Source organism: Juglans microcarpa x Juglans regia, chromosome 5S, assembly GCF_004785595.1.
Source record: "Juglans microcarpa x Juglans regia isolate MS1-56 chromosome 5S, Jm3101_v1.0, whole genome shotgun sequence".
NCBI lineage: Eukaryota > Viridiplantae > Streptophyta > Magnoliopsida > Fagales > Juglandaceae > Juglans > Juglans microcarpa x Juglans regia.
The window spans coordinates 16883107-16955195 of NC_054603.1; the positions used below are offsets into that span (position 1 = coordinate 16883107).

The window sequence follows — 72089 nt, forward strand, 5'->3', positions numbered from 1 at the left end:
TTTACATCAATGCAAATCATACAATTATTCTCCTGGCAGCTCCTAAGTCCTAGCTTCCTACATCTTTTGGCTTGGCATACTTTTCAGTTTTCACAATACGCTATAAAGTGTAAACAAAGGAATTATTAGCAAATAGCAAAAGTGAAAATTGAAAACTAACGAACTAAAATATAATTCACCTCATTATCTTGCATTGGTTGTAGACATTGTATTTGAAGCCTATATAGAATTGTCACCGTCCCGAACAAGTTCTAAACAATAAAGAAACAAAACAAATTATATAAATTTACATAACATATAGTATTATAGATCATAAAAGTTATAAAATGAAGTACTTATAAAAAAAAGTTATAAAATGAAGTACTTATAAAAAAAAAAGTTATAAAATGAAGTACTTATAAAAAAAAAAAGTTATAAAATGAAGTAAGAAACATACCCAACTACCTCTCAAAATCCTCCACCTCATTCATTAAAGTCCTAAGGTTGATTGGAGTAGAAGAAGAACGAAACCAATTCACTGTACAAATGAGAGCCTCAACCATCATCGGAGATAAACTACTTCGAAAAAAATCCAGGACACGACCCGCCGTGCTAAATGTAGATTCAGAAGCCACTATAGATACCGGTATTGCGAATACATCTCGTGCAACTTTTGAAAGTACACGATATCTAACTGAATTAACCCTCCACCAAATAAGAATGTCAAAACTTGGGAATGCCTCCTCACAACTTTCAGCTAGGTATCTATCAACCTCATTCTTGCTCCCTAAAGTGTTTTCCGACTGTAACCGTTGCTTGAATATAACCATTCTTTCTGCTATCCTATCAACTCTATCACTACCACTACCATCTGTAGAATTTACTTCTTCACCTGGGGGACTTGTGCGCTGTTGTTGTACATCAGAATTGTTGCCTCCCTCATTATCAGCGTATGCCTCATACATGCAAATTAAAGCATTTTTAACCTTCCAACTCAAATCAACAGCTTTTGTAGGATCATTGGCATACATGCAATCCAATGCAAAGTCAAAATATTGCATCTTATACTGAGGATCAAGAATAATCCCAACAAACAACAACATATTCATATTATCTAAGTCGTCCCAATATTTGTCAAAATTTTTTTTCATATATGTGGCCATTAATCCCACCACGGGGCTTCCTATTTCACACTCAACTTCAATTGCATCGGATATTTTAACTAACTCCAGAAAAAATGAGTTGCAAGTTACATATTCATTCCCTGAAAAAGATAAAGTTGCATCATGAAATAGTTTAAGAAACCTTATAAACAACTTTACCTTCTCTCAATCATTATTATTGGGAGGCCCTAACTTCTTTGATGTTCTCCTATTCACCACATCACCAATTTGATCATCATCGTCTCCAACACTACTAAGGAACCCCAAATCTTCTTCTTCCAACCATTCAAAAGTTTTTCAAAATTTTAAAACCCCTTCCAACATAAGATAGATGGAGTTCCACATAGTCGGTACATCTAAACAAATGCCACTTTTGCTTGCAATTTCTTCTAACCCAATACATTTCTTGAATGTACTCCACCTTTGAGGTGAGGACTTAACATATTTCACAACACATCTCACCTTCACAATAAACTCATCAAATTCCCTCAACCCCTCACGGACAATTAAGTTTAGGATGTGGGCACAACACCGAACATGCAAGAATTCATGTTCCAAAATAGTATCTTTCCTATACTTGGTTTTTTTCTTCCAATAAGAAACTACTCCATTATTAGAATTTGCATTATCAAGTGTGATTGCAAGTACTTTCGGTCTCCACCAATCATGCAAGCACATCTCTATGGCCCTACCAAATGTATCACTCTTGTGATTCTCAACCAAACAAAAAGAAAGAATTATTTTGTGTAGTTTCCAATTATCATCAATAAAGTGTGCCGTGAGACACATATAGTTGAGGTTTTGCACGGATGTCCATGTATCCGTGGTGAGGGAAACTCGTTGCCCTTGAAGAGCACTTCTTAACTTACTTTTTTCCCTTATATACACACTGAAGCAATCCTTTGCAACCGTAACACGGGATGAAATCTCTACCCACTTAAGGCAAATAATGAGCATAAACTTCTTAAAATCCTCCCCTTCAAGGAACCTAAAGGGCAACTCATCAAGAATAATCATTTCTGCTAAGGCTTGTCTACAAGCCTCAACATTAAATGATATGGGCACAAATCCCCCACTATCACTTCCTACACCTGCCTTCCAACCGAGAGTAGTTTGGGACGTATCCGTTTGTCTCAATGGACATTTCTTATACTGTTTTTCAATATGATACTTTATGGACTTTGTACCATTGGTCTTCGTATCACATGCATACAAAGCACCATAGTAATGACATGCAGCCCTAGGTTTACTTGGATCACCTTTTGATATTATTGTAAAGTGATACCAAACCATTGACCTATGTCTACCACTACCACTCGGTTTAGTATTAGCACTTACATTGGGTGGAAGTGGAGGAATGTCTTGCCCATATGTAGCCTGTGTTGACTCTACATCATCTGTAATAGAATCTTGTGGAATCAATTCTAGAATAGAGTCCATCTAGAAAAGAAAGAAAGGGAATTAAATATTAATTAAGGGTTTAGTTCTTACAAAAAATATTTGACCTAAAAATACATAATCTGCATTTTCCTAAAAATGCAAACATTAACAATATTTGAAAAAACATTGGGTTCAGTCATTGATCAACATTAACAATATTTGAAAAAACAGTACATTAACAATATTTACCTAGAATTGGACAATCATATATAGCAGTTAGCACTAGTGAATCAGTGATCTGTGTAACATTATAAATGTGCTCTATATATTAACATGAAGCTATGTAAATGATCATGTACGTATGCATGCAGGTACTTAGCAATGATCAGTACAAGAGTGTGCTGCATCGGGCACACTACACAGTCTACACTACTCCCACACGACTTAGCAATGATCATATACTCCCACTGTCCACAGCCCACTACAATACTCCCACATTACACTTCAACCATCATTTTCTTAAAGTTATAAACCTCATAAAACCATAATTATTAATAACACAAACTCAATCACAAAACCCTAATAACACAAACACAATCACAAAAATCCTAAATTTCAGATTCAAAAATTCCAATAAAACCATCTACCAGATTTGAGATTTGAAAGTAACAACATATTCACATAATTCCATTACCGTGATTGTGAATTTGTGAGGCCAATTTGCCGAGAGTCTGTGCGTCAGTGCGTGGGTCTATGCGTGGGTGACTGGGTCTGTGCGTGGCTGATTAAGAGACAAGGGACGAGGTCACGAGAGAGACAAAGACGAGGGATGAGAGAGAGGCAGAGAGGAGAGACGACTCAGACGAGAGACGAGAGAGACAGAGACGACTGGCGAGGGACGAGAGAGATAGAGACGAGGGACGAGAGAGAGGCAGAGACGAGAGACTGAGAGAGGCGATTGCAGAGACGAGAGACAAGGGTCTGTGAGCTCGTTGAGGTGAGAGTCGAGACAGAGACGAGAGAGAGGCAGAGACGAGGGATTGAGAGAGAGGTGGTTTGTGCGTGGAGTCCGGAGAAATGATTTTAGACTTTAGGGTTTGAAAAGAGAGGAAACGGCACCGTTTATTCGGGACTTGGGAGTGACTCAAATCATCAAATGTGGTTCTTTCTTTTTTTAAATGATAATTAAAAAATTTTTTGATGGTTTGAAAAATTGATAATTATAATTTATATATATTTGTAAAACATTTAAATTTTTAATAGACTATAGTGATTTAGTTATAGTGATTAGTATTAGTATTAGTTACAAACTTATAGTGATTTAGTATAGTTATATAATATATTAGACTATATAATAGTATTAATATTATACTATTAGTATAGTTATATATTAGTATTAGTTATAAACTTATAGTGATTTAGTATAGTTATATAATATATTAGACTATATAATAGTATTAATATTATACTATTAGTATAGTTATATATTAGTATTAATTATAAACTTATAGTCATTAGTCATTAGTCATAGTGATATTAATAATTTAATACTATATATAGTTATAGTCTTATAGACTTATAGTGATTTCTTTATAACTATAGACTATAGTTATAGTATTATAGACATAGTGATTTAGTTTAGTTATCAATTTATAATTATATAATTATATAATTATATTGATGATGTTAATTGTTATTTGTTACTAACTTAGAGTATATAAATGTATTATAATTTATGATAGTTCTAAGTTAATGCATAATGAGCTATTTACAATTTTTTACATTTTGTATATGAAGCAATAACTAATAAGCATAAATAATTTAATTATCCATGATTCCATACATCCATACATGCTTTATATTTACTTGCAAGTTGCAACTTAGATCATAGTCTCATAGATGTCACACATTAGTTAATTGTGAATTGATAGGTTAATTGATAATATACGATTAATATAATATTAATTTGTAATTACATATTTAAAATTTTATATTCTAAATGGGGATAGGTTAGATGAAAATTACATAATTTATTATACAATTATTATATAAAATAATATATGTAGGGATAGGTTAGATGAAAACTACATAATTTATTTTACAATTATTATATAAAATAATATATTTAAAACAAAAAAAAGAATTCGGTTGGTCCGGTCCGAGAAATCTCCACCCTGGGACCGGACCGAAGACTGAAATTCCCTTAATTACTAGACCGAAACCGACCATGCCTTTTTTCAGTCTGGTTCAGTCCGGACCGAACCGGCCGGTCCGGTCGGTTTCTCCGGTCCGGACCAACCGGTTTACACCCATAAACTTAACTACATATAAAGTATAATATATACATACAATAACTATAATTAATAATTACTTATTAAATATTCTTACCATTGTGAGGTTCCAAACCATTATATTATTAAATATATATATATATATAAAAAAAAAAAAAACTAAAGAAAGTAAAATACTCTTTAAGGAAAAAGTGTTGAACCTACCAAATAAGTAAAGAGTTGGAATAAATAAATGTACTTATTTATAATAACCTAGAGAGGAAATAAATAAGGATCAAATAAATACTTATATAGAAATTATATACTTATTGTCTATATAAATAACTCACTCAATTAAGTATAACAATTAAAATTATATAATAATCTTTGAAATTATATATAACAATTATAATAACAATTATATAATAAGAATTAAAATTATGGGGAGGTGCCAATTAACAATGTCCTAAGATATATAATAACAATTAAAATTATAATTTAAGAATAATAATCCAAGATCAATCATTATAGTATTTCACATAAGATAACACCAGCCAATCCAAAATCACGCCAAAAAACTTTGCTGCCTGTTGAAAAGTTTGAAGTTTCGATTCCATAAATATTAATTTTTAATTTTTTTATAAATTAACAATGTTACATTCGTATTGTGTTATATTGTTAAACTAGAGAGAGATGAAAGAATATGTGAACAAGTTTCATGTCTTGTACACCTCGGGAAATAATGATCTTGAAGAAACGTCTGTCAAATTGCATGACTCTCAAAGTCTCTCCGGCCTTGAGAGTTGTCAAGGTTGGACAGTTTGTGACGGTTAAGTAATTAGACTAAAGTTTAGACATTTCTTCAAGATCATTCTTTCTGGTTGTGTACTACTAGGAAACTTGTTCACATAATCTTCTCTATCTCTCTAGTTTAACAATATAACACTACTAGGATGTGACATTGTTAATTCAAACGACATAGAGATATTGTTTGTAGTGTTTTTTTATCGATATGTTATGACATTGCATAAATAATCTTAGACCCGTTTGGGAATTAGTGTACATTTACATGTCCACTAATTCCTGAATTGTCCAGTATGGACAGTTTGGGATTATATTATCTGTATTGTACATGTTCGTTACTCTTACTTTCCATGTTTAATGTCAAGTTTCGGTGTCTTCCTCTACTGTTTGGAGGGTATACTGTTCGGAGGGTCACAATCCCTCTATTTGAACATGTATACTTAGAGAACTATGGGGAGGTGCTGCTAAAATTTCTACTAATGTGGAAAGTAGTAGAGTGGCAAGATTTGTGCAATATGGATAATATAATCTCGAATGGGATAGGACCAACTACCTTATCAAAAAAGCAATGAGAATTGGAGCATACATGCATGCGAATTTTCTATGTACTTGTTATTAATAGATAGATGTTATTAGAAATTGACAAAAATTGGATGCGTTTGGGCGATAAACTTGGAAAGAATTACATACCATGTGCGCGTGGAGTAAGAACATTCATTGATTTTGCACAGGCCTCTGCTGATAGTTGTGGTTACATTAAGTGTCCATGTTGAGGGTGTAGAAATTTGTGTGCAATAGGGTTGGATGAAGTAGAAAGTCATATATTTGTGAATGGTATGGATCTGGGGTATACCCGATGGGTATTACATGGTGAGCCGTATGAATAGTCAGCAGATGTATTGGTCGATCATCACAATTATTTGTGGCACATGGATAATGATTATGAGCAGAATGAGATGGAGGAGATGTTGGGTAACATTTGAGTAGGGATGTTTATGGATGAGGTTGACGACAATGCCTCAAGTGGTGGAGGGACTAATTGTGAAGATTTCGCTTCAATGTGGGAAGATGCAAAGCACGAGCTTTATCCAAGCTGTACAAAACATTCCAAAATGTCGTTTATTGTGCAATTACTTCACATTAAGTCATTCTGTGGGATGTCGACGAAAGTAATAAACATGGGATTGGACTTATTTAAAGAGGTACTTCCCGAAGGGTCTGTATTGTCCAAGAACTTTTATGAAGCGAAACAGTTGAGAAATGGATTAGGATTTGAGTACAAGTCCATACATGCATGCAAGAATGATTGTGTTTTGTTCTGGAAGGAGAACGAGGAGAAACAAGCATGTCCTGTATGTGGAGAATCGAGGTGGAAGGGTAAGAAAAACATGCCAGTTAAGGTGTTGCGGTATTTTCCCTTAAGACCTAGGTTGCAAAGACTATATATGTGTAAAAAAACAGCTCACGATCTGAGGTGGCACGAGGAGAAAAGGGTTAAGGATGACGCATATATGAGGCACCCTGGTGACTCACTTGCGTGGCAGTCTTTCGATAATCAATATCCAGAGTTTGGGATAGAATCTCAGAACGTGCTCCTGGGACTCACAACGATGGATTCAACCCTTTTGGGAATATGAGTACAAGTTATAGACTTGGCCCGTAGTGTTGATTTTGTACAATCTTCCACCATAGAGGTGCATGAAGGCGCCTAACTTTTTGTTAACTTTACTTATCCCCGGCCCGAGATCACCTGGGAATGACATTGACGTATTCATGCAGCCGTTGATTGAAGAGCTGAAAGAGTTATGGGAAACAGGCATTAGAACTTATGATGCATCCACGTCGACATCTTTTCATATGCATGTTGTGGTAATGTGGACCATAAATGACTTTCTAGCATATGGAAATCTTTCCGACTAGAGTACAAGAGGGAAGTTAGCGTGTCTGACGTGTAATAAAGAAACTGCTAGTGAGTGGTTAAAATATTCTCAGAAGTTGTGTTTCATGGGTCATCGACGTTATCTACCAGCAAATCATGCATGGAGAAGAGAATGTGCTAAGTTTGATGGTAGAGATAGTGGAACAACTGGCACATGTTAGAGCGAACAATTTTGGAAAAAGGTCGGGGAAAGAACAAGAGAAAACGAGGTGCAACAAAATTGAATTGGACAAAGCATAGTATTTTTTTTGACTTGCCTTATTGGTCGTCCTGTATGTTGCGACAGAGTTTGGATGTAATGCACATAGAGAAGAATATTTGTGATAATATACTGGGTATATTGATGAGAATTAACAAAAGGACAAAGGACACAATCAAGATGATGAAAGATCTAGATAGAATGGAAATTAAACATAATCTACATTTACAGGTGGAGGGCAATAGGGTGGTCATGTTGCATGCATGTTTTACGATGACGAGGGAGGAGATGATGGACTTCAGCAAATGGTTGCAAGGTGTGAAATTGTCATATAGTTATGCTTCAAATATTGGTAGATGCGTGAGTCCTGATGATTGGAAAATCAATGGATTGAAAAGTCATGACTGTCACGTATTTTTGCAGAAGTTATTACTTGTGGGAATTCCTGAGAAGCTGACATCTAATGTACGTGTCGCCATATCCGAACTCTGTATATTTTTTAAGGATTTGTGCGCTCGGGTAGTAAATCGAGATGTGTTGTGAAAATTGGAAGAAGACATTGCTACTATACTATGTAATTCCAGCAAATCTTTCCACCATCATTTTTTAATGTCATATCCATTTAGCAATACATTTATCGCGAGAGGTAATGTTGGGTGGACCAGTGCAGTTCCGTTGAATGTATCCAGTTGAAAGATATTTAGGTCAACTGAAACGTATTGTTGGGAATAAAGCTAGAGCTGAGGGTTCAATAGCAGAGGCCTATATACGTGATGAATGGTTAACATTTTGCTCTCCAATCTTCGTGGTGTTGAGACACGATTTAATCGTCAAGAGAGAAATGCTGATCTTGCTGCTCCACCGCCTCGTGAGCTATTAGTGTTTTCGCAGAATGTACGACCCTTGGGTGCACAAACAGGTTACGATTTAATTGATGGAAAGTTGGGTAAAGTTTGGTGGTATGTGCTAAATAATTGCCGGGAGATTGATGATTATCTCAGGTATGTCGTTCCATGCTTCGGATAATTCTAATGTTCAAGTTTAACTATAACTGTTGTGTTCAAAATAAACTTCTTTTGCATTTATCTATAATAGTGAGCACATTGACAAACTTAGGATGGAAGGCATAGAAAACATAGAGGCAAGACACGAGGAAGAATTTTTCGGATGGTTTGAAGAACGTGTATGAACTAAAATTATATGTATATATATATATTATATTTTGATACTTTTAACTATGGATAATGAAATGATAAATATATACCATTTCAATTGTTAGATTTTGGAACAACGTGCTCCTGATTCTGAATCAATTTCTTCTGAATTGTATGCATTGGCCTGGGGTCCCTCAAATAGAGCACTTTGATACATTGCATGCACGGTTCGAGGTTATAGATTTCATACTTTGGACCGTGGATGTAATAGAAAGACTCAAAACTTTGGTGTGTTGGTTGAGGAGAGTCATGGAACAGATGATATTGACTATTATGGTGTCATACGTGATTTATCGGATTGAAATATCTAGGTGGATCTGTAACATATGTCTTTAAATGTGATTGGTGGGATCTAGGCAGTGGTTGGGTTTCGATACATAGGGATAATCACTTTACGAGTGTCAATATTGCATCTAAATGGTACGAAGATGTTCCATTCGTATTGGCTTGTCAAGCTATCCAAGTCTATTACTTGATTGATCCAATGAAAACTGTTGATGAATATAGTGAAGAGATAATTTGGCGAGTCGTACAAAAATTTGTCCCTCGAAATATATATGAAGCAGGAATTAGTGCAGATTACGAGAATAGTGGAGATGAAGATGGCACTCCGATTGTAGAGGCATACCAGGAAAATGGATAGGGTATTAACTTATTTGTTGACCTCAGTGCACTCAAGTTACTCCCCTTGTGTACAGATGATGTCCCACCCATCCATCTTGACCCGTCCGTATTAAATGATCATTCAATTCAAGTAAGTGAGGACGAAGAAGAATAAGAGTCAGAAGATGGAGACGAAGCAGAATCCGACCAAGAGGTGGATAAGGAGGATGAAGAAAAGGTGCATAATGATGATGAAGATATTATTAAGGGAGATTTAGAAACAAGCATAGAAAATACATCTAAAGATGAAGAATAAAAGTACTAAATATTTTATTCATATAAGTGACTATAAAATATCTTGAATTTTCAACATTTCTTCTAATTAATTTTCTTTGATATAATTAATTATTTTCAAGAATGTCACCAAAACGACAACGAAGAAATGTGCCTCTGCTAAGTTCAAGTCTCGAACCCATTGAGGACTCCCCATTCCAGGAATCCGCTTCTGAAAATCAAGTTAACACGCAAGAAAACAACAGCCAGTCTACACCTACTAGTAAGGAAATATTGTCGTTGATAATTAATTATATAGTTAATACTTTTATCTCAATAACTATATAACTATAATTATACTATCTATTATCATGTAGTTGATGCATCTGCACATCACGGTCGTAGCTATACACGTGGCATCTCTCTTCAGAAAAACAGAAGGCACGAAAAACTCAAGATCAGCATTCCTGATAATTCCACAAGAGGAGTGGATGATAGTGCAACAGCGCTTTCCTCCTATATTGGCACAGTAGTTCGAGCTTATGCTCTATTTTATGTGCGCTCATGGCGAGAAGTTCTGAATGAGATTAAGGAGCACATTCGAAGTCGTGTATTGGTGAGTTTACTTTGAGAGTATATTTTTTTCACCTAGATTAATATATCATATTTTTGACCTGATTCACTTGTTAGGATGAATTCGACCTCGACTTTGGCCGTAGCGAGGATTTGAGAACTGTGAATGAGTTGATGACTACACTATTCCGACGTCACAAGGGAAGATGTCATGACCACTTCAAGAAGTTTGAGATGTTGGAAGAGGTTGCGCAGTCTCCTTTCTAGCAGATGAAGTAGATGATTGGAGAAAGTGTTGTGATCTTTTCGCATCTCTAGATTATCAAGTATTTTACATTTATATCTTTTAATTATTTACATTCATATTCGTTCTATATATTATATGTTACATATTACAATTAACATTCTTAATATATTTTGTAGCACTTGAGTTCTACAAATGCATAGAATAGATCTACTTTGACCATCCACCATCGTGCCGGTTCAAGATTATTCCACCGTCTTCTTGAAAAAAGGGTAATTAAAAAATTATAGAATTCATTTATTTTTCTGATATTCTTTTATTTAAGTACTAACGTTATCTTTTTAAATTTGCTAATGTCGCTTTGTTAGAAGCGTAATGATCCTGGAAATTTTTCTGTCATTCATGTCTATGATTCTACTCACACTAATGAGTATAGTGAGTGGATGGATCCTGTTGCTGCAGATAATTATGTAAGCAATATTAATTTTGTTAAATAAATTATGTAACATGTGAGTACTTTTTTTTATTTCTATTTCTTTTAATACGTTACTTATTAAAGATCATTACCTTTCAAATTGCAGGAAAAAATGATGGAGATGCAGTTGGCTTCTGGGGAATCCTCTCCTAGTGACATAGACATATTCACACAAATGCTCAGGCCGCAATCTAGTATGGCAAGAGGTTTATGACGATCTATCAAGCATAGATGTTTATCCTCCTCAACTTCATTTACTTCACAAATTAATAATTTTACAAAAAATTTAGAAGATGCATGGCGTAAGAATGAGTATATGAGGTCGAGACAGCAGGAGTTAGAGTCTCTCTTAGAACGACAGTCTCATTAAGAGACACGTTTGCAAGACCAACAGAGAGACCAAGAGGAAAGAATACGCAGTGAAGTCCAAGAGCAAGTGCAATGTGAGATGATGGTGCAAATGGAGCTTGTTATGTCGTTACAACAAAATCGTGCTGGGTGAGGAAAAAAAAAGAAATAAATTTTATCAGTAGTGGTGGCTAGTTTTAATATCTAATTTTAAAATTTTATAAGACATTGTTATTTGTTAATTGATGTTATGTAATATAATAAAATTGGTATGCTTTTAAATTTTATGAAATTAGTATTTATGATCTGTATGTCGAATGTAAAGTAAAAACGTTTTTTACGTTGGTTCCCATTCAAACGTTGGTTCGAATGGGAATTGAATACATAAAATTGTATAGTAACATTCGAATGTAAGAATATACGTTCGAACGTACTGACCCTCAAACAAACAAAACGTTTGAATGATTAAACAATTAATGTTCGAACAAACCTCCGAAAGTACCACTTGCATTCGAACGCTACTTCGTTTACATTCGAAATAACGTCCAACCCGTTACGTTTGAACATTGGTCCGTTAACGTTCGAACGGATATTCGAACGCAAGTTATAATTAACGTTCGGACGCATAAACGTTCGAACGTAAATATGATACCCCAATTGAAAACTAGTACTTTATGATCATCATGATCATGTTAACCATGCATGCATCATCTCGCGCGACATCGAATAATTTACACTAGCTAGCAATTGTATATTTTGTATGTATCCGCCAATCACTCGATGGTGATTAATTCATATTTCACAGAATATTTAAGACCCATTGTTGACATTGATCTTCACGTCCTTTTCTCCTAAATTCTCAGTTAGGAAAAATTATAACATAACTAGATATTTAGAATCGAACAGTCTCAGTTGCTGGCAGCCTTTCAGAGGCCAGAACGCGCCGGTGGAGACGGAGCATAGGGACCGAGATCCTCCGCCAAATGCGCGTGCTTATTAAAAGAGAAAATAATATAAAAGAAAACAAGTTATTATTAGTCCGTGATCAGTCTTGATCTTCACCGACTGCATGCATGCAGCTGAACATGATAGTATTGAAAAGTAAAAAATGTGCAAATTATAATTTCGGACTTGCATGCTAACTTCGTATGGACGGTGGATTAATCATGAAGAATAGAGTTTTGGATGTTTCTCCCTTTATGGTAATTATCGTACAAAAAAAAAAAAAAAAAAGCAAGCCATTGTAATCACGTAATTAAGGAGGCCAGATAAGGACTTGCATTCATGATCAATGAAAGATTACTCAATATATCCTGCTTTCCAACTATACCGCTAGCGACAAGGAAAATGGCCTGCTTTGTGATCATAATAGATCTTGTTTTAAACGATTTGATAGATGAGAGACCGTGGACTTAATGTTTCAATTGATCAAGTGAATTCAATATCATAATTTAGAAAAATGAAATTTGCAGTCACAAACTTCGTAAGTGAAGCATAATTTTTTTAAAAAAAATGTGAATAAATTATATTAGATTTATATAAAAAAATTAATTTTTCAATAATAAATTCTACTTTTTTTTTTAAATAATTGTGCAACACTTATGTACTGATACACAGTATTACTCTATAATTAATACGTAAAATAATCAATATTGTAGAATTCAGACTTTTTCTTTTCCACGTATTATTTCTAGATGTTAGAAAATAAGACTCTTACCATTATTTCGACTCACTAACATTTTTGTGTTTATCGAGTGTTTTGCTTTCTTTAACTCATTCTCTTCCATGATTGATGAGTTGATGTGATATGTTGATTCGGATTTGGAATGCTTCTGCTTTTTAATTTTGTATGATACAGAGGATCCAATGCCAGGATAATCTTATTCTAGCTTGTAAGGCTAAGCTTGAATGTTAGCACAATTTTATATGTTTTTTCTAAAATTATTATAAGCGTGAATTTGGATCTCTAAGATTCAGATATATTTATTTTAGCCTATATTAGACTATTTGTTATAATTATTTTTGGCTCAGTCTCACTTTTTTATTTTACAATTTATTTATTTATTATTTTTTTTCTAAAGTCTCTTAGTATTTGCTGCAAATGCAACTCGTGGCAAATACATTTTTATTTGTGGGAAGTGATTATTTCCCGCGATAATAGTTCTTAGTAAATAAGTATTTTATGGAAAATATTATTTTCCAGAAAATATGTTATGGGCAAATACTTTTTGTCACAACCTCTTCCCATGGGGAATATGAAGAGTTTTTTCCCACCACATTATACTAGATGATTGTGGTGGGAATTGCTTATTTCCAATAGAATTAATCATCCGTAATAATTTTTCACCACAATCGAACTGGTGGGTAAAACTTAAAAGACATCTATTGCCACGAAGGGAATTTATGGATATACTTGATTTTCCACAAACTTCTTACATGGATAAAGACATTAGTACTGACCATGAGTCGATGTTAGTAAACTTAGTTGCCACGAAATTGAAATGTTTTATCCACTGTTCATGTCGTGGCAAAAATGATGGTTTTTCCCATGAAATAAAAATTTGGTGGAAAAAGAATTTTTCCTCACCAGTTTTATTCCACGAGTCTCCCACGATATAAATTGGTGGGAAACATACAATTTCTCACGAAGTCTACACTTTTTTCGACCACAATCCCTCCTGGGAGAAAACAAGATTTGTTGTAGTGAATGTGTCATCTCTAGTCGTCCCTCCGGCTGGCTCTTAACACTAACCATTCACTTACGTATGTATAACGAGTTTTAAATTGACATTAAAATAAACAAAACTTAATAGAAAAAATAAGCATCAAATAAAAATAATTATGCAAAGTAGCTCTACAAACTAACATAATGACATATTATAATGAGAAAATCTACAAATTAATTTGGATTGATATGGTACAATAGATTGTAATGCTACTTTTATTGTAAAGTATATCTACTAATGTATCATATGAAGACATATCAGTTTGTGAGTTTACTTTTATGGAATCTCTTTGTAACTGTAATACATCTCATAATATCTTGAGTTTGCTTAGTATGTAAGAATAACTAACTAGTGTCTACATATATGACACTCGAATTTTCGATACTCCTTTCCATTTCTTCTCAAACAGATGGCATCCCCTTTTGAAAATCCTAGCCATTCTTGATGGGTCTCATTGCATTTACTCAAACAAGCATGAAACTTATGATTATGTATGTAAAGGACGTGTCCCACCACCGGTCGTGATCATTAACCTGCAAATCGTCAAGTGGGCAGTGTGGCACACCAATGATACCTCCAATAATTAAGTCAGTAATGAGTGAGAGATAATAATTCAAGAATGCTTAATCCGATCCCTCGAAAGTTATATGTTGCACCTATATATAGGCATAGAGAATATGAGATAAATACTATGAACTGATTAACTTTGCACAATACTTAGCCTTTAGAAGACTTATCTCTGATGTATCTGAATCATCTAATCACCATGTGGTCCATATCCATAATGGGATGGTTCATCCTCCCCTAATAAATAGGGTATTTAGGGTCTTCATTAAGTTACACGACACCTTTGAGTCCTTTATGGGTGATGGGCCTTGGACCCCCAACTTGGGTCAGACCAATATTAACTCCTTTAGTTACCCGTTAATTCCTCTCGCATGTAAGCAGAGGGAATTCATAATGAAGGAATTACAAATATCTTGCTTTACTCAGTTGAGGACATTTTAGACCCTAGACTACCTTGCTGACCCATTTACTACTTTACTTGTCGTTTCCACTTATCAAGAGGTGGGATTTCAAACTTGGAAAACGTGTACGTTACCCAATAACCATTGTTCTCTTTCAGTCATGTCATTTTGTCAGGTAATTGGAGGAGTTAATATTGGTTTGGCCCAAACTGGGGGGGCCCAAGGCCCATCACCCATAAAAGACTCAAAGGAGTCGTGTAACTTAACGAAAACCCTAGACGCCCTATTTATTAGGGAGGATAACCTCACATTATGGATATGGATCATTAGATGATTCGGATACATTAGGGATAAGTCTTCTAATGGCTAAGTATTGTGCAAAGTTAATCAGTTCATAATATTCATCCCATATTCTCTATGCATATATATAGGGGCAACAGGTAACCTTCGAGGGATCAGATTAAGCATTCTTAAATTATTATCTCTCACTCATTACTGACTTAAGTATCAGAGGTGTCATAGGCGCACCATGCTGCAACGCAGCCCACTTAACAATTTGCAGGTTAACAATCACGACCGATGGTGAGACACATCCTTTACAGTGGCACTGTCTGTGGGGTTATGTACTCTGTGATATTAGTTTTTCATTGGACTTCAACGTGGTTCCCTCATGCCGACTGTGACACATTCTCAAGCAACTCGTGAACCATAAGTAGAACTCGCAGACATAAAAACGCGATTAGCTGCAATTGAAGAGAAGCTGAAGATGGCGTTAGACTCAAGGGAAAACCTAAGGAAAGAGAACGAGGAACTGAAGTGCCGCAACATTGAGCTCGGTGATGCTACCATACCCGACCATAGCAAACAGAGAGAAGGAGACACACATAGCAACAAATGAGTGAAAGCAGAGGATGTGGAAAAGAAGAAGTTGCATGACGAGCTATGTAGCCTCATCGAAAAGTATTATGAGATGGTGAAGTAGATGGGAGGATCTTCCTCATTGAAACAACTGATGAGTCCCACGGATTTGCCTTCTAGTGTAGAAGTGATGGTTGTGTCACTCCCACTGAAGTTTAAAGCACCCCAGATAGACATGTATGATAGGTTCAAGGACCCAGTAGATCACCTAGAGAACTTTAAGGCACATATCACACTCCACAATTTCCAACGGGAAGTCGTCTACTGATCCTTTCCCCTAACTTTGTGGGGAATGGCGAGAATATGGTTTCGAACGCTCCAGCCAGGATCGATCAATAGCTTTGAAGAGCTAGCCAGGCAATTCTTATCACAATGTATGCCTCACAGGAGGCGCAGGCACCCAACAGCCTACCTCCCAACAGTCAAATAGAGGGAAGAAGAGAGCCTAAAGGCATATCTTTCCCACTTTAATAAATAAAGATTGATAACAGATGACCAAGACAAGAAGATTACTCTGGCCGCCCTGTTAGACAGGATCTGGCCACGCGGCTGTTCATGGCTGAATTGATTGAAAATACCCTCTTGACCCAAAGAGAGTTTATGGATAAGGTAGATGACTTCGTCAACACCAAAGATACATTATAGGCTCTTGAAGAACCAAGAAAAGGGGAGCTAAAGACAGAACGCAAAGGCAATACGAAGGACAAGAAAGCTGCATCGAACCACCAAGATAGGAGGCACGAAAGGTGACAAGAGCATAATACCCGACTTATCCATAATAATTTGAACATGCAAGAAAAGGAGTAGTCAAAAAGAGAATACCGCCAGCCTAAAACCGGCAGACGCTACTGCAACTAAAATCAAAAGTTTTGATTTTGATAACAAATCGATCCGGTATTCGTTTTCAAATTTGTAGACAGTTAATACTAATTTGATTTTAAAAAAATTTACAAAATCGCACTCATGATATCGTTGTCGTATTAAGAGCATCTTCATTGGTTTAGCCAAAATTCAAGGATGGTTAAAATTTGGATAATATGTGTCAAAAAATCGTCACATTGGATTCGATATTGATAAAATAATTTAGATTTTAGTTATAGTCGTTCACCAAATATGGAAGACTACAGTAACTTCAGCAAACATTGAAATAATATTTTTTTTGTAATTAAGAAGGTGTAGGTGCAGAATTATATAGGTGTTGGAAGTGCGGACATGGTAACTTCTTGTAGGTGTTTATATAGGCGTAGATTTCTTATTGACATGAATACGAGTATGTCACTAGATATTTGGTTAGTAACTACGAAATTTATATAGAATTTTAAATGAGTTTAATAAAATATTTTTGATTATTAACATTAAATAACATTTGAAAATATGATTTTTTTTAATTTTAATTTAGGCACCCAACAGCCTACCTCCCAACAGTCAAATAGAGGGAAGAAGAGAGCCTAAAGGCATATCTTTCCCACTTTAATAAATAAAGATTGATAACAGATGACCAAGACAAGAAGATTACTCTGGCCGCCCTGTTAGGCAGGATCTGGCCACGCGGCTGTTCGTGGCTGAATTGATTGAAAAGACCCTCTTGACCCAGAGAGAGTTTATGGATAAGGTAGATGACTTCGTCAACACCAAAGATACATTATAGGCTCTTGAAGAACCAAGAAAATGGGAGCTAAAGACGAAACGCAAAGGCAATACGAAGGACAAGAAAGCTGCATCGAACCACCAAGATAGGAGGCACGAAAGGTGACAAGAGCATAATACCCGACTTATCCATAATACTTTGAACATGCAAGAAAAGGAGTAGTCAAAAAGAGAATACCGCCAGCCTAAAACTGGCAGACGCTACTGCAACTAAAATCAAAAGTTTTGATTTTGATAACAAATCGATCCGGTATTCGTTTTCAAATTTGTAGACAGTTAATACTAATTTGATTTTAAAAAAATTTACAAAATCGCACTCATGATATCGTTGTCTTATTAAGAGCATCTTCATTGGTTTAGCCAAAATTCAAGGATGGTTAAAATTTGGATAATATGTGTCAAAAAATCGTCACATTGGATTGGATATTGATAAAATAATTTAGATTTTAGTTATAGTCGTTCACCAAATATGGAAGACTACAGTAACTTCAACAAACATTAAAATATTATTTTTTTTGTAACTAAGAAGGTGTAGGTGCAGAATTATATAGGTGTTGGAAGTGCGGACATGGTAACTTCTTGTAGGTGTTTATACAGGCGTAGATTTCTTATTGACATGAATATGAGTATGTTACTAGATATTTGGTTAGTAACTACGAAATTTATATAGAATTTTAAATGAGTTTAATAAAATATTTTTGATTATTAACATTAAATAACATTTGAAAATATGATTTTTTTTAATTTTAATTTAGGCACCCAACAGCCTACCTCCCAACAGTCAAATAGAGGGAAGAAGAGAGCCTAAAGGCATATCTTTCCCACTTTAATAAATAAAGATTGATAACAGATGACCAAGACAAGAAGATTACTCTGACCGCCCTGTTAGGCAGGATCTGGCCACGCGGCTGTTCATGGCTGAATTGATTGAAAAGACCCTCTTGACCCAGAGAGAGTTTATGGATAAGGTAGATGACTTCGATAACACCATATATACATTATAGGCTCTTGAAGAACCAAGAAAAGGGGAACTAAAGACAGAATGCAAAGGCAATACGAAGGACAAGAAAGCTGCATCGAACCACCAAGATATGAGGCACGAAAGGTGACAAGAGCATAATACCCGACTTATCCATAATAATTTGAACATGCAAGAAAAGGAGTAGTCAAAAAGAAAATACCGCCAGCCTAAAACTGGCAGACGCTACTGCAACTAAAATCAAAAGTTTTGATTTTGATAACAAATCGATCCGGTATTCGTTTTCAAATTTGTAGACAGTTAATACTAATTTGATTTTAAAAAAATTCACAAAATCGCACTCATGATATCGTTGTCTTATTAAGAGCATCTTCATTGGTTTTGCCAAAATTCAAGGATGGTTAAAATTTGGATAATATGTGTCAAAAAATCGTCACATTGGATTGGATATTGATAAAATAATTTCGATTTTAGTTATAGTCGTTCACCAAATATGGAAGACTACAGTAACTTCAACAAACATTAAAATAATATTTTTTTTTGTAATTAAGAAGGTGTAGGTGCAGAATTATATAGGTGTTGGAAGTGCGGACATGGTAACTTCTTGTAGGTGTTTATATTGGCGTAGATTTCTTATTGACATGAATACGAGTATGTTACTAGATATTTGGTTAGTAACTACGAAATTTATATAGAATTTTAAATGAGTTTAATAAAATATTTTTTATTATTAACATTAAATAACATTTGAAAATATGATTTTTTTAATTTTAATTTAATTAGAATGAATTATTATTAACATTTGAATGAATAATTCAATGTGGGGATGTAATTTAATTAGTAGAACTACAAAATGTGATAAAAATAAACTAAATAAAAAAAATTATTAAATTAACAATATTTTATTATTATGTAGAAAGTAAATGAATAATTCAATGTGGGGATTGAATTTAAATGGAATAGACAAATACAAATTTATGTGATATTAACTAAATTCTGCAAATGCATTTGGTAAAGCCAATGAGGATACTCTAAATCTAATTGAAAGAATGAAATTCTAAATAAGAATTATTAGGACTCGTTTAGAAAGTGAGACGAGATGATAATTTTGTAAATAATAGTAGATAATTTATGAATAATAGTGAGATAGTTTGAGTTGAGTATTTTTTCATTTTTGAAAAATGAGAGAGTAAAAATTAAATAAAAATATTATAAAATTAAAATATTGTTAGAATATATATTAATAATATTATTTTTATTTATAGATTTGAGAAAGTTGAATTATTTTTTAATTTTTTTTAAGAATTTTATAAAGTTATAATGATTAGTTTAAAAAAATTACACTTATTTTTATTTTTTTAATTTATTTTTAATTTTATTTTTTTTAAATTAATTAAATTATTCAACTCATAATTCATATATTACATATTGTGTAAGGGGAAAAAAGGATTTTATATATTGTACAATGTGAGAAAAATAAGTAAAATTTTTCATTATTTGTCTTTTTAGGCTTTGTTTGGATTTTTAACTACTCTCAACTCATCTCAATTTATCATTACAATTTTTTCAAATTTCAATATAAAATATAATAAATAATTTAACTTTTTCAAATCTCAAAATAATAATAATATTAAAATATTATTTTTTAATATTATTATTATTTTATAATTTAAAAAAATTAAATTATTTATTATATTTTATATTAAAATTTAAAAAAATTATAATGATAAGTTGAGATAAATTAAAATCAATTAAAAATCCAAACAAAGTCTTAGGGTGTGTGTGAATGTTGAAGTGAGTTGAGTTGAGTTGAATTGAAAATATTATTTTTAAAATATTATTAAAATATTATTTTTTAATATTATTATTATTTTAAAATTTAAAAAATTTAAATTATTTATTATATTTTATATTAGAATGTAAAAAAAATTATAATAATAAATTGAGATAAGTTGAAGTGAATTTGATGACCAAACACATCCTTAATCGATCCATCAAAATCCAGTAGAGCCCAGCTTGCCTGAAAAGAAATTCAGAGCAATTATTATTAGTCCTTTGAAACGACCCGTCAACATCCCCATCTTGCCGTGAAACTTATTCAGAACAATTATTATAAGTCCTTTTGATAAGACCAATCAAATCACAGTAGTGACAGGCCAGTTTGTCGAAAAGACGTTGTTACGGCCCAGGGGGTTTTTATGAAAATTCTTTACACGCTGTAATTTTTTTTTTTTTTTACTTTTTTTCAAACTATTGAATTTAATAAAAAATCTATGTTCTATGTACATAATATTTTTTTTGTTAAAATTTATTCATGAATAATGATAGTTCACCAACTCTACAATTATTTTATAACTTAACTAATAATTAATAAAATAATATAAGAAAAGGTCAAAACAGTATTATAAAAAGTTATTTTATAATTTTGAAATGTAAATTTTATTTGTGAGTAGTAAGTTGTTGGAAAACAAGTTAGAAGGATAACGATAGATTTATTAATTTCTTTTTATTCATTATTTATATTTTTAATTTTTATTTAATAATTAAGAAATTAATTATTAATGAATTTACATATTTTTTTAATAATTAAAAATATTAAAAATATATTATATAAAAATAATAAATAATAAATAATTTTAATATATTGAAAAATAATAAAATAATAGTACAAAGGTAATAAACCTTTCATTATTAAATTCGAATGCTATCATCGTCCTTTAACCATCTCGGTGACCGTGTTGACAGCCATTGGCTCTTGCTCTTTTTAAATATATTTTTTCATTTTAGGAATATTTTACTGTTACGAATAGGAAAATTTGTATGGATAAAATTGACAATAAAAATAATGGATTAAATTTTTTATTTTATTTTTATTTTTTTAATTTTATTTAATGATTAAAAAAATGAATATTAGTAAGTTTTTATTTTTTATTATTTTTAAAAAGTATTTAAAATTGTGTAAGAAATATTAAAAAATAAGAAGATAAAAAAAAAAAATCATTTACAGCATCAATTCATTTCATCAGTTATCCTAGTAATAGCATTGTCCTTACGAATAATATATTTTTGATCTTAAACTATAGTGAAACAATAAATTTTAAGCAGCTTGTGTGCCTAAAGTTTAAAAGAAGAGTTGGGCTATTATGCGGTTTAGAGTAGCCCACTCAAAGTTACCATCGCTTCATTTTTTAGTTTTAGTTATTTTTTTTATCTTAATATTTTTTAATATATTTAAATATTTAAAAAATATCTCGATACACTTAAAATCACTTCTTTAATTACTAAATAAAAAAAAAATTTAACAAATAGTCAAATGGAGTGGTAAGTTTGGGAGAGTAAAATAGTTTTTTCCTTAAAAGAGAACCCTACTTTAGGTGCCTGAAAATAAAATTAAAAAAAAAATCAATATTTTAGTCAGGTAAATTTATAAACTTTAAAACTTTCACACTAAACTCTAGATTAGAGATATTAACGACAAGTATAAAAATTAATTTATAATATTTATTAAATATATATATATATATATTTTATTAGTTATCAATTTATATATACATATAAAAAAATTTATAATTAATCTAAAACGACACACCAAATGGACAAGTGTCAGAATATTTCATTTCAATAATTATGTAACAAAATTTAAAGTACTGCTTTTAATAAAATAGAATAATATTAGATATAATTATAAATTGTTCAACTATAGTATGTTTTTTTAAAAAAGGATAAAACTTATTATTACAAAATTAATTAATCTATATAGATAATATATATCATTTTTTTTAATGCACGAAAAAAACGGGGACTAAGAGGAGTCAAATCCCACGCTACATCGTATATGCTTGTTTGTTACCTCAACCGCCAGTCCTAGGTTTAAAACGTTTTCAAACAACGTCCTAAGACCATTGGCATTGCCAAGATTAAATCCAAATTTTAGCTTTTATTTTTTAGTTAAAATTTTTTTACTGGAATAGTCAAATAGATATTTGTGAAATTTTAGAGGGTCGTTGTAAAATGATCAAATCAATATTTTATGATTTTCTCATCCAACTATCTTTCTTTTTATAAAATATTAAATTTTAATATTAATAGGGGAGTTGCTACGGCCACAGAAAATAGCCACAGAAAATTTTTACCAATGACATGTCTAGTTGACTTGACAGGCCGCGTTTCATAAAAGAAAAGTAAAAAATAAAACAGAAATAAAAAGCTGTGTCTCACGTGATTTTAATAAAAAAAAAAAAGTCAAAATAAAAAAAAAATCAAACCTTCCATTCAGCCCACGTGATTTTAATAAATAAAAAAAAAGAGTCAAAAAGCAAAAAGAACCCTGGACCAGCCCGTCCCTACCATTCATCCCAGCCTCTCTGTATCGTTACAGCGTACACTGTCTCGATGCCTTCTCCCTTTAGTTTCAGCATAGATCTCTACTTACAGTCCAGCCGGCATCGTTTTTCCCTTCTTCCAAGCGGTAATCTTTCTTTCATTTTTTTCTTTATTTTTATTCAAATATTAAGATTTTTATCTACAAATATTAAAAAAAATAGTGCTCAAAATCATAAAATATGTTTGAAAATACAAACCCACTATGACTTAAATAATAAAAAGAAGCTGTTTTTAATGGCGTGTCCTGCTAAGCCTTTTGTCTTGGAGAGTTTTAGACCTTAGATTTTTGTGTGTTCAAACTTCATGTATACAGTTTTGGACGTATTAAGTTTTTTTTTTTTTTTTTAATCAGAGCGTATTGAATAATGGATCTTAGATTTTGGACGTATACAGTTTATTATTGTATTATTTTGGACCTTGTATGAAAATGTTTGTTTCCCCACTTTACAACAACAGAGCCTCTAAGTTCATGGTTAGAATTACAACAGAGCCTTCGATTGGCACAGTTTGCTGCTTGTCCCTTAGTGTCACTTCTCTATTTTATGTTTTCTAGCATGATTTATGTTCAGCCCCTCTAAGTTTTTGCCATTATTGATGGGTTATATATTGTAATTATTAATTGTTTGATTTACAATTGTTATAAATGTTTTACCAATAAAAAAAAAAACAATTGTTGTAAATGTTTTCTGTACTGATTTATGGTTATTGATTTAGCATTATTGTAACAATTAATATGCTTAATTGGAAAAAAAATTAAAGGAAGGAAAGTTGCAATTTGGATGTTAAAGGTTACCCTGAAATTCATCTACTTTATTTTTTATGTATATCTTATATTTTGTTCCCAATTACAACTAGAAGTTACCTAAGTCTTAGTGTTTTCATTTGTAATTCCAAGGCAACTTCTATGCCTTCAAGTTTGGTATTGTGCTTGAAAATATTAAATGATATTTACCATTGATAATGTCCTCTCTTAACCTAGCAAGTGGAAGGAAAAATGTGGAGATTTTTCTTCCTTAAATTTCAGGGAAATGCCCATGACACTTTAAGGATAGTACAAAGTTCTCTTTGGTTTGGTAGGATTGTTAACTTATTGAATGATGCTTACTTTTGATATAGAATTAATGTAATTGTAATGGACGTTTTGGATTTATGAATCAAAATTTGTTAATCTTGTTACAGGAGTTTGGACTGAGTGTGGCAATGCTGATTGTGTTCTTATTTTTCATTTATTTTTATTAAAAGTACCCATATAAGTACCCATATAATGTTGATGTAAAATGCCTCTGTTATGGATTAATTTAATTGTAATGGAAGTTATGAATTTGCAGTTGCAGTTGCTGGATTAATGTAATTGTAATGGAAGTTATGGATTAATGGATTAATGTGTAGATGATACCAAGAAGTTGCAGTTGCTGGATGGGCATGAATTTGGTGCTGGGGTAGGAGTTGCAGTTGTTGTTGCTGTGTTCTACCCAACTTTGGTTTGGTATTTTTGGGGTTTGGACAGTTTTGAGATGTCCTCTAATATTGACATGTAATGGATGAGCATTTTCAGATCTGTGTAATTGGGTTCTTGTTGTAAATTTGTAAATATTTGGCTTTTGAGAATGAATGGACAATTTCAGATCTGTGTATATCTCCACATGACAATTTCAACTTCAGTTTTTACAAGATATAACATTCCATGTAATCGCATTCCATCACAAAATCGTGCATTACATGATATTGCACTAATTCCATTAATACAAATTGTTTTACAGGAAATTGCACTAAGCCTATTATAGGAAGTATGTTTGAATATTACATTACAATTACTTAATGGACCAAAACACCACCACGTATTCCAATAATTTCCACCAAAATCGCACGCTAATAATTTCCACCAAAATATACTCCAATAATTTCTATCAAAATATACTCCAATAATTGTGTCCGTATATAGTCATTTCCACCAAAACATTCTTGGATATCACCACCATTTATACTTGTCCTGATAATCATCCTGATCTGATAGATGTAATTGAGATGGTTGGACCTAAAGAAACAAAACTTAGTAAGAACAATAATAAAAAATTAAAAAACAACATTACTATCTTACGTTGACATTACCTGCACTAGAGAAGCAGTCGCTCCAATACCCAAATAATCTGTTGTATATATCTGCCCGTGTGTATACTATAGTCATAAAAAAAAATGTTGTGTCAAATGTATCAAAATGTAATATCATAATGTGTCCAAGCAAACTTTATTTTTTATATTTTTGCGAAGGTTTACCTGAGAATGAGCAGCAGTCGCTCCAATTCTTAAATAATCCGTTGTGTATACTTGTCCGTGTGTATACTATAGGCATAAAAAAATGTTGGGTTAAAACTAACAAAATATAATAGTGGTACAAACTTTATTTTTTATATCATGTGAAGGTTTACTTGCGAAGGAGGAGCAGTCAAAGGAGTAGAAAAAAATTCCGGTGCATGTGTCCAAACTTGATTTGTTATATCCTGTAACAATATATAATAGCATTATTCACGTACACAACAAAAAAATATGGCGAAAATATACATATTGATCTCACAACAAAAAACCACGAAATGAATGAAATACTTGGATTTGAGGAGATACATATTGTGTGCCGCTCACATTGCATTGATCTGTTATTTGACTACTCTGCTCTCCAAGAACCTCAATAGGGTCGCATCGTAATCTCCTTTTTGTACTCGCTTTCTTAAGAACCTTCTCAACAGGGTGGACTTTTCTCCTTGACGGTGGTCTTCCCTTACTTCGAACTACCAATGGACTAAGAACTGCATTTTTCCTGCCCTCCATGGAAGTATGTGGATCAACTGGTTCGCTACCACACTAAGAATTGGTGTCAGGGTACTCTAGCTTCGCTGATTAATTTCACACAACTACTCTCGGCCTTTGAAGCATTCGAACACAGTTCATAGAAGGAATTTTGGATCCTGTCGTACCTTTCTCCATCGTGGTTGCTACTCGACTCATAATTATTTTTTACAAAGGTGTATTTTCGCTTTATATCTTTCCTCCACCGATCCAAGATGTATTTTGATGGTACTGTACTTTTGCCTAGTAGAGCCAAGATATGAAGAGCGTGTCTGCATAATATGCCCCTAAACTCAAACAACTTGCAACTGCATTTAACATCCAGATGATCTTGATCGACCAAAACACTGTACTTTGCATGTTTTATTAAGTTATGACTCACTCGAACCTCATCGGCTACTACATACGTGTATCTTCCATCCATGCATCCCAAATACGAGGTAGTCAAATATAGAAATTCTCGAAATTCATCTTGTACTTCTTTGAACTTGGCAATTGTGTATACTTTTTGAAACTGCTCCTCAAGAGGATAGTGACTGATGCAAGGAATCACAATATTAAATGAATTGAAATCGGCAATGGCTTCATTCTCCACCTTCCTCCTAAGAGCTGAATCGTACTGATCAATAAATTGCTTTAGAGTGGTCTTTGAGTTAACGTAGTCATCGAAAAATGCATTCATGCCTTCACTCCGTTGTGTAGTTGACATTCCCTAACGTAGGCCGGCACCCAAAAATGTCGGTCACTATATAGTGATCCCAACCATGCATTCTCATGCAAATCATACATGTCGAGGAAATCAGACCAACGTTCTTCAAATTTATGCTCACTTAAAGAGTCATACACGCATTTCTGTAATGCACTCTTAATCTCATCATATCGAGCATGTGACCCAAACTTCTCAGGAAGTTTTTTCATTATGTGCCACAAGCAGAAGCGATGCCTAGATGCTGGAAACACTCTAGCAATTGCAATTTGCATTGCCTTGTCTTGGTCTGTGATGATTGCACTTGGTGGTTGGTCTTTCATACACTTCAACCATGACTTAAACAACCTCTCAAAGGTATGTGCATCTTCATTAGATATCAATCCGCACCCGAATAGGATTGACTGGCCATGGTGATTCACACCCACAAACGGTGCAAAGGGCATCTTGTAGGCATTAGTCAGGTATGTTGTGTCAAATGTAATCACATCTCCAAATGATTCATACATAGCTCTACTTCTGGCGTCTGCCCAAAACACATTCTTTAATCTCATATCATGGTCCACGTCTATGGAAAAATAAAAATTTGGATTTTTTTTTTTGCATTTCTTGGAAGTGTTTACATAAAGCTTCAACGCCTCCAACCCCAAGACGAAGTTGTCTTGCTTTGTTAATATAATTTCGACACTCCTTCTCCCCAAATGATAGTTTATCGTAACCCCCCGCCTCAATAACTAGAGACTTGAAATTCTTTGACATTCGTATTCTTGCCTCTTCATTTATTTCAAGTCTTTTAGCTACACGAGTATCAACCTTCTTAAAACATTTGAAATGTCTTGCCTTTCCTGGACTACAAATGTGTGTGTGCTCCAAGTTTACTTTAGCCAGGGTATATACACCTTCATCGTTCATCGTCACATTAATCCTGGCCATACACCCTATTTTCTCCATTTGTCTTGGCTTCAGAATATTAGCAGCCTTACTCTTTGATGTGCCTTCTCTCACACATACTAAGGTAAACCATCTGATATTACCATCATCATCTTGTTTAGAATTTCGTTTATACACTCCAAATCCCTCCTGCTTACCATATTTCATATAGTAAGACAAAACTTCTTCTGCAGATGAAAATGTCATTCCGACCATAGGTTCATCGACTATTTCAGCACATTCTTGCTCATCATCAACTTCTACCTCGTCATACTCATTATCTACATGTTCCATATCAAAATCCATTGCAACTCTAGTGTTTGAATTACCTAAGAATATCCAACCACATTCAAATCAAGATATTAACTTGAATATTGAAAAAAATCATATACAATCAAAGGGATTTGACATAAACGTGTATGATTTGTTTTTGTTGTAATTATTGACAATGGATTTTACATTAAAAACAGTACACACAAGGGGACATTTTACCAATCAATTAGAGTACTTTAAGTTGGACCACTTTGTATGTACAAAAAGTGGAGAAACAAACAAAAAGTTGGACCACTTGGTATGCACAAAAAGTGGGGAAACAAACATTTTCATACAAGGTCCAAAATAATACAATAATAAACTATATACGTCCAAAATTTTAAGGTTCAAAATCTAAGGTCCATTATTCAATACGTTCTGATTAAAAAAAAAAAAAAAAAACTTAATACATCCAAAACTGTATACGTGAAGTTTGAACACACAAAAATCTAAGGTCTAAAACTCTCCAAGACAAAAGGCTTAGCAGAACACGCCCTTAAAAACTTCTTTTTATTATTTAAGTCATAGTGGGTTAGTATTTTCAAACATATTTTATGATTTTGAGCACTGATTTTTTTTAATATTTGTAGATAAAAGTCCTAATATTTGAATAAAAATAAAGAAAAAAATGAAAGAAAGATTACCGCTTGGAAGAAAGGAAAAACGATGCCGACTGGATTGTAAGTAGAGATCTATGCTGAAACTAAAGGGAGAAGGCGCCGAGACGATGTACGCTGTAACGATACAGAGAGGCAAGGATGAATGGTAGGGATGGGCTGGTCCTGGGTTCTTTTTGTTTTTTGACTCTTTTTTTTTTTATTATTTATTAAAATCACGTGGGCTGAATGGCAGGTTTTATTTATTTTTTTCGTTAAAATCACATGGGACGCAGCTTTTTATTTTTGATTTATTTTTCACTTTTCTTTTATGAAACGTGGCCTGCCAAGTCAACTAGACATGTCATTCGGTAAAAAATTTTTGTGGCTATTTTCGGTGGTCGTAGCATTTCCCTATTAATAGATGTGTATTTACAAAATATTATTAAAATATAATATTATATTATTATTTTCACTTTAGAATAACTATTTCAATATAAATTAACCTCTCTAAAAGTTTTGATTATAATCAAAACTTTAAATTCTAATCAAAATTTAAACTTGACAATAACATAGATCATTACGTGACCTCATGTGTCTTCCTATAAATTGGATCCAAGCATTCTTTACAGACCTATCATACTCTCAAATTAACAAAATTAATTATTTGCTTATTCTTGCCATGGCCGCCTCCATGTCCACTAAAACTCTCTTTGCTTTCATCAATCCCCCAACTGCTGACAACAGAATTCAGAAAACTCCGAATTCGAATCCCTACAGCCTCGCCTCTATGCCGAGTGCCCACAAACATTGGAAAATTTCCCAAGATCATGATGATACATTTACTTCTACTCCTTTAGAAAATCCAAACTACGGAACTAAGAAGCATGATTTTGTAAGAGTATTGTGCATGAAGTCACCTTAATTTTTATCTGTTTGATCTTTTGATTAATTTCTGACCGGAGCTGTGTTCGACTGATCTCTTTGTCTGCAGGGCGGGCTCAGCGTCCAACATCCCCATAAATTAGAAGCATGTAGGCGTGCACTAAGGAAAGTAGGAAAAGATGATGGTTTCGAATGTTTAAACATGATTAATGCCATCCAACGCCTCGGCATTGACTACCACTTCGAGGAAGACATTGATGCAATTTTAAAAGGGCAATATGCAAAATACATTGCTCATGGTGATTGCGGTCAGAATCTTCACGAGGTTGCGCTACGCTTTCGACTGTTGAGACAACGAGGTTACTATGTTCCTGCCGGTGAGTTAGTACTCCCCGTTACCTGTCTTGTTTCTTTCTCAGTTTAAAACAAAAGCGATGATGAGACTAATTCTCAACCGTCTATTGTTTATAACAGATGTATTTAACAACTTCAAGGACAGGGAGGGAAAGTTTGACAAAGAACTGGATAACGACATAAACGGATTGATGAGTTTCTTTGAAGCTTCACAGCTAAGTATAGAAGGAGAAGACATATTAGATGAAGCTAGCAGCTTTTGCGATCAGCTTCTGAATGCGTGGCAAATCAGACATCCTGATGACAACCAAGTCAGACATCCTGATGACAACCAAGTCAGTGTTGTTGGGAATACTTTAGGGAATCCTTACCACAAAAGTTTGGCAAGGTTCATGGCCAAGAAGTTTTTTGGTAATTTGAGGGGCACAAATGGATTATGGTTGAATGATTTACACCACCTAGCAAAAATGGATTTCAATATGGTCCAATCCATTCACCAGAAGGAAATTGTTCAAATCTCCAAGTAAGTGTAACAACTACTTGATGATTTACTACTTTACAACTGCAGTGATTATTTTCCCTATCTAAAGTCAATCTCTGTCATCGTAGATGGTGGAAAGATGTTGGTCTGGCACAGGAACTGAAGTTTGCAAGGGACCAACCGCTCAAATGGTACATTGTTTCCATGGCCTGTCTTACAGACCCAGATCTATCAGAGGAAAGGGTTGAGCTCACAAAACCCATTTCTCTAATCTACATAATAGATGACATTTTCGATGTTCATGGAACGCTTGAGGAAGTCACCCTCTTCACAGAAGCCATCAACAAGTATATATGCATCTTAAAATACAGGATTACTTCCACACACACACACACACACACACATATATATATATATATTCCCCTCCCAACTGTGGTTCATTACCAGATTGTTGCACGCAGATGGGATCTTGCTGCAGTTGAGGAGTTACCCGAATACATGAAGATATGCTTCAAGGCTCTTAATGACATCACTGATGAAATTAGCCACAAGATACATCGAAAGCATGGGTGGAATCCTGTAGATTCTTTAAGGAAGACGGTAAATGCTGGTCCACATATTATAAATATATATTGCTTATCTAAGTAATAATAAAACAAGTTCATGAAAATCACGATCGAATTGTTGCAGTGGGCGAGTTTGTGCAATGCTTTTCTAGTGGAGGCTCAGTGGTTTTCTTCTGGGCAATCACCAAAAGCTGAAGAGTATCTGAAAAATGCAGTTGTTAGTTCAGGAGTACATGTGGTACTAATTCACGTTTTCTTTCTGTTGGGACATGGAGTAACCAAGGAAACTGTCCATCTTGTTGACAATGTACCGGAAATTATATCTTCACCTGCCACAATTCTTCGGCTCTGGGATGACTTGGGAAGTGCCATGGTGAGTTTGCTACATGATGAAATATTCATGATCAAAACAGCTTTATATATGTTTTTTACTTCAAAAACTTGTTTCATTTTTTTTTTTTAAAGAAAATCGCTGTAAAACTGTTCAATGGAGTCGTGTATCATGTATTGAGAATCGAATTTGTTTTCAGAAGATCACCGTTGAAAAGATGTTTAAAAAAAGACCTCAAAGAATGCTTTTAGCTGGGTTTTTTCTATACATAATCTGTAAAGTATACTTGGTCTGGATAATAAGAGCATCGACATCCAGATGATTAAATTTTTTATTAAATTTTAACTAAAAATTATATTTTCTTAAATTTTATTCATCTTTTTAAAACCTCATACATCACACTTCTTATTCTTTTTTATATTCTATTAAAATCATATTTCTTTATTCTTTCGTTATTACTTTTTCTCTTACTTCCCTTTACAATATTAACAACTCAACTATTTTATCTTTTTTCTTATACTTTGAACTATATATTATTATCTAGAGAATATTTTAAACAAAAATTTAAATTATGTTTTTGTGGGCATGATAATATTTTTGAAATTATTATATTTGTAAGAGTAATATAATTTTCTTGTCGAAACTTGCCTTTCCCAGCGATAATATTTTATAATGATTAAATCTTAAAAATTAATAGGAAATTGAAATATATAATTAAATTCGAAACAAAAAAAAAAAATCTAGAAATATATAATTATTAGGGAATTGAAATCACAGCCCTGTGAAAATGTGTGTTTGTTAATAAAAATTTGTTAAATTTATAGTAAAGATGACTCTATTTAATATTATTGAAATATAAAAAAATCTTATCTACCTCACATTAACAAAAACAAGAAAATTTAATTTTTATGATATGGTTTATAGTTTGGAAGAAAGAGAATAACAAATATATCTACATATAGATAAATTTGGAATAAAAAAAAAGTAATGATTTAGGCTTGCTACAAAATTGGGGCCGGATCGATCAAGTACCAATCCTAAAATCAAAACGTAATTTAGGAATCAGATGAGTTTTTTTACTTTTCATGTCTTTTTCCTATAACTTGGCTAAGGATTAGTTTTAGGTATGCGGCTGGGATGCTTTAAAGAGGCCATTCAAAAAAATAGATGAGTGGAGCTCCTCGACTATGTGTATATAATATAGTACGTTCGTCCTTTAACTGCACATTAATGTACCTTTAATAGTAGTCCTGTCTTCGTTTTGTGAGAACCATGCATCTACAAGGTTGGTATGCTAGCAAACAAAGCATCAAGTCAGTATTCACCAACTTGCATCCAAAATGATCGATATAACTTTGTTATAGACACTCAACAAGCCAACGGCCTTTAGCCTGATGGCACAAGATCCACATCTCCAAAATGAGATAATGGGTTCGACCCCCTCTCTCAATGTATCAGGAAAATAAAAAACAAACGCCATGTATACCTGCACGTACGGAGATGATAGCTGGGACAAAACTACAACCTTATAACTAAAACCCATGTAGGATGAAATCTATGATATTTTTTAAGGAAATAGCTATTTAAATCGATAATTTTGACCGATAAAAGTAACTAATTGAATTTTTTATTTTTTATTTACTTAATAATTAAGAAAGTGATTATTAGTGAATTGTTATATTTTTTTATTTTTTAAAAATATTTAAATATATATAAAAAAAATGATTGAAATAAAAGAGAAAAACATGTGCATTTGCACTTATCGGTTAGTTTTCATCCATACTTCATCGATTCCTCTAGCAGCGTCTATTTTTTAACAATTGTATAACTCCAATTACACTGACTCTAGTTATAATGGAGATCAAATCCTTCCTCTCCTTGTCTTGAAAAAACATGTCCTAGCTAGCAAAAAGTTTACAGCTTTCAGTTATGGAAAAAGCTAACAACCAGTATGGTTCATGGATGTGATTGCAGGATGAGAATCAAGATGGCCATGATGGATCGTACATAGATTATTACATGAAAGAACACAAGGATTCTGCAGTCAAAGATGCACGAGAGAAGGTCGTCGATATGATTTCAGATTCATGGAAAAGACTAAACAAGGAGTGTCTGATCTCTCCAAACCCAGTTCCAGCAAAATTCAACGAGGCTTGTCTTAATATGGCAAGAATGGTGCCCTTGTTGTATAGTTATGACGACAACCATGACCTCCCAAGCCTCGAGGAACATATGGAATCCGTGCTTTATCAAAGTGTGCCATTAATGTAGGGTATCCTAAAGCATAGAAAAATAAAATCCAAGCTTTCTGCTTAATTAGTTCATGATGTAAACATGCATACATACATACATATATATATATATATATGATTTTGACCATATATATATATATATATATACAACTTAATTCCATGAAGTAAAATTACTTAATAAACTCGAAAATTCCTTTTATCTTGTAGAAATCATATTTTTATTTCACCTGAAGCTTTTACTTCTAATTATTTTTAAAAGATTTAAACTATCACTACTTTCGTAACTGAAATTTAAAATTTAGATTTTTTTAAGTTCACACAAAGCGATGTGCATGACATTTTTTTATCAGATTAAACACGTGGCCTGAAATACACAAGTATAACCTCGTATTTTGGGTGGTCTATAAGTAGTCACTACAACAAAAATTCGTTTTTGGGACGATTTTTATTTGGGAAAAAATAAAAATCGTCCTAAAAAATGAGATCTAGAAACGAAATTCAAATTTCATTCTTAAAAAATGATGGAAGGTGTTTACCATTCGAACACGTTCGAACGGTAACTGTAGGGATGAAAAATTTCGTCTCTATTAAAATAAACATTCGAACATCCATTCAAACAAAATAAAATAAGCATTCGAATAGAAATTATATATGGTCGAACGGCAATTTGACACATTAAGTGATGAAATTTAGTGGGACATTGATTTACCGTTTGAACATTATGAAACAACGTTTGAAAGTTAAGATTAATTAATGTTCGAACAGATATTATATATGATCGAAAGGAAAATCGGCAGGTTAAGTTAATAAATTTAGCAGAACATTAACTTACCATTCGAACAACATACAAAACATTCGAACTTTAATGATAATCAATGTTCGAATACATATTATATATGATCGAACGAGAAATTGGTGATTTAAGTCAATAAATTTAGCAAGACATTAACTTTCCGTTCGAACATATTACTATACCATTCGACCCAATAAGTTATCAATGTTCAAACGTATAATAAAGTGTTCGAACGGAGACTAGACACGGTCGAACGTGAAATATTCCGTTCGAATGGTTACATAATTTTTACAATTATTGATGGCAACAAAATACCTTAATCATGGATAAATATTTAATTTATATAAAAACTAGCAATTAAATAATAGAAATAAATAATTAATTTAGAAAAGACAAAAAAGATTTAATTAATAAGTAAATTAAATTTACATAACACCAAATATTGTTCATACAAAAAAAAATGTAAATAAAAAATAGAAATTACTAAGATTTCAACTCCCAGCACACATCCACGACTACAACTAGGCATGTTTTTAGCTGTGTCAGTCAAGTACTGATCGTGACCTGAGTCACAAATATGACATCAATCTCTATACGTAGCTCAGAGATGTTAGAACTAATCTCTGTAAGTCAAAGATGCTAGTATTAATCTCTGTACGTAAGTCAGACATGGAAATACAGATCTCCGTATGGACTGCATCGATTACCGCTGATGTCTGTCCACTGATCTATGCACGCATTGTATCAACCATCTCCTTGCGAGTCGCTGTGCATGATGCCTCTGTGTGGATGTCTCACCGGTCGATACTCCACGATCTCTCAGGTGTCCATCTCTTTGAGTATCGATCGTGTCTAGAATAGAAGTACGAAGACGAAGGCTCGAGTGTCTAGTGCTTCATGACAGGGTCGAGTTGTTGATCGATCCCATTGGCTTTCGGACATGCTTGGCAATATCTAGTAGGACCCCGACATGTAGCAGAAATCGGGTGATCAGGATTGTAAATGTAATTTATGTTTGACTAGGATTAGATGAGTCTGTATTTAAATTCGAATTATGGATGAATGTAATTTTAAATAGGACTCTAGGATTGTATCTGATAAGGATGAGTATTTAAATAGAAGTTATCCGATAAGGATAAGTGTTTGAATTATAACTCTTATCAAATCTTGTTTATATAATAAGATAAGAGTCTACAAAAGTCCTATGTATGTTTCGAGTCTAAGAGTCAGTTGAAGAGATAAAGATGCAAGCATTATTAAAGAAACTGAAGCAGATTTGAAATCGATTCAATCAAGAAGAAGTGATCTAGTCCGAGATGTTCGCAAATAGTTAGCAACGTATCTGACTGAGATTCTGGATAAACCTGTCAATAGAGTCCTTTTCCAAATCAATCACTGCATTGCCTATTTATAGAGAAGTCGGCTGAGGGTTTTAAAGAACACTTGAACAATACATATTCATAAGTATTGAGAGCTTGAAGATTTGGATAGAACTTCAAGAAATCGTGCAAGAGAAAATTCTTGAGAGAAGGATTTTCCAAAAAGCTTAGTCTGTGGGATTGAGTTCTCGCATACTCCAAGGGGAGTTAACGTGTTCGAGTTCAACCACTAGAGGTCCCAGTAGGAAAGATAAAGATTAGAGAGTGTCATATGTTCTGACTACCTACTGCGGTAGATGATAAGCGGATCACGTGTCTAATTACAAAGGTTTTATAAACATTTTACTTGTAATATTCTCAATCGATAAAATTGGTTTTCCTGGGTTTGGTTGCCTCATAGGGTTTTACCTTTGAGGAGTTCTTCAAAGGGTTTCCCTTTGTAACCAAATTATGTATTAATGCTCTTAATATTTTATATTGGCTACTAATCCGTGCTAATAGCTTTTGGTTTAGCATTAACATGCATAATCAGGAATACTTGGGTAATTTCAATTGGCATCAGAGCGTGGTTCACTCAATCTGAGTGTGATCCGTTCCCCTAGAAGATCATGGCGACACTATCATTACCACCATATTTTGATGGTGATAACTATGTCTACTGGAAGGTAAGGATAAGAGTGTTTCTAAAGTCGCTTGATGAGAAAGTCTGGCTAACCGTGGAGTCAGGATGGACAAGGCCCACAACACTTATAGAAGAGTGGACCAAAGAACAATCAAGCAGTTGTAATTGGAACAACAAAGGTCTAAATGTCATTTTCACAGCAGTTTCTACTGATGAATTCAAGAGAATTTCCATGTTTGAGACATCCAAGGATGCTTGGGATATTTTGGAAGCCACACATGAAGGGACCAAAATGGTGAAAAGTTCCAAATTACAAATGTTTACCTCAAAGTTTGAGGAGATAAAAATACTGGAAGATGTGACTTTTAATGAGTTTTACTCTAAACTAAATGACATTATTAATTCTAGGTACAATCTCGGTGAGAAGGTGGAAGAGGCACGAGTTGTGAGAAAAATCCTGAGATCCTTGCCTGAAAGGTTTCGACTAAAGGTGACAGCCATAGAAGAAAGCAAGGATTTAGATACAATTCGGGTAGAAGAACTGGTAGGTTCTTTGCAAACTTATGAATATACTCTTTCACAATAAAAGAAAGGTAAGTTCATCGCACTCAAAACTACTAAGGAAAAAAATCAGTCTAATGATGAAGATATGTGTAATGATGACTTAGCTCTCGTGGCCAAAAAATTAAAAAACTTCATGTTTAATAAAAAAGAATTTTAGTAAGTTGAAAAAAGGTAAGAATTTTACTAGAAATAATGAATCGAAAAAGTGGAATAAAAACAAAACTGAATTTAAAGATAAAGTTCAATGTCATGAATGCTCTGGTTTTGCTCACATAAGAATGGAATGCCCAAATTTTAAAAGAAAGACAAAAGGTTTGAATACTATTCTGAGTGATGATTCTGACTCTGAAAGTTCAGATACATCCTCTGATAATGCAACTACCTTTATTGGTTTTTCTGCCTCTGTTATTGATTGTGCTGACACGAGCAAACAATGTGCTGACGACAGCATGGTTGTTTGTAATACTGTTTCTGATGTTGCCATAGAAGTTGCTGATCATGAATTAAGTGTGCATGAAGCATATGAGGACTTATGTGAAGAGTTTGTGAAAATCTAAAAAGTAAATAAAAAGTTGTACAAAAACCTAACCACCATAGAGAATGAAAAGAACAATTTGGTGGAGGCACTGAAAGTGACAAAACTAGAAGTGACAAAGCTAAGCGCACATAAAGAGGTGCTGGAAAAGAAGTTTGTAGCTTGTCAGGAAGTCAAAGAAAAGACTCCCACTCAAAAACTCAATGAACTACTGAAAGTTCAAAGAGATAGTTCCGATCGCACAAGGTTGGGATACAATACTTCCAAATATTCACATCGTAAAACATCTACTGCCTCTACATCCAGAGGTATCACCTTTGTAAGAGGAAGTAATATAGAAAATGTCTCAAAGAAACCTGTGAACAATGGCAAGTCAATAATGACTTCTCCAGGTAAGTCCAAAGGAATGTTTGTCCCTACTTGTCATTATTGTGGAATAATTAGACACACTAGAACAAATTGCTTTGGACTTAGAAAAGAGAAATAAAAAAGAAATAGAAATAAGTTTTCCAGCAAGGATACGAACCTAGAAATTAAAGTGGACAAATTGAGCAATCAAATAAACACCATAGGTAAGAAACTTGGCGAACTATCCGAATTGTGTTTTCTTAAAAACATGGATAATACGAATATCAAGAACAAGTGGGCAGTGAAAGAAAAAGCCATATGTCTAGTAGCACACACAGCACTCAAAGCTATGGACACTAGCATGTGGTATTTGGACAGTGCTTGTTCTAGACATATGTCAGGAGACAAATAGTTGTTTAAGAAGATTGAGTCCATCAGTGAAGGATACGCAACTTTCGGTGATGGAAGTACAACAACAGTGGAAGGAAAGGGAAGTGTAGATGTTCCTAGTTTACGTACTCTTCATAATGTTCTTTTTGTTAATGGCCTTAAGGTCAATCTATTAAGTATTAGTATGCTTTGTGATGATCATCTTTTTGTGTAGTTCTCAAATGATGAATGTAAAGTCTACAATAGTGATAGAAAATGGATCTTGAAGGGCACCAGGACTGCTAACAACTTCTATGGAGTTTCTCTTATGAACACAATGCATTGTCACAGTAGAGCTAGATGAAACTGAGTTGTGGCACTACCGTCTAGGCCATATCAACTATAAGCACATGCAAAAAATCTCTAAGAAGGAATCTGTACGTGGTCTACCCTAAATTTTGAAAAATAAGAAGTTGGTGTGTGGAATCTGTTAGGAAAGGAAGCAGACCAAGGCATAGCACAAGAAGATAGTTGATATTCTGACCTCAAGACCACTTGAGCTGTTACACATAGATTTAATGGGTCCTACTCAGACTGAGAGTTTCAGTGAAAAGAAGTATATAATGGTCATCGTGGATGACTACTCAATATATACATGAATCATTCTGTTGAGAGACAAAACAGAAACCTTAGACCTTGCCAAGAAACTGTTTAGATGACTACAAATAGAAAAGAATTCATCTATCTCTCGTATTCGTAGTGATCATGGGAGAGAATTTGAAAATACTAATTTCTCATCTTTTTGTGATGAACAGGGGATACATCAAGAGTTCTCAGCCCCAATCACTCCACAACAAAACAGAATTATGGAGAGGAAAAATAGGGCAATACAAGAGATGGCCCACACCATGCTGAGTAACTAAAAATTGGCGTTATACTTATGGGGAGAAGCTGTCAACACTGTTGAACACATTTTGAATCGTGTAGTCTTTCGTCCAGGCACTAAACTCACTTCCTATGAGTTATGGAATGGAGAGAAACCTACAGTAAAGTATTTTAAGGTATTCGGGAGTACTTGCTACATTCTGAGAGACAGAGAGAATGCCCACAAATTCGATAGAAAAAGTTATAAAGAAATATTTCTTGGATATTCATCAAATACGAAACTTACAGAGTTTACAATCTACGGACTAAAACATTGATGGACTCAGTCAACATAGTTATGGATGAAAACTCTTAGCAGATGACCAAGAAAGAACTTGACAACTTTATTGAGAAGGTTGAAGAAAACTCAACCAATCAAGAGGACACATATCCAGTGGAACTTGCTACACTAAGCTCAGTTTTACACCATGAAAAAGAGCCCTCTACAAGGATCAGCCTGATGGGCACCAAGATGGACCTAATCATCATAGCCACAATCATCTGAAGGAGAACATCTTGGAGAATTAGATGAAGGTATGAGATTAAGAAAACGTGTTTTAAATCAAGTCTCATATGTTTGCTATTTGCATCAGGTTGAACGTAAAAAGATAGAAGAAGCCTTACAAGATGAAAGCTAGGTCAATGCCATGCACAAGGAATTGCACCAGTTCACTCGAAATAAAATGTAGGAGCTAGTTCCAAGACCTAAAGATCACAACATCATCGGAACAAAGTGGATCTTCAAAAACAAGTCAGACGAAGATGGAACCATTGTTCGAAACAAGGCCAGACTGGTAGCACAAGGATACACCCAAGTTGAAGGAACTGACTTTGACAAGACCTTTGCACTAGTAGCTCATTTGAAATCTGTTTGCATATTGCTAGCAATTGCAAGCCATTTAAATTTTAAGTTTTATTAAATGGATGTTAAAAGTGCTTTTTTAAATGGCATACTCAATGAAGAAGTATATGTAGAACAACCAAAGAGATTTTCTAATCACTTGTTTCCTAACCATGTTTTCAGATTGAAGAAAACTCTTTATGGATTGAAGCATGCACCTCGACCATGGTATGAGAGACTAACGAAATACTTGCTTGAAAATAACTTCGTAAGAGGTCAAGCTGACCGAACACTTTTTTTAAGAAAATTTGGTAACCATCTACTTATTTCTCAAATTTATGTAGATGACATTGTGTTCGATTCCACTCTTGACAAACTCTCACATGACTTTTCCATAAAAATGAGTTTGAGATGAGTATGATTGGGGAATTAAATTTCTTCATTAGGATTCAAATTAAACAAACTGAAGGAGGGATTTTTATTTCGCAATCTAAATACGCTAAAGATCTTTTTAAGAGATTGGACATGGAAGGGAAGACACATGCTCGCACTCCAATGAGCACCTCGGTTAAAATATGTTCAGATTCTATAGGTAAAAGCGTTTATCCTACTCTGTATAAAAGCATGATAGGAAGTCTTCTTTACATTATTGCTAGCAGACCTTAAAGCAAGAGGTTTGCTACCTTAAATCATATCATATCCAGAAGTTAAAATATCCAAAGTCAAGGCACTCAGGATATTCTTATCAGTTAAAGCCAAAGTTAAATCAGGAAAACAATCGAAATGAACTGGTCCTTCTGCGAGAGAGGACTAGATCATTCCTAATATACTAGTTTCAAATTGATTGAACCTAGCATCTCTTAAACAAAATAAAACAGAAGCATTGATGCCTTTCCTAGTTAAAGGTTTGGCAGCAATTTGGACTGAACCAATATGTAAATATTTGAAACCATTTTTTCGATACTCTTCAATATTTTCCTTTTTGAAAAGAAAACATTTTTCTTGAGATTTTGAAATGGCATAGGTTTGTTCGACAGTTCGAACATTAAAGGTAGGATTAAAAGTAGATTGATACCAAGAAGTTTGGTAAATGGAATTAGGGTTGATCTTTGGGATCTTCCATGATTCTAGCACATGGGGAACTGCTTCATCAAAAGAGCAGTCTTCTTCATTAGCTATGTCTGGTGGCATAGTCGACTTGGAACTAATTGTTGAGTTAGATCTATCCATCCTATTCATTTTGTCACTGGACAACACTGACCTTCGCACTTCAAGGGCCTACGAACACTATACCTTATTCGACCCGACAACCCAAACTGCCCTCAACGCTCTCCGGCAAACGGGACTTACCTAGGGTACTAGACAGACAACAAAGTAGTGAACCAACCAAAGTAAGAACTCAGTGTGGGGGTTGTAGAACAACAAAATAATTGAAATGAAATAGAAGTAATTCTGAACAACTAGATACCAGAGTGGCTCTGATACCAAAAACAACAGAAATGATAAAAGACTGAAGAAGAAGATAAGGAAGCAGAGGAATCAGAGTAATTGCACAATTAAAATTTGCAACAAAATATTTAGGCGGTAAAACCGGCCAAATGCATGTATGCTTGAATAAAATAAATTAAGGCAGATAGATTAAACATATAAGCTTTATTAAAATTACAAAGCTTAAAATGCACAAAGAAATAAGGTAGTGCAAATTTGCACTTACAATTAGGAGATACTCAAGTTTGGGAGAATGTGATTCAGTTTTGATTCTCGGGGGTGAGTTTTGCCTAAGCATGAAGTGGGAACTGTTTAAGCATGGGCACAGGTATCATCATTATGTCTTCCAGCTGTCTCTGTGGGTTACTGCTTTTGGCATAAGATGACAAGATAGTATGGTAGTCGTCTTTATGTCTTCAGCTGTCTCTGTGAGCTGCTGCTTTCGGCATAAGGCTACAAGTATCAAAAGAGACTAGGGTTAGTCCTCTTTGAACTCAAGTAGTAGTCAGTCATCAGTCAACCTTGGGGTATCTTCTGAATCATGACCAAATACATTGTTGTATGAAGCCTCTGATGATGCATTTGAATTCTTGTCTTCTTCAGAATCATTGCTCAGGGACTTTGTCAGTTGTTTTTCAAGTATTTTGATTAAATCCTTTTTATCAAGTCTATCAAGAATATCAGTATTCTTTTTAGACATTGAGGATTTCTTTGAGGATGAGCTGGTGGCTTTTCCTCGTTGGGATGTTGTAGGTGAAGTAGGGGCCTGGATTAATGGATATCCAAGAGCAGTTGAACCGATCTTGATGGTTGGGAATTCCTCTTTATTCTGCAAGTCAGGTGCAGCTTGTGGAAAGTTCTTAATCATACGATCAATTGTTTTTTGAATGAATGCAAACTTGTCCCATCACTTAGTGAAGTAAGCATGGGTCATAACATTAGTATTCCTTTCATAACTCCATTTAAAAATTCACGGTAGTTTGTAGTTTTTGCAAAATGGAGAGAGTAAGGAAAATGAGCAAGGTGTCGGTCGAGTTTGGGACCAACGATCATGGTATAATGTTTAAAAGTTCGGGAGAGCTGCTCAAGGAAATTCTCTGGAATTAATCCAAATTGGTTCAACCATTGGAGAAACCAAAAAGGAAAGCTTCCTTTGAACGTAACATCAAAATTAATGAACCAAGAGTGGCTCATATCAGGTATCTGAAAAAACATGAATTTATTCCAGGAAGAAATATAATCATGATAATTAAAAGAAGTGTCTGTATCTGAGAGTCTCTTGGGAGTATAGGGATTGGTTCCCCATTCTTCTTCTGTGATGACTCGGAGGATATAGGCACTATGGTAAATTAATTTTTTTGAATCATTTTTGTCATAAATGGGTTTTATGACATTGGAATTGGTTAGAATTAAGATACTGGAATAAAACTGGAGATTCTTGGAAGAATCTTCTAGTATTCAGTGAAAATTAGGAGGAAAATAAGAGGAAGCGATTTCGAAAGCATCTGTGTATGCAGACCGGTTTGGTTCTACATGAAACAGATACGTCACAAAAGGTTTTCTTAAATACTCAGATTTTCCTTTTGGGAGGAAATACTGAGAAGAAGCAGGGTTTGAAACCTTTGATGCAATTGCCTTGGCATATGGATCAAATGACATAAAAACCGTTGATGCGACAGTCGCAAGTTGAATAATTTTACCAAGAGGTGTGAACCTATTGGCAATATGTAAACAGGTTGACACAGGAGACTGTGCCGGCTCATTTTTTATCAGCTTGAGGCTAGGAATTGGGGGATGGACATTTGTCTATTTTTCTTTGCCTTGGTTTTTCTTGCTCATGGTTGGGTGTCTGCAAGAATTTACGAGTAAGAAAATCAGGAATAGAATTGTTGGTGCCTTTGATAAATTCAATGTCAAAATAAAAAACACTTAGAATAGCTTGCCACCATGCAAAAATATGTTTTGATGCAATGTTTTGAACATCTTTTTCTAAAACAAATTTAGCACTCATGCAATCGATCCTTAATAGGAATTTCTTATTAATTAAATCATATTGAAATTTAGAAATACATAGTACTATAGATAAAATTTCTTTTTTTAATAGTACTATATTTTTCTTGTGCAGGGTTCCAGACTCCAGAATGGAAGCGAACAATTTGTTCAGAAGAGTCTGCTGAAACAGATTGTTTCAGAATGCCACCATAACCTATATCAGAGGCATCTGTTTCAACAATTTTAAATGAATCAGAGGTAGGGATACCAAGACACGGGAGAGTCTTAACATGTACCTTAATTTTCCTTACCAGATTAGTGTGTATATCTGTCCAAGGAGGAGGATTGGAAATGAGTCATTCGAACAAAGGACGACATTGTTTCCTCATATCCTTGTAGAAATCAGCAATATAATTGAGAGATCTTAAGAATCTCCACAATTGTTTTTTTTTAATGATGACCTCAGGAAATTTATCAGCAAATTCAATGGCTCTTTGGATGGGCCTGATTTTGCCCTCAGAAATATCAAAACCAAGGAATCTAATCTTGGTTTGGAATAATTTAATCTTTTTCGCAGAGACGACAAGACCATTAAGTCTAATGATGTCAAGAAATGAATTCAAATGTTTCCAGTGTTCATCAATAGATTTGGAAAAAACAAGAATATCATCTATAAAGACAATGGTGAAAGCAGTGAATGAGTTGAAGATATCATTCATGATATTTTAGAATTCACTAGGGGCATTTTTTAGGCCAAAGGGCATCACATTCCACTCGTAGTGACCAAATGGGGTAATAAAAGTTGTCTTCTACCTATCTGATTCAGCAATCTGGATTTGCCAAACTCCTGATTTTAGGTCAAACTTGGAGAAGACAACTGCATTACTTAACCTATGAATTAAGTCATTTTTGTTGGGAATAGGGTACCTAATCCACTCTAAGAATTTGTTCAAGGGTTTGTAGTTAATGACTAGACGAGGAGGGGTTCCTCTCTCTAGCTCAGCATTTTACTGAACATAAAAGGCAGGATAAGACTAAGGGGACTTGCTATGTCTAATTATTCCTTTTTGAAGAAGATCTGCAATTTCAAGTTTGCAGAATTCTAAAGTCTTACTATTCATTTGAATAGTACTAGCTTTAGTAGGAATGGATTTTTCAGCAAAAATTTTGATATATGGAAGATAAACGATGTGTTTCTTCCTGTACCAAACAACATTGGGTAAATCAGAACAAACATCAGAAATCAAACGTTTGTTAAAATCATCAATTTTTGAAAGAAGTAAAGGGGAGGATATGTGTTCAAAAATCTTTTTATACTTGATCTCCTGTTGTAGAAAATTCAAATGTTTTTCTTTTGCAAAAATTAAAGATTTCAAACTTTTATCCTGATTAATCTCAAATCGAAAAGCAAATTTAAATTTAACCTTTTTGCCAAAGGGATCAGTAGTAATACCATCTTTTTCAGTCAAAAAATGGTATAGAGAAGAAATAAAAGGAATTCCTAAAATTACTTTGTCAGACATATTTCTGACCAAAACAAAAGGAATTTTAAAACAGATATTGTTTTGGCAAACATGAGCACTGTTGAGCTCATAATTGATCTTCATCTGAGATCCATTTGTCGAGAATAATCTTTCAGTAGATTTTTCAAAATATTTGCTAGGGATTAATATTTTTTTAATACAATTCAAGTCTGATCCGGAATCAATCATAGCAACAACAGAAAATTGAAAATCATGAGAAACAACAATAGTAACTTGAGAAAACCATTTAGGAGGAATAGTATTACGGATTAAACATATCTGGTTGTCAGTAGCCAGCCCATGTTGGCTTGAACCAGAATCATTTGTTTGCTCGTTGTCAGAAGGAATATCTTGATCAAGTTGTTTATCGATTTTAAACACTAAAAATTCTTGTTTTAAAATCTCATTTTCAGATTTAAGATTGTTAATCTCAGATCTGAGTTCAACGATTTCTTTTTTAACAAGATTTATTTCGCGTTGTAAATCAGAAGTAGAAATTTCCTTGGGTTTTTTCTTTTGAAATCTTTTCAAGGTTTCTTGAAAACTTATCATTTGCTTGGAAGTCTCAGGTTCTTGGCGAACCATTGTCTTCTTGAGTTTAAGAAAATATTCTTCTTTAAGCTCATGATTCGTAATTTAGGAAATTAAGGTTAGCAAAAGATTCTCTTGTTCTTCAGCCTTGGTTAAAACATTGACTGTTTTACTAGTAGGCTTACAACAAGTATCATTACAATTGCAACCAAGCTTTGGACCAGTAGAATTAGGAGATTCAGTTTTAGAGTGATCTTTGACTCACTAGAACTGAACTCTAGGATATCAGATGATGAAGACGAAGCTATTTCTAGGAATCGAAATAGTTCTTCTTTATCATTGTTATCAATATTCAACTGATTAAGCTTCTTTTTTAATTTTTTGACTTTCTTGGGACATTTATCTGCAAAATGTCCTGTTTTACCACAATTAAAACATTTTCCTTGTGAAGAATCTTTATAATTTTTTTTCTTAGAAAATGGCTTAGAAAAGGGTTTTGATTTTTTATAAGTTTTCTTATAAAATTCATCATGTAGTTTTCTTCTTATACCACCATGAGGTTTGGAAAACTTATGCTTTCTTTTAGATGGAGCTATAGAAGGAAGGCCAAATTGTTCACAAAAAGTTTCTATTTCATATTTGGCTTTCTTGTTATTTCTCATCTGTTCACGAAGCATTCTTTGATCATTGCACATACTGATACCAAGTTTCTTAATTACACTGAAAATATCACCATAGGTGTAATTTTCGTAATTGAGAAATCCCGTCCTATCAGTAAGTTCCTTATTTACTTTGTAAGCAAACAAACAAGATAATCCATCAATAAATTTCTCTTTCCAGTAAGGCTTCTGACTATCATCACGAAGTATTAATCCAAGCCCCTACTTCACCTACAGCATCCCAACGAGGAAAAGCCACTAGCTCATCCTCAAAGAAATTCTCAAAGTCTAAAAAGAATACCGATATTCTTGATAGACTTGATAAAAAGGATTTAATCAAAATACTTGAAAAACAACTGTCAAAGTCCATGAGCAATGATTCTGAAGAAGACAAGAATACTATATAATACTATATGATATTAAATCATATAATATATACCATAGTATATCATATGTGTATATATATATATTATATACATATTATATATTATATGTATATCATAGTATATGTGTGTATGTATTTATGTATGTATGTATGCATGCATGTATGTATGTATGTATGTTATATCATATATACCATAGTATATTATATTTATGTATAGTATGTCATATATGATGATATGTAGTATATATCACTATATGATATATATCAGTGTATCCGTATAGTATATATTATATATCACTATAATATATATCAATATAGTATATATCATATATCAATATAGTACATATATTAGTATTATATAGTACATGTTATATAGTATATGATAATGTTATATCACTATCATATATGATAGTATATATTATAGTTTATATATGTATAGCAAAATTGTTGATGTGAGAATTAAAAGTCTCCTCTCTAGTTCTCCTTAGAGAATAGAGGTGGTGTTCTGAGTTTGTCGTTTGCCATGGAAAAACTCTAAGGGATGTGGGAGAATTTCCAGTTGAACGAAGAAGAAGGGGAGGCCATGGACATTGAAGGGGAGGGGCTTCCAGAGGTCCTTTGCAAGGGTGATTGCAGTTTGCTTAGTAAGATTTGATCATATAGGCAGATTGGGAAGAATATAGTTGAAACCACAATGGCTAAGGTTTGGAGGCTTAGTAAACCTGCAACCTTCACCGAAATGGGGAGAAACATATTTGTTATCACTTTTGCTAACCATGCAGATAAGAACCGTGTGGAGAGTTGGGAGACCATGGTTCTTTGACGGTCATATGTTTGTGATGAATGTTTTCGATGTTACACTCCTCTCAACAAGATGTCCTTTGATGTTGCTGCATTATGGGTTCAATTTCACAATTTGCCTTTGATTGGAATATCATGGGAGTGTGTGGTGATAGTGATAGTGGAGGAGGTGGAGGTGGATGTAGACGATGTGGGGTGGGGCATGTTCCTTCATGTAAAAGTCTTATTAGACTTGAGAGAGCCCCTGGCTCGAGGATGTACAATCACGCTACAAGGGATGAAAACCTAGATTCCGATCAAGTACAAGAAGCTACCACGCTTTTGTTTGCAGTGTGGAAGAATTATTCATGAGGGCATAGGGTGCCAAGAGTCTGTTCCTATGGCAATGGATAGCAGGCAGTTTGGTAATTGGCTACGTACAGAGTCAGGAGGCCAAAAAATTTCGTGCCTCAAATCAAACATGGAATAGTTTGACAGAGAAGAGTATGCCGCTGGGGAAAGGGAAGTCTACGGTGATGAAAGGTGGCGAAATGGTTGCATTTAATTTGGTGTGTAACAGTGGAGATTCATCATATCATTAAGTTATGGGAAGTAGATTCTTAGGCAATGATGTAGGAGGGGATCAACAGGATACTAATCCAAAGTCAAATAGAGATAAGGGATATCAAATTGAGGGATCAGGCCTTAAAGATTCATATCCATTATAGAAGGAAGGTTACGATCATGAGGCTCAAGTAACGGATAGTTTGGAAAGAAGCGGATTTAACAGTATTTTGAATCATATCAATGCAAAAAGTCTTAGGGTGGGTCGGGTGAATGAGCGGGCTTCTTTAGCCCAGGAAAATCTTGTATGTGAGGCCCATCAGTCTTCCATGATGCCACAGAGGAGGTCTACTCGAAACACTTGGAAAAAGTGTGCTCGTCATTCAGGGAATACTTCTAAGAACCAGACCATGATTGCATGCAAAAAACGTAGTCTTGAAGATGGATGTAGTGTATCTCTACCAAATGAAGGAAGAAAGAGGAGTAGGTTGACGAGGGTGACCAAAGGAGATTCTGTTACTCCAGTTACTATGAGTCAAGATCTTGTTCATGCTACTTTCACATTGGCAGAGGCTGTTGAGCAGCCCTACCGAACTGTGGCGCCCCCAGCCCCCGCTTGGGACAGGACGGTGACTGAGACGCCAGGACATATAACACAAGACTACACACCCCTCATATATGACAGATAATATACTATGCACCTAAGTACACTAGCAGTATGCAATAGCGCAACAACGCAAAGTTAATAAAAGTCGGATAAATTAAGCAATTGCAAAGCACATGGCACCATACTAATATTCTAACCCCAAACATTGTCCAAACGTAAACATGAGCCATAAAGGCGTAATATCCCAGAAGCATAAAGCATAGTTTAAAATTCCTAAAACACAAGATTCCCCAAAAACAACATAAATCCACAAAAGTTGGTTATAAGTATTGTTGCCTTCCCTTTTTTTTTTTCCTTTGTTTTCAAAATACTTAAACTCCTATACTCATAAAAAAGATTAGGGCTTCACACGTTTTTCCAAAGCCTTATCCTTGTCCCGATTGTTACGCAGCTTGAAGTCCGCAATGAATTCAAGTATACCAGTGATCTCCCGGTCAATGGCCTCGAGTCGCTCCAGGATGGAGGGCTCAAACCGATTCACAGCCATCTTAGGCACAATCCTCTCCGGGGGAGGAGATGCGGTTCTTTTCCTCTTGGTCATGGTCGTCGTTTACTAAACCTGTCACAACTTCTACCATTCCGCTTGGGGAATGGTAGTGGCAACGGCCACAATGACATTTCAATAAATCTCATAAAGTAATCACACAACATACCACAATTAACACAAGCATATAAAAGGTATATCATGAAATGCGTGCATGGACATGTACTTGACTTATGTCTTTCACCAGAACTTGACTTATGCAATTGACCATTGTCAATTGCATAAGTCAAGTTCCAAAGCATGTTCAAATGGAAACATCATGTTGCATAAACCATCAACTTTAATCAAGTGAAAACCGAAACTCATAGACATATTTCATGGCAATTTCATCACAAATTCGAAACACACAATTCCTTCCTTACAGTTACTAAAGATAATATTAACATATTCAAACAAACAACCAAGAGATAACAAACAAAGCAATCAAAACCATGGAAAGATTTACACAATCATATACGAATATTATCCAAGAGTAAGTTGAGTGTATACTTACAAAATCCTCATAAGGAATACTAGCAAGCTGTAAATCCGTACATACTATATTAGAAAAAGTATCTAAAACCCTACCTCATGTTCTTGATTGTGTGTGTGGATCTCTAGATCATCACTTGGTCTTAAACCATTCGGCTTCTAGGATTTTTAGGTTAAAACCCCTTCATTGAACTCGTAAAATATAATAAGACCTAAAGTAAGCAAAATACATGTGGTGGTCGAAAGATGGAGGATGAACTCCCCCTTCACTAATCGGCCTCATGGGTTTTTATATGAAAACCCTAAGTTATTTCCAAGAAAATGGTAGAAAGTATATGCGTTCCATCTTTCTCAAAGTCTAATGAGATTTGAACCTCATTTTTGGATTGAGAATGAATTGTGCGTGTGCAAGACTTAGAGGAAGCCGATTCTTACCTTCCTTATCTATGGTAGTGCCGAAATCACTTCTCTTGCAAGGATCCTCCTTGTTTGATCGGAAAGAAAATACAAGAAAATGAGGAAACTTTCAAATGAACAAGGGAGAATTGTGTAGAGTGAGTGAGAACTCATGCAAATCCGAAAAAATGGTAAGGGAAAATCCCCCTTGGCGTGAACCCTTCTCTTTTTATATGAGACCGTTCACTTCCCTCCTTGGTTGTATCCAAAGTCCTTGCATGGATGGCAAGTGGCAAGATTTCTTCTTCCCCCTTTCTCTATTGCCGAAATGCCTCTTGGAGTTCCCCACTTGGATTGCGTTGGGAAGAGACACTTTGGGGGGTGGCGTGTAGGACTCCTTTTCCTTGGCCAAAATTCCTTCTCTCCCCTTTATGCCCTTCCTTTCCTTAAACAAGCAAATATCTCTTCAAGGGTAGCTTGGTAAAACCATACATGCCTTTTCCTATTCCCAACAAGTAACTTTTGGCATGGAAGACAAGTGGCATTGGGCATGTGCCATAGCCCTAGCCGTCCTCTCCATTTTCCTTTCACATGATGTTGCTTCATCTTTCTAATACTCCTTCCCTAGGTGAGCTTTCATATGTCATTGGTCTAAAATTCACTAAGTGACAAGTGGCAAATGAATGGAATGCTTGGGAGAGTGCTAACCGAAATCCTAATAGCAAACTTGTCCTTGACACGAAAGTCTCTTCACAAAATCTTCTAGAAGCTTGGCGCATGCTTGACACATGGCAAAAAGCTAGCTAAATTCGAAATCCCATATGCCTCCCATAAGTTTCCTATGCAAAACTTCTAGAAAACTCCATTTCACTTTCCTAGGCTTCCCTTTCCAAGAAATCTACCTTGGAACTCGAATTCTAGAACAAAACAATGGGCTAGGCGTGTAAGCCCATCTTCGTGCCTTCCTACACCTCTCTTTCCCCTTAACCCACTATCAAGACTAGGTTCATGGTGTAACATTCTCATGACACATGGCACTAATAATTTAGAACTGGATCATGGGACTAAATCATTGGACCTTAGTTTCTAAATAGAGCTGAAATTCCAAAGTAAACTAGGGTCACTCTTCTCTTGGGTTCAAGTTACTACATCAAAGGTTCTAAAGCCTTCCAAAGTAACTAAGGTTTCTAAAATGCCATGGCAACCTAGAACGAATTCTAAGGGCCAAGCCTAGACAAAACTCGAGTCATCACATCCTCCCCTCCTTAGAAAAAGATTTTGTCTTTGAAATCGGCACCGCAAGCATTAATCAAAACACTCATAATAAGAGATACTGTACTACTACCTCTTCCATAAGTGGCCGTAGACTTCTCAGAATATGTTGACGATGACGGCATTTCATCTGTCTCCACAGTCATGGAATCCTGTGAAAAGTAAAATATAGCTTCCAAATCGTAATCAAAATACATATTGACTCGCATTTCATTCAACTTATGCTCGATTGGTTGACCTTCTTCACGAAAATGAATATGATCTGCAGATGTATCCAAGGTCTTTAAGGGTACTAACCGACTTGCGTGTTCTTCCGCTGTACGACTTGATTATGCTTCCGGATTGAAATTACGCAGATTTCTTCTCTCTGCTTCCTTCGAGCTACTCCACGGTTGTCGTTCCTCATGTGACAATGCTCGTCGAAAATGAAGCCTTCCTCGAGCGTCCGCATCCATCACATGAGTACGATGATGCTCAAACATTCCATCTATCTTGATTGTTCTACTAATGCCTGCTGTTTTCTTCTAAGGCGCTCTCTAATACGACGTTCTCTTTGTTCTTTCAACTGTGCCATTGAAGAAACTGATATACGTGTGGTTCTTCTAGTTCGTGCCATCCCCTGTTTCAAGGGTTTGGTAGGTATACACATGGTTACCACAATTAAACTAACAAACACAGAACAAACAAATTTCTCATAGAACAAAACATTCTCGACACATATATATATATATATATATATATCACACAATTCATGCATACGTCAAGAGTTCTAAGATACAACAAATGAGGATATTCACTTCTCATCGTCTCTTCCCGTTCCCAAGTTGCTTATTCAAATTCTGAGTTATTCCAAAGCACTTTCACTAGAGGTATCTTTCGATTCCTCAACTCCTGTTCCTTGCGATCCATGATCTGTACTGGCCATTCTGTATAAGACAAGTTAGGCTGAAGCTGAATCTCGTCAAGCTCCATAACTACTGGCCATTTTTCTCCAAAACTCTTCTTCAAGGTTAACACGTGAAACACATTATGTATTCCCTGCATCTCTGTTGGCAGATTCAATTTGTAAGCTACTGGACCTACTCTTTTGATTATATAATAGGGTCTTATGTATCAAGGACTCAACTTTCCCCTTTTACCGAAACATACGACTCTTTTCATGGGCAATACTTTAAGGCATACCTAATCTCTTACTGCAAACTCCAAACTCCTACGTCGGTTATCGGCGTAGCTCTTCTATCTAATCTGGGCTGCTTTCATTCCTTCTTGAATCACGACTACTTATCTCTGAACTTCTTGTAAATATTTCGGTCCTAGCATTTTTCTTTCACCCACTTCATCCCAATACAGTGGGGATCTGCATTTTCTTCCATATAAAGGCTCGTAGGGTGCCATCTGAATGGTAGCCTGAAAACTCTTATTGTAGGCAAATTCCACCAAAGGTAGGTGACTTTCCCAATCACCACTTAGCTCCATAACGCATGCTCGCAGCATGTGTTCCAAGGTCTGGATTGTATGTTCTGTCTGTCCGTCCATCTGAGGATGATAAGCACTGCTAAAATTCAGACGAGTGCCTAACATCTTTTGCAAACTCTATCAAAATCGTGAAGTAAAACTGGTATCTCGGTCTGATACTATGGTTTTAGGTACTTCGTGCAATCGAACAATTTCCTTAACATAGATTTGAGAAAGTTTCTCCAGTTTCTCACCTTTGCGGTGTCACTCCAGGATTTCTTCTTCAACCACAGCTATGAACTCCTGCACTACTGCAAAAATGGAATCTCGTGGCGGATCTCCAATCATTAGGTTCCTCAATCTTGCCAAGACCGATGGTAAGTCTGTCTGAGCCTTGCGGCTAAGTGCATCAACTACCACTTTAGCCTTGCCGGGGTGATATTTAATCTCACACTAATAATCACTAATGGTTTCTACCCATCTTCGTTGCCTCATATTCAGATTTTTCTGATTGAATAGGTACTTTAGACTTTTGTGGTTTGTGCACACTTCGTATTTCTCTCCGTACAAATAATGCCTCCAAATTTTTAGTGCAAAAACTACCGCTGCCAATTCCAAGTCATGGGTAGGATAATTCCGTTCATGATCTTTGAGCTGGCACGAAGCATAAGCGACGACTCTTCCTTCTTGCATTAGAACGCATCCCAAACCCATCTTAGAGGCATCACTGTAAACTATGTAGGGCATGTGAGGTTCTGGTAGTGCCAATACTGGGGCCGAAGTCAACCTCTTCTTCAATTCCTGAAAACTCTTCTCACACTGCTTAGTCCATACATATCTAGCATTCTTTCTTGTCAGCACCGTTGAAAGGATAGAAAGTCTAGAAAACCCCTCTGCAAACCTTTGGTAGTATCTTGCCAAACCGAGGAAACTACGTACTTCATAGGCATTAGTTGGCCTTTGCCATTCCGTTACAACATCAATCTTGGTAGGGCCCACTGCCATTCCTTTACTAGAAATCACATGTCCCAAAATTCTCACTTCGTGGAGCCAGAACTCACACTTAGTAAGTTTGGCATACAACTGATGTTCCTACAATATCTCCAGTACAATCCTCAAATGCTTCTTATGCTCTTCCTCATCATGGGAGTAGATAAATATGTCGTCTAAGAACACCACTACAAAATTGTTTAAGTATTACTAGAAAATCTGATTCATCAATTCCATAAATGCGGCAGGGGCATTTGTCAACCCAAAAGACATGACTAGGAACTCGAGGTGTCCATAGCGAGTTCGAAAAGCAGTCTTAGAGATGTCTTGCTCCCTGATTTTGAGTTGGTGATATCCGGATCATAGATCATTCTTTGAGAAAACCACAGCTCCTTGTAATTAATCCAACAGATCGTCTATCCTTGGCAAGGGATATTTATTCTTGATAGTCACCTTATTCAAATCCCTATAATTGATACACATTCGAAGAGTCCCATCATTCTTCTTAACAAACAAGACCGGTGCTCCCCATGGCGATGAGCTAGGTCGAATAAAACCCTTTGCAAGAAGTTCTTCAATTTGCACTTTAAGCTCTTTCAATTCTACTGGGGCCATACGATAGGGTGCCTTGTGCACTGGGGCTGTGGTCGGTTCAAGCTCAATTACAAATTTTGTCTCTCGATCTAGAGGTAATCTGGGTAGTTCATCAGCGAAGACCTTAGGAAAATTCTCAATCACAGGGATTCCTTGGATTTCTTTAGGTCCTACCGTTACATCCCTCATCATTACTAGATAAACATCGTTTCCGTTCATCAAATTCTTCTTGACTTGTTCAGCTGTTATAGTAAATAGATCAAGCTGAACAGTCTCACCCTTGTAACAATTCCTTTCGTGTGCAGGTAGATTGAACACTACCTCCCGCCTTCGACAATCTATCTCGGCGTAATGCCTAGACAACCAGTCCATTCCTAAGATTAGATCAAATTCTATCATGTGAAAGACAATCAAATCCATGGTCAAGACTAAGTCTGTGATTTCCAACGGGCAATTCTTAACTACACTTGTGTAACCGATTACCTTTCCAACGGCAACGAGAATAGCTACTAAAACTTTCCGAGACAATGGCTCAGCCTCAAGCTCACATCGTCTTACACATCTACTAGAGATAAACGACCTTGACGCTCCGGAATCAAACAAAGCACACACCACATACTGCTTCAATCTAACTTTACCAAAAGAGGTAGCTATAATAACTTAAGATTCCCACATGCAGGTTATCTATGAATTAAGGCAAAGTTGGAAATATTACTAGTAATCACTCCCGCATATGCCGTCTCATTAGCTTCTAGGTTTACCTCTCCTGGCATAATAGCATAAACCTTGGCATTTGGCGTTGACACTCCTCTAGGCTTAATATGCGCACAATCCCGAATCATATGGACGGTTTGACCACATCTGAAATACGTTCCTGAGGCCCTTCAACATTCTCCACTATGCCTTTACCTGCATTGGCGAAAAGGTGGTAGAGTGACGGGTGCTGCCTTCCCAACTACCACGCCCTTTCCTTTGCTTGGAGTTATAGGGGCCTTTCGCTTCCCTGTACTACTTCCTGACGAGTAAGGAAATCCTCTTTTCCTATCTGCTTGAGCCTGTGCAATTAGTCTTCGTTGCTCCGCCTCTGCTATCAAAGCTACATTTTCTAATTCTAGGAAATTTCCTATCTGTAGGCATGCTACTTGGTTTCGGATACGAGGTTGCGAACCATCCTGGAACTTCCTTGCTTGCATCTTCTCGATACTGATCAAATGAGGTGTGAACCTCCCCATTTCCATAAAACGAGCAGCGTACTGATCAAAAGTCATAATCCCTTGGGTCAAATTTGCAAATTCCAAAGCTTTTTGCTACTTAGCCGTCTCTGGAAAGAAACGATTATCAAACTCCGTCTTGAATTGTTCCTAAGTGAGTGCAGTCAAATTTCCCAATTCTCGGGCCAAAAGCTGCTGTTTGGTATGCCACCAAATTCCAGCTTCTCCTTGAAGCATATGACCCACGTACTGGACCTTCTGCTCCTCTGAGCATCCACTAATTTTGAAGGTTCTTTCTAAATCCATAAGCTATTTATTAGCCTTTAAAGGTCCTTCCATTCCAATGAAATTCGGGTATCTATACACCATGAACTTCTTGTAAGTACATCCTTGTTCTCCTCTAGGCGGTACTTGTCTGGCGTTCTGTCCTTGTTCCATCTGAGTAGATACCAACTCAGTCATCTGGCGAATGGCTTCAGCTATAGCCTATCCCCCTTCCATTGGAGGATTCCCAGTCTCCTGATCCCCACCTCTCGGAGATGTATTCTCACGCTGATTCTGAACCATGTTTTCCTTCTTCTTGAAAATGCACAAAACTTGTGTGGGTCAGCCCCTTCCTTAAGGAGAATAACCTTTCTTCCCTTAAACTCACAATCTAACGGACATAACTTCTTCTTTCTTAGAATTCAAGCCTAAAGCTATAAGACCCAAGCCTATGACTACAGATCTCAAGCCTAGTTAAAGTACAACATATTCCTTGGACAACGTGTGGGTTTACCCAGAGACGTAATTGCTCTGATACCATGCTCTATGGCCCCACCAGCCCTCATTTGGGATTGGACGGTGACTGAGACACTAAGACATATAACACAAGGCTACACACCCCTCGTACATGACAGATAATATGCTATGTACCTAACTACACTAGCAGTATGCAATAGCGTAGCTACGGAAAGTTAATAAAAGTCGGATAAACTAAGCAACGTGATAAGTAATTGCAAAACACATGGCACCACACTAATATTATAACCCCGAACATTGTCCAAACATAAACATGAGCCATAAAGGCGTAATATCCCAGAAGTATAAAGCATAGTTGAAAATTCCCAAAACATGGGATTTCCTTAAGAACAACATAAATTCACAAAAGTTGGCTATAAGTACTGTTGCCTTTCTTTTTTTATCCTTTCTTTTCAAAATACTTAAATTCCCGTACTCATAAAAAAGATTCGAGCTTCACATATTTTTCCAAAGCCTTATCCTTGTCCCGCTTGTTACAGCGCTTGAACTTCGTAATGAATTCAAGTGTACCAGTGATCTCCTAGTCAATGGCCTCGAGTAGCTCCAGGATGGAGGGCTTAGGCCGATTCATAGCCATCTTAGGCACAATCCTCTCCGGGGAAGCAGGTATCATTCTCTTCCTCTTGGTCATGGTTGTCATTTACTAAACCTGTCACAACTTCTACCATTTCGGTTGGAGAGTGATAGTTGAAACTATCACAATGAGATTTCAAGAAATCTCAACAAGTAAACACACAACATACCACAGTTAACACAAGCATACAAAAAGTATATCATGGAATGCGTGCATGGACACTTGACTTATGCCTTTCACCTGAATTTGACTTATGCACTTGACCATTGTCAAAGGACTTATAACAGATAATTGAGCTTTTCATAAAAACTTCATAACTTTTTCCTTTTCATGTGAACTTATTCAGAACTTGTCTTATTAGAACATATCACAAGATTTGCATCGAGTGATCCTTAGCAGATCACAAGATTTTCATCAAGTGATCATTATCTTATCACGAGATTTTCATCAAGTGATCCTTATGTTATGAGCTCTTATACTTGTTCAAAGAGTGGACACAACACGGTTCCCCTTAGCACCGCGTGTTCCTAATAGTTACCGCACCATCAACACTCCGTACACCGTGATGAATACATCATAAACAAATATTCATATTAACTCGACCTTATTTCGTCAGGTTACAAGTCTTATGCACCCACTAGCGTGCTTTCACGCTTCGGTATCCTTTAAAAAGAATCCATGCAAGACTCATCGACGGTACTTTGTCGACCCAGGGGTAACCACTCCATTCTTAAATACTTCAGAGTGGACAGAGGAGTTCCACTAGGAAATTTTCCTGCCCTAACACTTGGGGTCGTGATAAAATTTTTAAACTCTTTTATTTGAAAACACTTTCTTTGAAAGCATTTTCTTTGAAAACACTTTTTCCCAAATGCATGTGACATGGTACTTATAACATGCGTACTTACACTTAACATATGACTTATGAAATGCTGTGCATGAAATAACCAAGCATAACATGTTCATTTCATAGTATGATAACATAAACCATAAGAGATATCAAAACACATACATGGAATCATGAGAACTTGCTTAGGCCGAAACTCATAGGCACAAAAAGATGAAGATTCATCACTTAGACATGTTCCAAACTTCAAGCATATAATATAGAAATCAAGACATAGTGAAACAAAACATGAAATCATAGGTTTTTGACCAAGGTCCGAGACTTCCAAAGCATGTTCAAACCAAAACATCATGTTGCATAAACCATCAACCTTAATCAAGTGAAAGCCGAGACTCATAGACATATTTCATGGCAATTTTATCGCAAATCTGAAACATACAATTCCTTCCTTAGAGTTACTCAAGATCATATTAACATATTTAAACAAGCAACCAAGAGATAACAAACAAAGCTATCAAAACCATGGAAGGATTTAAAACCCTACCTCATGTTCTTGAGTGTGGGTCTCTAGGTCATCACTTGGTCTTAAACCATTCGGCTTCTAGGGTTTTTAGGTTAAAACCCCTTCATTTCACTAGTAAAATAAAACAAAACCTAAAGTAAGTAAGATACATGTGGTGGTCAAAACATGGAGGATGAACTCCCCTTCACTAATTGGCCTCAAGGGTTTTTACTTGAAAACCCTAATTTATTCCAAGAAAATGGTAAAAAGTGTGTGTTCTATCTTTCTTAAAGTCTAATGAGATTTGAACCTCAATTACAGATTGAGAATGACTTGTGTGTGTGCAAGACTTAGAGGACGCCGATTCTGACCCTGCTAATCCTTGGTTGTGCCGAAATCCCTTCTATTGCAAGGATCCTCCTTGTTTGGTTGGAAAGAAAATACAAGAAAATGAGGGAGCTTTCAAATGAACAAGGGAGAATTGTGTGGAGAGAGTGAGAGCTCTTGCAAATCCGAAAAAATGGCAAGGGAAAAGCTCCCTTGGCGTGAACCCTTCTCTTTTTATATGAGACCCTTCACTTCCCTTCTTGGTTGTATTCAAAGTCCTTGCATGGAAGACAAGTGGCAAGGTTTCTTCTTCCCCCTTTCCCTATTGTAGAAATGCCTCTTGGATTTCCCCATTTGGATGTCATTAGGAAGAGACACTTTGGGGGCTGGCGTGTAGGACTCCTCCTCCTTGGCCGAAATTCCTTCTCTCCCCTTTATGCCTTTCCTTTCCTTAAACAAGCAAATATCTCTTCAAGGGTAGCTTGGTAAAACTATACATGCCTTTTCCTATTCCCATCAAGTAACTCTTGGCATGGAAGACAAGTGGCATTGGGCATGTGCCATAGCCCTAGCCGTCCTCTCCATTTTCCATTCCTAAGATGTTGCTTCAACTTCCAAATACTCCTTCCCTAGGTGACCTTTCAAATACCATTGGTCTAAAATTCACTAAGTGACAAGTGGCAAGTGAATAGAATGCTTGGGAATGTGCTAGCCAAAACCTTATGGGCAAACTTGTCCTTGATACAAAAGTCTCTTCACAGAATCTTCTAAAAACTTGGTGCATGCTTGACACCTGGCAAAAAGCTAGCTAAATTCGAAATCCCATATGCCTCCCTACAGTTTCCTATGAAAGACTTTTAGAAAACTCCATTTCACTTCCCTAGGTTTCCCTTTCCAAGAAACCTACCTTGGAACTCGAATTTTGAACAAAAACAATTGGCTAGGCGTGTAAGCCCATCTTGGTACCTTTCTACACCTCTCTTTCCCCTTAACCCACTATCAAGACTAGGTTCAAGGTGTAATATTCTCATGACACAGGGCACTAGTAAGTTAGAATTGGAGCATGGGCCTAAACCATTGGACCTAAGTTTCTAAATAGGGCCAAAATTCCAAATTAAACTAGGGCCACACTCCTCTAGGACTCAAGTTACTACATCAAAGGTTCTAAGGCCTTTCAAAGTAACTAAGGCTCCTAAAATGCCATAGCAACCTAGAACGAATTCTAAGGGCCAAGCCTAGACAAAACTTGAGTCATCACACGAACCCAATGATTCAACGTAGTTGGAACTTTCATGGGCTTGGGAACCCACGGGGAGTTCGAGTACTTTCTAATTTAGTCAGAGAGGAAAATCCCAAGGTCTTGTTTTTACAATAGACCAGGTTACATGAAAAAGCAATGGAGAAACTCAAGTATAGGTTGGGTTTTGAGAATGGTTTGGTAGTAAGTAGTGTGGGGAGGAATGGTGGAATTGCCCTTTACTGGAAAAAAGAAGTTAATGTGGTTATAAAGAATTTTTCAAGGAGTCATATTCATGCCTCTATTCAAGATAGTAAGAGCACTAGTTATGGGCTCATCAAACTTTAGCTAAAATTTGACTAAGAAATTTACTTTTACAAATTTAGCTAGCCACTTTTCAACATCATCAAATAACAGGCTCAACAAATCTTTCACTATTCTAATAAAATATTGATTTTGAACTTTTCATTTATTTTAGTTATAATTGTAATTTGAATATTTATTCGTTATTAAAAAACTACCTATTAATTTTCTAACGTTCATATTTCTTCAACGGATATATTTCTTCAACGGATATATTTCTCCAATAGCTATATTTCTCCAACGGCTATATTATTTCACTATAAAACATAACATTTCCTCAAATATTTTATTCACTTCAACTCAAGTGAATATTTTAGTCTAAAAAAATTATTTGGCTAGCTCCTTTGGCTCAACAAATTTGGCTAGTGATTTAAGTTGAAGTTAAAATCACTGTTGATTTGTTGAGCCAATTGTAGCACATTATCTTGCACTTTAGCTATTCTTTGGCTATAATTTAGCTTTGTTGAGCCCATAACTGGTGCTCTAATGATGCATGTGAACCTTGGTTTATTACTATGGTATATGGGCAACCTAAGGCTCATAGGAGGCATGAAACTTGGAATCTTATCATATCCTTAAAGATGCCAAGAGATCAAGATTGGCTTTTGATGGGTGATTTTAATGAGGTGTTGAGCAGTCATGAGAAAAGTGGAGGGAGAGATAGAATAAAAAAGCAGATGCAAGACTTTCGAGTAGTAGTTGATGATAGTGAGCTATTGGATTTGGGCTTTCAGGTTGTTCCTTTTACTTGGTGTAACAAAAGAGAAGCTGACCAATGCATCAGTGAGAGATTGGATAGATGTTTGGCTAATATAAAATGGAATTCTTTATTCCCCATTGCTAATGTAATCCATGGTAATGTGGCATATTCTGATAATGTGCCAATCAAGTTATAGCTACAAAATGATAGGTACTAGAGGAGAGGGAAGAGGCTATTTCATTTTGAGGCAATGTGGGTGGAGGATAAGAGTTGTCAAATGGCTATTGAGAATGCATGGGTGGGTTGTTTTGGAGATAGAACAATGGAGGGGATGATAAGGTAGATTAGCTGTTGTGGTGAAAAGCTAGAATGGTGGAACAAAAACAGCTTTGGTCATGTGAAGAAAAATCTAAAATATGCAAAACTAAAGCTCAAACTAATACAAGATACATATCCTAAGGGCATAATCGAGAGGAACTTAACAATGCTAGATCAGAGGTTCATAAATGGCTGGAAAGGGGTTAGATCAGTGGAGAAGAAGGTCGAGGGCTCTATGGCTAACTGAAGGGGATAAAAATACCAGATTCTTCCATCATAAAGCCTCACAAAGAAAAGCTAAAAACATGATTAAGGGCATAAAGGATTCCAATGGGTGTTGGCAAGTGGATGAAGCACGAGATGCAGTGATCCTCATTTTCAAAATCTCTTTACAACATCTACAGAGAGGGGAAATGTGGACTTCTTGGACAATTTGGCTAGAATAGTGACTGATGATATGAAGTAGTAGCTAGAGGTGAACTTTGTTGCAGCAGAGGTGGAAGTGGCTCTTAAGGAAATGAACCCTACAAAGGCTCTTAGAACTAATGGTATGGCCCCTTTATTCTACCAAAAATGCTGGTCTATTGTTGGAATAGATGTTACTCATGTTGTTTTACATGCTCTTAATACTAGTAGCTTCCCTTCCAAGTTGAACCATAATTTTTTTATCTTGATTCCCAAAAAGAAAAAGGCTGAGTTAGTGTCTGATTTTAGACCTATCAGCCTTTGTAATGTAATGTATAAGTTGGTGTCAAAGGTGCTTGCAAAGAGGCTGAAGAGTGTCTTACCTAGTCTGATTTCAAATTCACAGTGTGCTTTTGTAGGAGGATAATTTCAGATAATGTGCTTATTGCTTATGAACTAATCCATTTTATTCAAAGAAAGAGGCAAGGAAAGAAGGGTTTTATATCCATTAAGCTGGACATGAGTAAGGCTTATAACTATATAGAGTGGAAGTTCCTTGAAACAATTAAGCAGAAAATGGGGTTTGGAGCAAAGTGGCTGAGATTGATTATGCATTGTGTGCAATTTGTTTCTTTCTCAATACTGGTTAATGGGGAGCCTAAAGGTTCAATCTATCCTACTAGAGGTTTAAGGCAAGGGGATCCCATTTCCCCTTACTTATTCCTCTGATGCACTGAAAGACATATTTCTCTTCTACAACAAGCTAATATAAATGGGGCAGTGGAGGGGATTCAGGTGTGTAGAGGTACTCCAAAAGTTAATCACCTTATGTTTGCAAATGATAGTGTCTTGTTTTGCAGGGCTACTTTATAAACCAACTTTAATATAATGCATCTGTTGGATGTTTATGAAAAGGCCTCAGGACAGAAGGTGAATAAGGAAAAAAAACTCCATGGTGTTCAATAAAAATGTCATACCTAATCAAGAAGCAAAGATCATGCAGTTGTGGGGAGTATTGCAATGCTAAGATTATGATAAGTATATGGGACTTCCTCTCCTGGTGGGCAGAATAAGGTATGGCAAAAACTACAAGGGTGGAAGGAGAAGCTTCTATCACAATGGGGTAAAGAGGTTCTCATCAAGGCTGTAGCCATGTTTATTCCTACCTACACAATGAGTTGCTTCAAACTGCCTATTTCTCTGTGCACTGAGTTGAATAGCTTGATTGCAGAATCTTGGGGGGGATGAAAGAAAGAGGAAAACAAGATAAGGTGGGTTAGCTGGAGGAAATTGTGTGAATCAAAGGCCAATGGATGAATGGGTTTTAAGGATTTGAAGACATTTAATATGGCACTCCTAGCAAATCAAGGATGAAAATGGTGTAGATGGAGGGTAAGAGATGAAAAGGCCCTTAACATATGGTCAAATTATTGGTTGCCTAATCATAAATTAGTTCCAATTTCAGCTTCTATTACTCCATCTCAATTGAACTAGACAATTGCTTATCTGATTGATGGACACATAAGATAGTGGGGCATGGAGAAGGTAAGAAGACTCTTACCTCAAAGAGATGCTTATGAGGTACTAAATATGATGCTACCTTTTTATAGTAGACTCGATGGCATGGTTTGGGAGCATGAGCATAGTGGATAGTTTAGTGTTAAGAGTGCCTACAGATTGTTTATGTCCTTTGGTGAGCAAAGGTAGTGTGGTGAGGGTTCATATGGGGAGGAGTAGAGGAAATTGTGGAGGAAAATTTGGAAGATGCAAGCTCCTAACAGAGTGAAGATATTTGCTTGGAGGGTGTGCAAGAATGGCTTACCAACCTTGAAAAATCTACAAGCAAAGAAGGTGGTGGTAGAAGCAAGATGTATATGGTGTAAGGTGGAAGAGGAGGACATTAACCATGCTCTTCTATATTGTTCAAGCTTCAAAGATGTACTGCAGGATAACTTTGTTTCCTGCAAGAGAATCAAGTTCAACTCGACTTTCTGCAGGTTTTGGCTCAATTGCTTAGAAGAAATAAAGTAGGTGAAATTGAGAAGCTATTTTTATGTGCTTGGGATTGTGGTATAGAAGAAATCAATTGCTCTATGAGAATAAGTGCTTATCTCCGAAACAAGTCTTGGATCATGCTCTATCAAGTTACAATGAGTTCACTTATGTAGCAGAGGAGCAGAAAAATGGTTATTAGCCTCAATGTGGTTGGAAGCCTCCACCTACGGGTGTACTGAAATTGAATACTGATGGTGCTATATTCCAAGACCATTGCAAATCAGGTGCAGGCATGGTTCTTCAAGATGAGGGTGGAAGAGTGATCTTCACAGCCAGCAAACCAGAACATGCGGTTATCGATCCAATGGAAATTGAACTCTTGGCTTTGTTGAGGGGTCTCCAAATTTGTTTTCCATTGGGAATCAGTGAGCTTCAAGTGGAGTGTGATTCACTTTTGGTGGTCCAAGAGCTTACTAAAGAGTAGGAATCTATGTCTATTTGGGGGAATTTGATCCATGAGATTAGGAGAATGGTCTTAAGATTTCCAAAAGTTACAATTCAGCATGGAGGTCGTATGGCTAATGCAGTTGCCCATTGTTTCGCAAGACATTCGTGGCATGTTGATAATCTAGTGATTTGGTGGAACTCTTTCCCAGAATTCGTTTCCCTAGTCATTTGGCATGATGCAATGATGTAATATTTTTCTGAGGAATAAAGTAGTAAGCATTGTTTATAAAAAAAAAAAAAAAAAAAAAAAAAAAAAAAAAATTGTTGATGTGACAGTTGAGAAAAATGTTGAGTCATCTGAAGTATTTACAGATGATGAGAGTAACTCTACAAATGAAACTGATACAGATAATTGACTGGTTTTGTGCTCACAATACACATTATGACAAATCTTTTATGTAATAAATGTATTAGTATTTCAAAATTATGCCACTGAAGAGGAAGTGAGTTCACTTACCATCTCTACCTATTCCTAGATCTCCATATAACTCACCATTAGAGATTGACTCTACAGAATAAGGTAAAAATCTAATAGTCATTTTGTTTTAATTAAGATCATTCATACATATTACATCGTTTCTAACCACTATTTACTTTTTTCTATAACGAACTAAATATTTTATAGAGTTAACAATACAATCTCGTCAAGGTTGAGGCACTACTAGAGGTGTGACGTTGGAAAAATATCGTAAAGTGGGTAAAATTAAAGTTAACATTCCTGACGAACACACCGGAAGCAAATGACAACAAGCAGCTTGGCTTGCATCGCATGTGGGTGCTCTTACATGAACTTATACAAATTTGGTTACGAGTTCATGGCAGAAAGTCTCCAAAGATGTGAAAGAGCTTATCAAGAAGCGTTGTTTGACAATATTTAAATAATTGATTTATATTAACAATGTTTAATATATATGTAAAAATTAGACTATGCTGGGTGATAATATCTTTGTGTATATATTTTTTTATGGATGATTTCGAACTAAATTTGTTCGGAGAGAGGAGCGTAAGACTATTGATGAGCATATGCATAATGCACTCCGCAAATATAAGGCGAGGTGTCATAAGCATTACAATAAGTTCTAAAACAAGGAAGATCCACGCCAGCATCCGTTTCAGGGTGTCCGACCTTCCGATTAGGAAAAACTTTGTGACATGTTTAAGGATCCATCATATAAGATAAATTAAATGAATTTTTATGTGTCCTATTTATAATTTTTGCATCCTAATATTTACAACTTCTATGCAAGGGCAAAGTTCCATAAACAAAACAAATAAATGTTGAAGATTCATCATCATGCAGACTCAAGATCTTTTCATCGCCTTTCTAAGAAATTAGTAATGTTATTTCTTTTATTGTATATAGTTTGTTATTTTGAGGTATTCTAATGACTTTATATCTCAACAAATGTCTTTTGTAGCAAGAGTTAGATACCAATTATGATTTGACAAGATTATATGCTACATCACATACTGATCGTAATGGAGAGTGGTCTCACCTGATGCTCTGGACATGGAGATGCACATGAAACAACAAGAAGAGTTTAGGAGAGAGATGTGCAACTCCAAATGTTGATGCTTATGAAACAGTTCAAGCATCCAAGTAACTAATTTACATTATATGTACAGATTTTAAGATCTATTTCTGTACGAAGAATGCTAGTACTACTACTATTTTATTTATTTAATTCGCACTTATTAGATTAGTTTTATGGGTATTGAACAAATTGTAATATATTTTATTAAATATTATGTGTGTCTATTTGGATTTTAATTATTGGGTAAAATAAAATAGTTACCTTTTGAACAAGAAAAAAACCATTCAAACATTGATGCAGAACATTTGATTGTAATTAGAATTAAATGTTCGAACAGTATGTAAAATAATTTGAACGAATCATCGAACGTGAACTAAACGTTTGAACATCTACTGATATGAAATCGTTCGATCCTGTCATGGTCCATTCGAGTGTCTTACTGTTTGACCATCAAACTGTTTGTTCAAACGTTTCCTCGTGCCTATTTGGTCGAACGGACCGGTATCGATCGACCACTCACGAAGGATGCGTTCGAACATAAAATACGTTCGAACGTAAATTTTGTACCATTCGAATGTGATTCTGGGACAAAATTCAAGCGTCCCGAAAAAAATATCCCTTTCGAACGTGATCAAACGGTTTTGCTCAATTTCATCCCAACAGATATTTTTTTTGGATGAAATTGATATTTTTGTCCAAAATACCTTTTGGAACACTGTTATTTGAATGACCTTGGGACGATTTTTTTCGTTCAAAGAAATATTTTGGAATGAAATCCCAGTTTTTTGGCACAAAAATTGGCGTCCCAAAAAACCTTATATGTTGTAGTGACTAATGTGGTACTACTCTCTACCTTGTGAACCACACAACTCCTAATTATCCTCACCCATCCCTCCTCGCTAATTGTGCGGGAAGATTTTTTATATCTATCCATCAAAACTGCCCAACCAAAATAGAAGAGAAAAAAGCAAACATAAAGCACCAGGATTCCAAAATTAAAGCCACGGGTCTAACACTAGAAATCAAAAACTAGAGACCCATGGCAAATAGTCGTGGTCCTTCGATCTCAAGACCCACGTAGGGCTGTGGATTGAGATTGTGAGGATTGTGCTGAAGTAAGGGAAGCGATCCGCACATGAGTTAAAGGCTGGTGAAGAAGAGACAGTTGGGCTGACAACGTGAGGTCAAAACCAAAAAGAAAGGTGAGCAACATGTTTTAGAAAGCCTAGCTGATACGGTTTAGCCCCGACTAATAAAGGACTTTTCACCAGCCTGTACCGAGTGGGCAAACACTGTGCCATCCATACACGGGTGAGAACGAGGAGCTGAGGATGCGGTAGTTCTGGAAAAGAATGGCTTTCAGGACAATGGCGAGCAACTATCAAGGACAAAACCGATACAAAAGTGAGACCTCTCCAAGAGAACACAGAGGTGCTCAGTAGTGGCAAGTGTAGTACACAAAGGCCCATGCTCCATAAAAGATGTCATGTTTGGGGAAAGCATGTGACCAAAAAAAAAAAAAAAAGATTACAAATTTACAGTTCATATCATCTGATCTCATAGGTATGGTCAAACGCTACATGGGAGATCCTCATTAAGGGACAGTCTACGGGATTTCACCAAAGGCAAACTTTAGAGGACTTGCACACCTTGTTCCTGTCAATCTCTTCCATCCTACAAGTCTAGGGGGGAAATTGATGGAAAAGATTGAAAGTCTCATATGCAAGTATATCTGGAGTTAAACGGATGTAAGAAATAAGACTGACAGTGTCACAATTTAAAAGACATTGGATAAAAGTCAAAATATCACTTTTGTGATTTTTAACTGTTTACCCCTACATCCAGATAGAGTCTTCAAGAAAGTAAGTGACTCAAAGGGTGCAGTGGAAGGAGCAACTCTAGCGCTACCGTAGTAATAGAAATATTGTTTAGGTAGGTTACCTACAACCATATTGAGAATTCGGTATAAATGTTTATGAGTATGTTGTAAGATTAGGCTTTTGAGATCCTGTAACTCACATCTTTCTACATGAATATAAGATATCTTCTTCATTATATTTATTGTTTACCTCTACACTATGAGTTTGAGATGATAAATCTGAATTATGCAAATTGATACTGTTGTGATTTCCGAGAGTTGAGTCTTACCTTGTGTCGATCATCATGACCGGGTTGAGGAGTCCATGCCATTCCTACAACATGTTGCCACGAGTTTCATATGGGTAGATTGATTCTCCGTGATGATCGGAATAAAATGTCTTCGTATTGGCCTAACTTAATAACATGGGTAGAGAGATTTCTCATGTTGATCATGCGTGGTATCTTTAGTTTGGATGACCAGGTAGAGCGATTCCCCAGATTAATCGTCTGTGTTGGCTTCGGGTTTGTTGACTAAGTTGAGTGATTTTTCAAGTCAATGGATTTGGATTGGGGAATGAGCTCACGTGTAAGACGGGTAGAATGAGTCTCCAAGTCAAACGGGTGGAGCAACTTCCCACTAAGATGTATATGATGAGATATTGTGGACTTTATGAGTTTTGTTGAGAGGCAGATTTCTAGCCATGCTTCTATACTTGAGTTTTATTCAGAGGGTGATTCATCGCCATGACCTATGAATACATGTGTTTTTGCTTGAAGGGTGATTTCTTGCCATGCATAAATATATGTGTTCACTAATTTACTTACGTGAAATTTTGCATGCATATTCATCGCCATTGTCTCTCATTAATAGTATTGTCATGGGTTTTAATCTACTGGGATTTCTTAGAAGTCTCACTATGGTGATCATGTTTGCAATTTTGTTTACTGGAGCCGTAGATCTTAATGCAGATGTAGCTTAGGCTGAATTTCTCAAGGAAGAAGGACCGACACCTCTCGAGTTGTAGATATGGAGGCCTCTCTTCGACAATAGTTATCTGTATTTGTTAAGATATATGTTTTTGTTAGACGATGAACAATGTTCGATTTGTTGCATTGTTATACAAGTGATGAACTATTGACGGTGTATAATATTATTTGGGAAGAAGTGACAATGACATATGAATATTATTATTACTAATTGATGAATTTTCTTATGGTGTAATCCTATGATACAACTAGTACTAGTCTCTGACTAATCCCTTATTCTTTCCGATATAAGTTATTTCTCTTACTGTATACTCGATCCATGTTTACGCACCTAGACCTGACAAAACATCGCGAAAGTTGTCGACCGACTAGCGTCTTTGGCACCACGGATCATCGCCGGGCTCTTTACTGAGGAACAAGATGCCACAGAGATCCATTTCCTGATCTCGGGAGAAGAAAGAAGAGGGAATAAGAAAAAGGAGAGAGATAAAAAGAAAAGTGTAATACTCGGGCCCAAGGCCCAGGCCCACAAAATCTTTTTCCTTTTTCAGCTTCTGAAGACCCAGGAGACGGTGTCGTTGAGATGAGTGGTCTTCCCCTTTTTAGTTTTTCTTTTCTTTCCTCGATAGCCCTTCCCAAGCCCAGAATCCTTCTCCCACTATCAGTTTCTTCAAATTGAAAATCACTCCACCCTAATCTCCAACTTCCCCACGTCCACACGGTTTTGATTTTCTTCTCTTCTCCCGTTACTCAAATCCCTCTCACCAATGCCTATTCATTTCTTTGGCAGTTTGTATTTTTCCACCCTCAAAGCATTAGCATTGGATTATGCAAATGCAAATGTAAAATTTGCATAATATGACATGATTTTGCATTTGGCTATTAACTTAAAACTTATTCTCACATTGGATTGCCCATATATTAGTCAAAATAAAAATAAAATATTATAAATTTAATAATATTTTTTTTCAATTTTTTTTGTTCTATTTGTTTTATGAAAATATTAATATTATACAATATGAGACTTGGATAAAGATGTGGATGGGTCCTGGAGTGCAATAAATACATTCTAAATATTTCATACAATACTATTGAAAAAAATACGTCTATTACATTTTTATCTAAAAAAAACACTTGGGATGAGCACAAGGTATAAGCATAAAAAAAAAAAAAAAAAAAAAAAAAAAAAAAAAAACCTGCTCAATTGCAGTACAAGGTAGAACCGTAGAGCTATACTTTTTTTTTGGGTGGTTGGTAGAACTAGTACTTGCCAGCAAATGACTGGGACGAGAATGCGCATGGGTCTTGGGGACCATTTTCTCGACCAAAATGCGATTCAGTAGTGCAAAGAGAGAGAGCGTTCAGACGGAAGAAATAATTGTTTAATAGATTTGGTTGAGCTACAATGAAGGTCAAATATAACCACAAGAGATGAATTACTGTAGCTGAAAGTCATTTTGGTTTACATTTGCATAATTCAATACAGGCCATTTTATCTTCTATTAACTAAATTATCCATTTTATTTACATTTGCATAATTCAATGCCAATGCTACAAAGTCCTTCCTTGTAGAGCAGCATCACCCTTCCTCCCTATTGCTCACTATCACCACCAAGGCACCGTCACAAGTGGCCCTCGTCGACGTCATTGCATGTTGGTGAATTTGTCGAGGCCTCCCTCAGACGAAGCCGAAACTTGAGGCCAAGCGCAGCGAACACTGCACCATAGCCAGTAACCACCACGATCCTAATGTGAGGTACCTTGCTCCTTCACAGTAGCAAACCTGCAGAAACCACCTCACACAGCCACGACAAACAGCAACCCATGGTTTTGCCAAGCCAAAACGCCCCTCTTTTACTACACCCGAAACAGAGCTTCTGCCAACGCCAAGCCCGAGAAGCTAGCAAGCCCACGGTGCCTTTGCACCATCCTGAGCAACCATGACCAACCTCGTGCCGCCATCACATGGTATCCCGGATGTTCCCTTGGTAAAACTCTCTCTCTCTCTCTATACACGAAACACCCTTTCTTTCTCTCACTACGTTCTCTCTCTCTCCACGGTGATCAAGTGACAGTTTTCTCTCCATCTCCCTCTCTCAATGTTGTCCTCCGCCGCCGTGTTGACCACCTTCAACCTCCGCCCAACACTGCCCGTCGCGTCTCTCCATCCCTCTCGTTAAGCATGGCCACTTCTCTACTACTTTGAGCGTCTCATGATTTTTTCTTTTATTCCAGCTTCCCAAAAGAGCCATGCAGGTTTATGATTTTATTTTCCCAAAATGCCCTTTGATGGTTACATATTGGGCATGATTTTTACATTAAATCTGTTGTGCGTGGGCTTTGTTTGGGCTTTGTTTGAAGTATAAGAAATTATATAGAAAATATTTAGGGGTTCAAATTAAATTACTAAATATTTTTTTAACTAATTTCAATAGTAAATAATAAGATTTTAATTTTATTCTAAATGCTTTAAAACCGATTTAAGTCTATTTTACTAAATGAGTTTTTCTGTTGTTTATAATATTTATGTATAATTATTTTAATAGGTTGTAAATTGTAAGTGTAGATTGGCTACTATAATTCAGAAATCGTTGATACATTTTAAATGAGCTGATTTCATATGAGCTTGTTGTTTAAATTAGATTCGTTGTACTTTTCAAAAATTATGTTAACGAATTTTAATGAACTTTATTTTATTGTATTAAGAGACTAGTGTATTATTTTAAATTAGGTTGTGTTTGGTATTTTTAAATTAGGCATGATCTTATTCGGATAAAAATATTAGCCATAAACTTGATTTCACAAAAAATATTTAAATACTTTAATTATATTACTTAGTATTAATTTTACAATTTGATTTTGATAGTAAAAATGTGCATGTTGTTTTAAAAAGAAAAAGTGAAAATGACCTCAATATATGTTTTGCATTCACTCATGAGATATGTATGAAAAAGAAAAGAAATGTTTTTGACATGAATAGTGTAGGCATGAGCAATATTTGACATGTTTCTAAAATGTGCAAAAGAATGAATATTATATCTGTGAATTTTTTTACATATGATATGAAAATGATTTGGATTTATTTGTGATCAAATGAAAATGATATAAATATGTTCAGCACATGATTTGATATCATATGGATATGAAAAACCTTTGACATACTTATCTGTTTTTATTCTGATTCTGATTCTGAATATAGTTATGATATGATGATATTGGTTCACGTGATATGGTTGGTACTAACATGATATGTTATGATATGAGTGCACCCATTTTGGAAACAAAGTGGTCTTTTATGTGTTCTTTCCTGTGTGCACACTCCGGGCTCCGAGATTGAAAAATAGGAAGTTTCACAATATGATATTGTCTGGTTTGGCCACCAGGGATAACACAACCCTATCATGGGGGTTAAACATTGTATATGATATGATATGATACTATACGATATGATATGATAAGATAAAGATGTTCAGTTATGTTATGTCAAAGTATTTTTTAATATGAAAAAGAGTCTTTGAATACGACAAGGATTTTTGATTAGGAACAATTCATTTTTGAATATGAAAATGGTCTTTGAATATGAAAATGATCTTTGAATATGAATAGTTGGTTTTTTATTATGAAAAGATTAAAAAGTCGCTCTGATTTTCTGATAACACGTTTCTGAGATCTACATATGAAAATGAAATGTTTTGTTTCTACATACTGAACTTTTTGAAAAGGCTCATGTTTACATACTAATATATGTTATATGTTCTTTGTTTACTGAGTTGTTGATAACTCACCCCTTTCCATAACATTTTTCAGATAATTTTGATGGTACAGTTAGGGATCAAGACTAGAAATCATATATAAGGCTACTTGAGCATAGTGGATTAAGTACAAAGATGGTATT

At 35.2% G+C, this 72089-nt stretch overlaps 2 protein-coding genes across 2 annotated transcripts; one reads left to right on the forward strand and one right to left on the reverse strand.

Moving 5' to 3' along the window:
• Positions 1 to 26604: 26604 nt before the first annotated feature.
• LOC121267146 (protein FAR1-RELATED SEQUENCE 5-like) lies at positions 26605 to 27868 on the reverse strand. Its single transcript, XM_041171014.1, has 2 exons — positions 27256 to 27868; positions 26605 to 27158 (listed from the first exon to the last, which is right to left on the reverse strand). The coding sequence occupies exons 1-2, from the start codon at positions 27866 to 27868 to the stop codon at positions 26605 to 26607; spliced, it is 1167 nt and encodes a 388-aa protein (XP_041026948.1).
• A 1252-nt stretch (positions 27869 to 29120) lies between these two features.
• LOC121267954 ((3S,6E)-nerolidol synthase 1-like) lies at positions 29121 to 33403 on the forward strand. The gene is made up of 7 exons (XM_041172050.1): positions 29121 to 29365; positions 29465 to 29732; positions 29830 to 30232; positions 30319 to 30537; positions 30652 to 30790; positions 30881 to 31129; positions 33062 to 33403. Exons 1-7 carry the CDS (start codon positions 29153 to 29155, stop codon positions 33356 to 33358), a joined length of 1788 nt encoding a protein of 595 aa, XP_041027984.1. The 5' UTR covers positions 29121 to 29152; the 3' UTR covers positions 33359 to 33403.
• Positions 33404 to 72089: the final 38686 nt, after the last annotated feature.

What these genes read in the sequence shown, in the direction of transcription:
- LOC121267954 (XM_041172050.1), top strand. Translation starts at nt 29,153, where the DNA reads ATGGCCGCCTCCATGTCCACTAAAACTCTCTTTGCTTTCATCAATCCC. An exon ending in GAACTAAGAAGCATGATTTT is followed by an intron (nt 29,366 to 29,464) that starts GTAAGAGTATTG and finishes CTTTGTCTGCAG; the next exon opens with GGCGGGCTCAGCGTCCAACA. An exon ending in GAAATTGTTCAAATCTCCAA is followed by an intron (nt 30,233 to 30,318) that starts GTAAGTGTAACA and finishes CTGTCATCGTAG; the next exon opens with ATGGTGGAAAGATGTTGGTC.
- LOC121267146 (XM_041171014.1), bottom strand. Translation starts at nt 27,868, where the DNA reads ATGGATTTTGATATGGAACATGTAGATAATGAGTATGACGAGGTAGAA. An exon ending in TGGAGGCGTTGAAGCTTTAT is followed by an intron (nt 27,159 to 27,255) that starts GTAAACACTTCC and finishes TGTTTTGGGCAG; the next exon opens with ACGCCAGAAGTAGAGCTATG.